The following is a 72089-nucleotide window of genomic DNA, read 5'->3' as shown; positions in this document are numbered from 1 at the left end:
CAAACATTCATGCAGTGCTTTTTATTTATATCCAAACTCATTTATCCAGCATTAACACACCCTCAGCTGAATGCACTGGGGGCAACTCGGGGTTCAGTATCTTTGGTTTTTTTCCCAAAGATTCTTTGATTGGATTGATCTCCAGATATTTTGATTGGTAGAAAACCTGCTCTGACACATGAGCCTTGGCAGTAGTGGTGGCTGTGTCTCAAACAAGTACTATGAGAAACAAGTCACCTATTTAACTGACATTCTTTATTGTAGTGGAAATATGTATAAATTATTTTTATAACCTATATACTGCTGTTGAATATTTAAATATACATCTTTGTATGCTTGTAAAGAAATGTACAAACCAGGTATTGCAATCCACTGTCAGTGTCTCTCCAGGCTGGTAGACTTGTCCATTGTGTGCACATGGACAGCTGGTCTCATTGACGCAGCCTCCTGCTCCATCTGACAACAGACCATCTGGGCATATGCAGCCTGATGTACAGCCTGTGTGGATCTGTATCCAACCAGAGTGAAAAATGAAAGGAGAGAGTAAGTCAAGCAAGACCTGTGCATGTACTGCACATTTAAGCACACAGCCAAACTGGCATAACTGTGCTGTACTTACACAAGCCATGTCAGCGGTGCTGCAGCTCTTTTGACATTCAGTGCCAGTAGCCCCAGGTTGAGCAGTGGAGCAGTCAAAGTACACCATGGGACATTCGCATTGTGATGAACCTAATGGTAAACCTGGGAACAAAATATAACAGCTTCACATTCATAGTTTTATTGTCATTGTCAATTTATTTACAGTTCACTGAGTGAAAACTTCATAATATGAAAGAGAACTGAAAATGTTTGGCTACTAATTTTATCAAACAAATTAACTACAATAGCATTTAATCTGTGTGCATAATGTTAATTATGATGCCTACTTTGTAGCTGTGTTCCTCCAGAGCAGCTGAGAATGCCTTGTCTGCAGACACTGTGAGAACAATTATGAGGGAACATGAGAAATACTTTTATATGACATAATATCCTCAGTCATTCTTTAACCGTGTAGTTTCTTATTATTCTTTTTGTTATTTAAAATGTTCATGGGCAAAAAACATCCTAGTTGTACTGGTGCATTCACAACATGAATTTATAGAATGGAACAACATTTTTCCTCTAACTTGCAAGTCAATGCTTTGTAGTTGGTATATATACAGAATACAGCTTCCAGCATCCTGTGTTCCCCAGTTCAATATTCGTTTAATCCTCCCGTTTTGTTCGGATCAAACATGTCCCTGCCATTAACACGTGTCATATTAAGTGAATACAAATCTATTAGCTGAGCTTCACTTTGTTTTTACAGCAAATTAACTTTAGCAAATGAACATTTTAGGTTGGTGATGGTAAACATAAAAATCCAAGAAAGTTGATTCTGTTCTAGCACCGCTGATTAAGAATGGTCAGTTGGTCAATTTCATGATCATTATGATGCAAAATCTCATGACCACTGATTAATGGCCATGAGTACTATCCATAGAGAGTTGGGGACTGGAAAAAACATAAATAGTACATTTGCATTATGACTAAAAGTAGCAAACATTGCTAAACCTGCAGTCAGCTGAGACTGAAGAAGTTACTCGGATGAGTGACAAAATATTTCTTCCACTGAAAACATGTCCAGAAGAACAGAATCAACCTTTGAAAATTTCCTTACCTGAACGATTCAGCATGAATTAAGAAAAATTAGTCATCTTTATTTACCATGTGCTGCCATCTTTACTGATAGTCTGTCCAGGAGGAACAATAATGCCTTCAGCATAGCAGGGACAGCTTTCACGGGCTACACACTGGCCTTCCTCATTCATGTAAGTTTCTTCAGAACAGCCACAGCCATCCACTGTGGTGAAGCTGACCTGACAAGAGTAGTCAGTCTGGCCGAGGGAACGGCAGGTACGCCCACAGCTGGTCATGTTGTAATTATACACAGTTTCTGCTGCACATGATGTGCTGAATGTCTCTGTTATGAGAGATATGAGATGTTTATACAATGAGCCAACAGTTCAGTTCAGGTCAATTTAATTCAATTCAAATGTTGCAAAAATGAATCAAACACAAATGATTTATTAAGATTTGTTGTATTCAAATGAACTGCTACTTCTGCCATTATTTAAAATAGATACCAAAATATGTGCCATAGCTGTGGTACTGGAGACAAGAATTGTTCATGTAGTACGAATGGCACGGAAAGATGTCTAGTAGGTTAACACTATAACACAGACATGGTGTCAGCAGCTGACCCATGCTGACAATGTGATGGCAATAATAACATTTATATTAACCCAAATAATTTAGAGTTTCCTCAAATTGTGACTGCTGCTGCTGACTTTAATTTACAGGGGTTCTGGCACATTTAATTTTCATGTTCATCGAGGGACAATATTCCTGTGAGTTTAGCACTAACATTGTTGATTTAGGACAGATTATTAGGTTATTTTACATACAAGTGCACTCCAATTGCAGTATGAATGCTGAAAACGGAATTGTTTGAGTTGAATTGTTGTAACTGCTCAATCTTTGCTGAAATCGTTGAAGCTGGCAGGCTGACCGTTATAATATATCCAAATAAGCTGACGAATAATGAATGTTTATCTGAAATTGATGCGAAAACTGATACATTGCATTATTACATTTAAAAAGTGAATTAAAAAAACTGTAGATGACTTAATGTTTAGACTCAAGGATCTTAAATGAAAAGCCAGCATATTTTCACATGTTTGAGGGTTTTTATTTTTAAAAAAGCTCTTTATTTGATGTTCTTGAAATGATATTTAAACAAAAATTTAAAGACAGGGACTGATTAAAGTAAGTTTTAAAAAGTTAATTTTTAATGATCCAAATTCGAATCCACAAATGAAAAATAGACCTAAAGTGTAATCAACAAATCAGAATGACCTATTATTCTCATACATTTATTGCTGGTATAGAATCAGTCTGTGGGAAATTGCTGTTAAATTTCCCTTTTTGAACCTGTCAATAAACTGCTTCCAAATACAAAACCATAACTCATATCATAATACTTTTTTAAAAATAAGGACCAAGGACTTCTTCGACATAACAGTGGGTCTCTCCGCATTTAATCATTAGTAATCATTAATCTCTGCTGCTCTACCACAGCATGTCTTTTGTCCGGTCTTCCGCCCCTCACCTCAACCAGTCACGGCAGATGGCTGTGCCTCCCTGACCCTGGTTCTGTTGGAGGTTTCTTCCTATTAAAAGGGAGTCTTTCCCTCCCACTGTCGCCAAAGCATTTGCCCATAGGGGGTCGTATGATTGTTATTTTGTCCTCTGTTGTATTATTGTAGGATTTTCATTTCCAATCCGGTCTACCTTACAATAAAAAGCACCTTGAGGTGACTCTTGTTGTGATTTGGCACTTACAATATAAAACTGAATTGAATTAAATTGAATTAAAAATTTGGTTGTGGGGCCAATCTAAAAAAAAAAGGGTTCAGTCCTGTTGTTGAGAAAACCCCCTCACTAAAAATACAATGTGCTTCAGTGAGCATTGGCACATCATGTCAAGAAGAAGAAGACAAATGGTCCTATGTTTTGAATGTAAAATTATGCCTGTGGACTGAAAACTGGACACAGCAGCAGTTGAAAGAGAACATTTTCGGATAAATTTGTTATTTGAATCCGTGTTTCTCTTTTTAAGGATGCTTAGTGTTTTACTTACCACAGATGGTTTTCCTCCAGCCACTGATGTGGACTCCTGCTGCTGAGCAGGCATAGACATATGAGGAAACTGCAGCACACATGCAGTCCTCACTTTTTTCACAGTTACAGGTGTCATACATACAGTTCTGTCAAAAGAGTATTCGTGAAACGATTAACAAGAGTTCAGCTGCAAAGTTCTCATTAAAACTTTGCATGTACAGACCTACATCTTTATATGTGCTGGGGCTAACGACAGCATGGCAGGGAGCAAACACTCCCTCGGGGTCAGTTAATTTGGAGCACCAGAAATCAGCATATTTCTCTAAAACACAGAAACATTCAGAATTAAACTTGTTATATATCATCTGTTGTTTAATAAAATCTTGAAAAACAGCAAGGAAGTATAACATAATAACTTTTATAAGATAAAACATAATAATACAGGAGTTTTATCTGTACCTGTGAGGATGTTGTTGTTACAAGGGTCTCCAAAATGTGATATAATGTCTGGGCAGCTGGCTCTGGTTTTCCATGCATTTGCAAATGCAGCAGCAGTGCCTTCCACCAGCCCACTTGTCACTCTAAAGTCGTCACTCATTATGTCGTTGAAGTTTCCACATAAACCTTTCAAATAAGATGTTCCACAGTTACACAGATTCCAGACGTTCCAGACACTAACAATAATGTGGAGACATACCAGAGGTGGTTCCTGTGAGTGACTTGTCAGCTGAAATGAACACCTGCATTATGGGAGACAGCTGAATCATCAGTTGTATGCCCACTGTGGTGCTTACAAGGATGTAGAAGGAAGATGGCTTAAAGACTCTCAGATCAGCTGTAGAGGTCAGAAGACATGAAAAATGTTGTAGCAATTAATTCAAACACAAACATACAAACGTCAATGATGCAGATAGCATTTCCCCTCTAAAAAATAAATAAATACAACTAATGAGTGTGGTGCTTTTGTTCCAATTCTTTATTACAAATTTTGCTGGCCCTTAGCTTATGTAAATTGAAAGTCACGTTCAAGCACGTTCAATTTACCTGTGATAAATTGTCAAGTAAGACAAATTGAATGTCACATAAAATAAAAGCAAACAAAGAATGCATTAGCAGCGGGATCATTGAATGATTATATAAGTACTTGGATTTCTAATAAACCTATAGTGAGGGTGCGTTGGGACTGCCTGACAGAAGGCTCTGTCTGTGAGGTGGCAGCTTTCCAAGGTAGGCTGAGAACATTGAGTCTGAATGAACAATGTTCAGCATCTCCATTGTTGAGGCTGCTGCAAAAAGTTGCGGCTGCGAGGTGGTGCCTGTCATGGTGGTAATCCTTTAACCAGATTGTAGACACCTGAGCAAAGGGAGCTTTCAAGCTGAAGGTGTCCACAGGTTAGCCTGTGGGGACTTTGGAGGAAGCAGACAGAAGCGGGCTGCCGCTGCAGTACACCGGTCTTTCGTGGTGAAGAGAGAGCTTAGTGTGAAAGCAAAGCTGCCGATTTACTGGTTGATCTATGTCCCTACCCTCACCCGTAGTCACCAGCTTTGGGTAGTGAACAAAAGAATGCGACTGCAGATAGAATTTGCTTTCTCCAAAGAGTGGCTGGGCTCCCTACTGGCAGGAGGCTGATGGGGTAGGCACACTGGAGAGATTACATTTGTCTGCTGGCCCAGGAACACCTTGGCGTTCCTTTGGATAGGTTGGAGAAGGGGGATAGGGAGAAGGAGGCTTAGGTTTCTCTGCTTAGGCTGGAAAACCCTCAACCCGTGGTCAGAAGAAGGCAGGAGGCAGAAGAAAATGGATGGATGAATGGGTGTTTTTTTTAAAAACATTTATTACTGAGAAAATATGCATACATACACTATGATCATTATATTAAGAAGATGTGTTTACTATATGTGGACAGTGAAATGTGAGATAACTTACCTGTAAACAGTGGAAGCTGAGAATGAATCTGGTTCACATAGACCTGCCCAGATGCCTGAACTTTAACAACCTGTCATTTTGCAGAAAGACACATTTTAGACACACCAGGATTTGCAAATTCTTATTGGTGAGAAAAAGCACAAAATTTTGCGAGATCTGGATTTTTTTCAGACACAAGGAGTAATGATGATGTTTTTATGCCTGCAGCTTACCACAGAATTGCTGCCTAAGGCCAAAGTTACAGTTCTGAGGCAAGTCTTTGTGTCACTTAGCCCGCACTTGACCAGATCCACCAGCACAGTGTAGGACAAACCATTACTGTCCTGCAGCGCACATCAAAACAAAACATGTAATCAGTCACCAAAAAAAAATAAAAAAATTGGAACTTTGCATTAGATACGTTACACTACACATGTATGTACTCAAATCATATTATTATATTAGCATATTATTTTCTGATGGTGCATCCGGTTTAAGATGCTGCTGTTATGTGTATGTGGAGAAGGACTAGCAGTGAATATCACCTTAGCTAGAACATAGGAGCAATCGCCATGAAATGTGTAGACTTTTCCATCAAAGGTGTTAATATGAGCTCCTCCTTTGACAGAACAGATTCCTGGACAGTTTGTCTCTGTACAACTCCACTGACTGCTTTCACATACACTGTCAAGACACACACACATTTCATTTACGTATTAAAAATTATTAATATGGTCAAATATTCATATAACTGCTTTAGTAACACACTGCATTACATTTTTCTACTATGTCTTAAAATAAACTCACTAACTTTTGTGAAAGTTTAAAAAGGTAAAATTGTCACATAAATGTACAAACTGTAAATGTGAGGAGACTGCTAAAACATTCTTACTTGCAGTACCTCCAACGTACACAATAATTTTGTGGGAGATTGTAATTGTGTAACTTAGAAATGGATTTAACACTTAATCATCCTATCAAAGGTACTCTTAGATTCATGTCTTTACCATTTCTAGTATCACATACACAATAAAAATGTTTTATTTCCATTTTTTTTAACACTGCAACAAAGTGGCACAAATTCATTTTACCAGGATCCACAGTGGTGCGAGTAGGACTCTCCTGGCTTGTAGATTTCGTTGTTGTGCAGACATGGACACTGAGAGACTGCGATACATCCGCTGTTACCAATGTCATCAAAGACCATCCCTGAGAAAGAGAGGCAAAAAATATATATTTTTTTATATATATCCATAGGTCCCTCATCCTATTCATGTAACCCCTTCCACCAGGGTTACTTGCATAGTAGCATTCCAACAACGCCCTGTTTTCATCTCTTGCCCAACTTCCAGTGGGCTACTGGAACTTCTTGTTCCAGTAGCCCACTTCTCGTCAGGGTGCCCTGGTTCCTCAACACCTGACGTGGACCTTGTTGATCCGGGCGACGTCCGAGCTGGCATGCCTTCATATTTATCTATTTAAAACAGGCCTGACCCGGATCCGGCATCAAGCTGGCACTTCTGACTGAGTGGTGTCATGGCAGAATGTATGTCAACCAGATGTGCGCCAGGTCTGGCAATGACGTCACTGTTTATGTGATGGCATGCCATATCTGGCCCGATTATGGTTTGGTTTATGTGGCCCAGGCCCATAGAAAACAGCTCTGGCCGGGATCTGGCATCAAGCTGGCACTTCTGACCGACGGTTGTTATGGCAGGGTGTATGTCAACCAGATGTGGGCCAGGTCTGGCAATGATGGCACTATTTATGTTTCTATTTTCCCATTTTAGTTAGAAGACCCAAATGCCATGTTGCAATACTATACTACTATGGTAGCCAACGTTTCAAATGCAGGTTTGACAGATTTGTGAGTGTACACTTTATCCAAAACCTAGTGAGGGTTTACTCATCTATACCAGCAGGTGGTTGTAGCTCAGGTGGTAGAGCAGGTCACCTATTGATCGGAAGGTTAGTAGTTCGATCCCTGGCTCCTCCAGTCTGCATGTCGTGGGTGTGGATGTAGTTAGGAAGCACTCAGTTAAGAGAAAGTGTGTGGTTGGGTGAATGCGGCATGTTGTCTAGAGCACTTTGAGTAATCTGAGACATGTGAAAAATGTTATACAAGGATCACTGTCCGAACAGTACTCCACACATGGGCCAGCAAAGGGCCACCAGTGTGTCTGCAACTGGCCATGTGCTGGCCCATGTGTAGGCCACCTCTGGCAAACCGGATCTGGGCCCCCAAAGGGCCGTCATTCTTTGTGGTATGTAGGTCATGTGTAAGCAAATTGTGTGGGCCAGATCCGGACCATACCAATTTTGCTATTTGGGAAAGGTCTCAAATATCACTACATGTAGGGGGTTTTTTGGGTTTTTTTTTACTGTTGTCATCCCCTTCTCTCTTCTGGTCCACTTGTCAACCAATCAACATTTGGCAGAATGCAAAGTAGTGTGTGGTCGAAACTCTCTCCCCTCTCTGTCCTACTGAAATCGTGTCTGCTGATGGACACAATTGTGGGACCATAAAACAATCTTTATCTGTTGGATATGTGTGGTACATTGTATTTCAAGTTCCCAGTCAGAATATTTATCTGGAATGCCACCTCAACTCAGAAAATCCAAAAACTCAAAAAAAAAATAAAATAAAATAAAAAATTGGAGCAACCCTACCAACCCTGAGTTAAAAATCAAAGATGGTGGCAGTGAACATAAACAGTGGTGAAACTTTTAATCTGTACTGCCACTGCTATCTAATTGTGACTTGCTAAATAATCCATACACAGAGTGCTGATCAGGTTCTATCATAAATGTGATACCATGGTGTTTTTAAGCACAAAAGAGGTATTATGCTATATTGCTAGTGATGCATGAATGGCTCAATCCAAGAAGCAAAACAAATCCTGCTTTTTTTTTATCTTCTGACTTCATTAAAGGGATGTGCTGACTCAGGAGCAACGTGGCTCCCGAGTTCCGACATCTGAGATCCGAATTATGCAGTTTTAGTTTTGTGTGAACAACCTGGCCGCGATTGCCCAGAATACTTTGCAATTGTTTTCTCTCTGAGAGACAGAAAGCAAGAGATGGAGTGCAAAAGGAGTGTGGATATACCAGCAGGGCAGCTGCAGCCATCATGACAGTGGCTGTCACATGTCTGGCTGGCCTGAGGGGTGGAACAGCTGTCAGGACATGAACTGCTACATTCCAAGAACACCATGTTGTATGGACATTTCTTGTCTGTGGACAAAAGTTTTTCAATGTCAATTAAAGAATTTTGCAAAGTATAAGGAAAAAAACACTGCCTATGATGGAGACCCAGAACTGTAAATGTTGCACCCTTACAGCAAAATGTATCGTTCCTCCATTCTTGGGGTTTGCCACCTGCATGGATGCACTGTCTGGAGAACTCTGAAAGTGTTTTGCAGAGGACAAAAGTAGTGTCGTCTGTAGAGTTGCACGTGTCCACCATACAGGCTTTACTAAAGGATTCCACGTCAAGAATGTTTTGGCAATCAACAAAGGGATCACTGGAGAAAGTCTGGTCACAGAATTGCTGAAAAAGAAGTCAGTCAGTTAAAAAAAATCATTTTTAGAAGCCTACAGTTTGAAGCCTCAAGGTAGCAAGGTAACATCTGTTTGAGTTTACAATAACAGTGCGTTGAAAAAGTATTCATACCCCTTGAACTTTTTCACATTTTTGTCACCTTACAACCACAAACATGTCACACTTTTCAGATTTTTATTTGCTTAAAATTTTGAAAACCGTGCATCATTTCCATACCACTGCACAATTATGAGATTCTTTGTATTGGTCTATCACAGAAAATCTTGATGAAACATTTTGGTTTGTGGTTGTAAGGTGACAACATTTCCAAAAGTTTAAGGGGTATGAGTACTATAATACTATATATATATATACTATATACTATAATACTATTAATATTGCACTGCAGCTGCCTCAGAAGTGCGGAGTATAGTAGTAAGAGTGTGTTTACTTAACCCTAACCCAGCAGACCTTCTCCCACAGACTAATTCAACCCACGAAATAATTTTTACAATCCTTCATAAACCTGTATAATAACTCTTCATTCTGTGCCAGGTGACAACATCTGTCAGGCATATGATAACACACAAATGTCTTTAATGCAGCTATTGTTCTTAGATTTATACTGTGTTATAATGCATTTATATTATTGATTTGCACTGATTTGCACTACTCTCTTAAATAGTCTCTGTCTTACTGTTACTGTTTTGCTTTTACTTAAATTCATTTTTACTTTTCTTTGTATTTTTAATCACAGGTGTATATATAACATGTTGCACTGTTTCACAGTGGCACTCTTACTTTAACCTTGATGTTTATTTGTTGTTTTCTGTAGACTGTATAAATAGTATAACTACTTGTCATCACAATAACAGTTTTAGTGAAGATAGCATTAGTTAAACTACAAGAATGTCTGTAAGATATAAAGAACTTAATGACCTCTAATTTCCTGCTTCTCAATTCAGATAGAAACTAGTTCACACACAGTGCAGTAAGAGTACTGACAGGGTAAAGAATCAGATAACATATTTCTCCAATACCAGCTTATCTTCATTGGCTCCCTGTTAAATCCAGAGTCAAATTTAAAATTGAATCTTCCCTTTGCTATCCTGCATTGGGCCTAGGCTGCTGGTGGCTTTCCATGATACACTGTTTCTTCACTCACCTCTTTTACCCATTATGTTTTTATAATAATAATGGATTGCATTTATATAGCGCTTTTCAAGGCACCCAAAGCGCTTTACAATTCCACTATTCATTCACTCTCACATTCACACACTGGTGGAGGCAGCTACGGTTGTAGCCACAGCTGCCCTGTGGCAGACTGACAGAAGCGAGGCTGCCATATCGCACCATCGGCCCCTCTGGCCAACACCAGTAGGCGGTAGGTGAAGTGTCTTGCCCAAGGACGGGACAGAGAGCATGGGGATCGAGCCCATCAAACCCGGCGACCTTCCGGTTACAGATGCGCTTCCCAACCCCCTGAGCCACGGTCGCCCCCAAATATTTATACACCAATCTTCATTTAATCATTAGTCATTATTCATCTCTGGCCCTCTTACACAGTGTGTCTTTATGTCGTCTTCTGCCCCTCACCCCCAAGGTGAGGCCGGATGACTGACCCTGCTAATGGTTTCTTCCTGTTAAAAAGGGAGCTTTTTCTTCTCACTGTCACCAAGTACTTGCTCTCAGGCAGTCATCTGATTATTGGAGTTTCTCCATATTACTGTAGGCTCTTAAACTTACAATATAAAGCACCTATTGATTTTGTATAATTAAAACTGAATTTAATTTAACAGTGTTGAAAATGAGAAATAGTGAAGACTCACCTTATCACCACAGCTCGGGACTGGGTTGTTGTCAGTCTCCTCACAGTACTCTGTGGGGCCATTTATCTTCCAGGTCTCAGCATAGTCCACCACAGACAGTGGGGTTCCTGTAGTACAGCACAGTCACAATAAAATGATCATTAAGCTTATTGGGGGGCTTCTTCATTACGTATTCTATTTCATAATGAACCAAAAAGGTCACAGGTCTGCATCTAGACTTTCAGTACAGAACTATGCTATTTAAAAATGTGGAAAATTATGCTAATTGGATGACAGCATATGTTGCTCCAAATCTAATAAATATAATTCAGTATTATAGGGGCCCTCGTAGATGTGTAAGCTAAGACGTTTCCAATGTGCACTAATCCCCATGTAGCCAAGATTTTTTCAAAAAGAAATTCACTTTTTTTTTTTCATCAAACCCAAGCATTTCAGGATCCTTTAAAATTGCATTTATGGATGCAGCAACTAATGGTGGTCAGTGACAAATGGTTTTGAAAACCCATGCAATCATTTCTGCTACACAATTATGCCTATTTTCAGTGTGCACGCTTTTGAAAAGGGGCTGAAGACCGCAACTATTCCATATTGTTGACTGTCATTTGTGCACAGAGAATTGTTGAACTATTTGCCTTTGTAGTCTTTCATAGAGTGGAGCTCCTCCCTGTCTTTACTTCTGAATGACTGTGAACTTTTTTGAAAAGTTGTTGCTAACATTAAAAGAAATATTACCAGTGGTGTTCTCTCAGGACAAGCAAGGTGAACAGTGACTGACTTGTCAAATCTAGAGATCATTAAAAGGGACAAAAAAAAGGCTATTTCTCTCCTCTCTCTCAGCTTATTCCATGCTCACAAAGTGTAACGTCTCTGCCTTATGAGCATGTCCATCTTGCTTAAGGATACTTGATCTCCACAACTTGAGAGTGGGGCAACGTCCCCCCCCTTGTGTACCCTGTAATTACGTGCAATTTGCAGGCAACAAGTCATTCTTTCTGCAGGAAACAATGACACAATTATAGACTGTAAGACCTGCGACTAAAGTGCGGGTAACCTGTAGGAAATGTGTTAATCAATACTTAATACTTATTTTATTAGTCTTTCTTTAGTCACCTAAATACAATAAAAATTATACAAAAATTGGCATTCACATGTATTTACAGTTTTTGTATTTATAAGAATAGTTTATTCAAACAACACCTTAAAATAAATGTATAAAAAGCATAAAAATAATTGTTCCACCTAGTTTGTTTACTTTATTTCAAAAAAGGTTATTTGTTCATTTTTAGGTGTGTAGAAATGACAACCATTTCATTTATATATTTTTTATGTAATACTAGTGTAATTTCCCGATGCAACACAGTATTTTATTTTATTTCATATAGTATGTTATTTTATTTTATTTTATCTTATTCTATGCTATTGTTTTTCTTATTTTTTGCTGCTTGTAACTTTGTACTGTCCCCTTTCTGCCATGACCAAACAAATTTCCCAAGTGTGGGACTAATAAAGGTTTATCTTATCTTATCCTATATGTCACCCTAATCATTCTTTTCAAAAAAAAGATTTTCTTGTTTTATTTTATTTTCTTGTTTGGTTTTCTCTCAAAATGGTTTTCCTCCTGATTATTTCATTGTAGGATCTGGAAGGACTGTGAAGCGGAACAGCAGCGTTATCAGTAGGTGTGGTTTTCCAAGCTAATGGTCTGGAATGTTTTTCCCCTGTTTGTAAAATGCTAAAACTTTATGTACATGTCTTTGCTTTGTTTAAAAAATGATAATAACTGGACCTTAACTATACTCAGACATTTCAACACAGCTTTAAACAGACTGAATGTGTTTAATTTGTCTTTCTTCTTTTAGAGACTGCCCTTGATCACTTAATGCACAGGTACAAATGTATTGTGAAAAGACACCAGAAGCTGTGAAACTGTTCAAGAGACACTTAAGTATGACAGTGTGAACAAGACAACCCTGTCACATATATCACTGTTGAGGTACAGTGAGTGCAATACATTAAAAAAATATATATATTTAGGAAGTTATTGCACTATCTGTCTTGCTGTCTTGTAAAATATTATACACAAAAGCCATGTCCACACTTTTTCATTTTTAACAGTCTGAGGTCATTTTTGGACATTTGTTCACAAAGTAAAAGACATTTTCCAAACTGAAAAGAAAAAAAAACTTGCAAATATCATGTGTTTCAGAGTGTAAGTATTGTTTTGTCTGCTAATGTATTTCTAAAGCTAATATTTTAAGGGTTAAGGAATAGTTTCATGTCCTTGTTTTTAATTAAAGTTTAATGAAAACAACTCACATTGTTTCCATTATTATAGGCACAGACGAGCCTATGCTAGCCTATGCTATGACTGTAAATATCAATGTATGATTTCAAATAAGAAATGAAGAAAAGTGTTTATCTATGTATCATTTTATATGTAATATATAAAGAGAGTTGAATAATGAAGCATCCATTAGGCACAAAACTACTTATGTAATCAGTACTTACTGAGTAAGTAATACTTACTCAGTATTTACTTAGCAGGATTCTTAAAATTACTTACAGTACAATTTACACCTCTTTCCCTGTAAAATACATAGAAGTTAGACGAGATTATGTGACTCCAAAATACACCCCGCACCCCAGAAAGTACAGGGTACGGTGTAATTCTAAAAAAAAAAAAAAAAAATGCAAAAACCTGACTTGTTGGATGCAAACTACACGTAATTACAGGGCACTTACACCTTATTCACTCCATAATAAGGCCTGGGCCCCAGAAAGTATGGGGTACTTGCGATGTAATTGTGTCATTGTTTTCTGCAAAACCCTGACTTGTTGCCTGCAAATTGTACGTAATTACAGGGTACATGCACGTTATTTGCAGTTTGTGTTATAATAACTACAGACTACATTAGACTACCTCCTGAAATATTACAATTATCTTACCATCATTCAGGAATTCATTGGATATGCCATCAAAGTTTCCACACAGTCCACATGTCTGAGTCCGATATTTCTCATCTATTTCAATCTGTGAAGATAATCAATTACACAATAGGTAACTGGCAAAAACACAAGACAGGACAATATTAATTGAACTCCAATATATGGCATTCTTTCCTTGTAATCCATTAAAAGGTTAAAATAGGACATTCACATGACAATTTGTCTGCATTCTGAGATCATCTGAATAGCAGGATCTAAACAATGATTTGTGACCTCAAAAGATTTAGAAAGCTGGTATAAAATTGAAAACGAGAACAAACAGCTTGTAGAACTAAGGGGTCATATATAGATAAGAATCGGAAGGAGCATATTTGGAGGCGACGTCCCTCTCCTCAAATCCTGATAATTTATCTCCAATAAACAGTCAGTCAGATAATTTATTTTTGTATGTGAGAGAAGGCTTCATACATCAAGGGAGTCGTCCAGGTTCCAGATTGCCTTTATTCCCAGATTAGCTTCAACAGAGATACTAGATGCGGTCCCCTTGACAGTCACTCCTGATTTACTGAATGGAAGAGATTCCCTGGTGCAAACAAAGAGTGATATTTTAAAAATGAGTGTAAAAATTAAAACAAATTCACATTACCCTTGTACTGCTGCTCTTTAGTTATACAAATCAGTCATTAACAGACCAGACAGACCCCTAACCCCAATGCCACAGAATATTACTAGGGCTTTGTTTGAGCATTTGAAACAAGATAGTGTCCTATGGAGGGATATTGTAGATTTTCAGGTTGCAGCGGATGCTTACATTTAGGTTGAGTGCTGCTGTCATTAAAGCAGAATAAATCTCATATTAAGATGGTACAATGCTGAAAATGTAAACAGATACAATTGGACCTACGTTTGATATTGGATTCTGACTCCTGCACCCCCCTGAATATATAGTAGTTAAAGTTACTGAAATATTCTTGGAAAAATGTCAGTATAGTTGATAGGTCTTTCCCGAACTTACATCTTGCCATTGACAAGCACTGAGTTGTTAGAGAGCTCCACCTCAGATCCTTCCAGCATCATGATGATTTTGCTGATTGTGGGGATGTTGTTAACTAAGCGCCGCCGCATCTGGATATTAAAGTTTTCATAGCTGCCCTTGCATTGTATTGCAAGGACATGGTTACAACTCGAATTCAGCTGGAAGAAATCGCCATCAAAGGTTTTGAAGTGATAGTATCCCCAAGTTGTGCACACTCGGCCAATGTGGGATGCATTAGCTATAAAATTAATAAATTAATAAATTACAAATTCTTTTTGAGAAATCGTTTTAAATTTACATGAAGACCTGAAGAAAAAATAACCATATTGGACATTTGCAAACTTACCTGAAGTCATGGTCAGTGTGTTTGTAGAAGGAGCAGTGGTCACTGTAGTAAAGACAAAAAAAGGTATTTATTAATTTAGATGTAGGAAATTAGAAATTTCATAGGATAATAGTATCAACTGACAATTCACTGATATTAAACTCCAATACTCAAACTGAAGATTGCCAAGACAGTTAACTGTTGCAGATATCCCAGATCCGTATGTACTCTTTAACACCAGAAATTGCTTCAGTAGATTTAACCAAGATTGTCTGCAGCAAACTGCATTACAGTTTCTAATTAATATGCCTTAATTAGCTGAAGTGTTGAAGCTATGAAATAAATTCTATATAAACCAACCCAAGCATGATATAATGTATCTAAATTTACATCATCAATTGGGATTCACATGAATGATTAAAGTAAATATGACTCTCTGTCCTCTTCCCAATATCTTATAGCACATCCATTGAGTGTGAAATTATAATATTTCCAGCACATCATTTACCATTCTGAGTAAGTGAGTCGACTATCAGCGTCAGATAGATGAGCCATGATATCAATTCAAGCCCTTTGGCCCCCATGTTGGTCAGGAGGACTAACACTACAGACGATAGGATTCACCTGGGGAACAAGCTCCTTTATAATGCGCCTCTGAAGGTGGAGCTACATTGCATCATATTTCATATTGAAGCAAATCATCAAGTATGTTTACTCAGCAAACATCATCCCCACCACCATACCGAGCAGCTTCTTCACTCTATATACTTCCAACTAACTATATAAAAACAGGAGGTTCTGATGTTTACAGTCCTGGCATTGCTTGACTTTCAGTGCACTAAGACATGAACAAGCCAGAAAACAGAGGGGAAACCGAATTGGTCTAACGGTTTAAATAGTTTATCTGTGCTATTTGGTTAACAACTAAAATAATTATCTGGTATTGAAAAAGTCAGTTCTGACATGAAACAAGTTAAACTAAGCTTAACAACACCTGGAATACAATACTGATCCATGCTTTGCTCCTAACATTAACCCAATCACCCAAACATCTAATACAGAATATACATTCTAAACTGCATAATGTAGATGCACCTTTTTAGAAGTAGTAGCATTCTCGCTGATACAACTGTTTTTGGAATGTCTGTAGATAAGAAAATTTAATTACTGGTGCCATACATTTTGCCATCATATACAGCTCAGTCCATATCTTTCGAAAATGACTCATTTTAGTCATTTTTGTCTCTGGACACCACCGAGAATTTGAATCAGACAATAAAGGTATGACTAAAGTACAGACCTTAAATCAAGTGAAGGTTGTTCGAGAATTATTTGGACAGATAAAATCAAGGGTGGGAAGAGAAAACTATGGAAAAGAAAAAGCACAGCTTATAATCTTAAATCTACCACATCAGTTTTCAAAACATAGTGAAGGTAAAATTAAGGCACAGACATGTGGAACTGCATCATTGGTCTCTATTGATGATTTGAGTGCTGTTAGAAGTAGGAGGGTGAAATCTCCGCTCAGATTCAGCCAAATGCTCCAAGACCGATTGGGCAGTGCTTCATAGTGCAAAATATGTTCCCAACATATATTCCAAAAGTAACCCAAAAGTTCTTAAAGCAAATAAATAGGATATGCTTCAACAGAAAATGCAGAGATGAGTTCTTTATGGTACTTTCTGCACTAGTGTGTGCAAGTAAACATTTAGCCCAGCTAACAGTGGAAGATAAAGGTAAGTCCTTCGCTAGTAATGAAAGCTAGAAGACTGCACCACATTTTGTTTTATGATAAATCGGTACACAGTTTTGTCATGGATATACAACATGTCAACTGACCCCTGGACAGCTGGCTGTCCACATACTGTCTGATTTGAATCATCCTATATAGAGGTCCATCTGTCTCAAACAGGTTATAAAACAACAGTACACAGATCAAAAATAGAGTTTTCTTTCAAGAAAACACTTAACAGTCAAATGTAATGGTTGCTGTTTTTATAGTCAAAATGTTATTTTTCAAATTTTTACAGTGTTGAGGGCAGCAGTTGCCAATTTAAATTTAGATCAGTGATGCTGTTCACTTTTTACTGGCTAGGGCTTGGAATGCTGTTCTGATGGCTCATGTAATATCTCCTTAGATGATGTTCATGTCAATTGGTTAAATCCACAGATAACAGTGAACCTCATAACAGCAGTAGCATCAGTCACCTGGTCACATGCAGAAAAAAAATCTGCAGCAGTAGTAGTAATACATTGTAAGAAGGGTGGGATTTCTCAGGTGGAGGAATATCTGGTGTAGAGCTGCAGCATAGGTCACTTTGAAATAAGCCAAAATTTATTAATTTTATATTTTTGCTGTCAACCTCATTAAATAATGTTTTAATGACATTGGAAGTTTTAATAGCCTATTAAGCCTGCTGAATTTTACCAGGGAATTTTAAATAAACTTTATCACCCACATGTTTCTGAATAACAACTTTTTATGGTAGTAAATAATAGCAAACCTTACTATGTTGCACTTTCAGTGATTTTTTATCAGTGGGTTTTTCAGTTTGCAAGATACTGCAATATCTAACGGTCCACACCCCTCACTTAGAAAAAAGATAACACAATATGGCACATTGTTCAGGTGCAAACATGACGAGTGTTGCTTTAAGGAGGAGAAGGATTTTGGACTTAATGTGGGAACCCTGTGTAAATAAGTGACAGTGACTCAGCTAACCCAGTCCAGGATATGCATCCTGTGGTCTATTTTTAATAAACTCACTTTCTTTTCTAACTAGAGTGTGTAGGTTGTGTCACTAGAGATGGTATTATTAAAAGTTCACATGCCATTAATTAACTCACAGAAAAAAATATGTTGTTGCATTCAGAGAATTCCTGAGAATTCCTTTTTTATTGTAATTTCAGCTGTTTATTTAGACTTTTTCTTGATAAATTTGACAGTCATTGTGATCATCTTTAAGATCCTTTTACTTCTTCTTCATATAAGGTCAGCCAGTAGTGATGTGCGGATCGATCCTGAAATATCGATTCCTCCGATACCAATCATTTATGTTCTAGAATCGATTCTCACATTAAAATATCGATATTTTAGTAATTTAGGGTAAATTTGTAGTTTATCATTAACAGGAACACAGTGGAAAGAAACTATAACATTCGGATTGTCTACATTCAAAGGAACTACTTCCTCTTCCGCCTTTCATAGTCATGTGCGAAATACGGCTGTATAAATGTCTCGCAGCCCCTTGGCGTGCGCACTCACAACAATGGCTGAGCGTAATTGTGCGGATGTATTTTACCTCCACAAACAGCTGAGACGTGGTTTGCGATACATGTGGCAAAAAAAGTGAGATGTTGTGGCCATACTTGCCAACCTTGAGACCTCAGAATTAGGGAGACATTCAAAGGGGCTGTTGGGGGGGGGGGATAAATACATTTTACAGTGTTTATTTATCGGATAAAATACGTTAAATGTCACCGTTATTATTGGCCGGCCCGGAAACAGCGGGGGTGTCCAAATTCAGAGGCTGCTTCCACCTGAGGACCCGGCCTTCGCGGTCTAAAGGAAGCCGGGTAGCACGTCACGAGCTCCCTCGGTGGAGTGAAACTCTGCCGTCTGCTCCTTGCTATCTAAAATATAACCGGGCACTGACGTAAACTCTGGACCGTCTCACACTTTGTTTAATCATTTTCTGTTTGACGTTTATTCAGCTGTGTGAAAACCCGGAGGAACCCTCCCGAGGGATTAATAAAGTTAAATTTAATTTAATCTAATCTAATAACTTTAATCTCAGCCAAACCGATTTACTCACGAACAAATACAACACTGAAAAAGCCAAACAAAAACATTTTTAAGTTATCAAAGTGACTTATATATCATGTTTAACCCGAGTGGTGAAAGACCGCGGGGGTTTGAAGACGATGTGTCGGCTCAGATATTTGAAGTTCACACAGCTACATATGTTAAAAGGTTTTTTGCGACGCAGAAAGAGAAATAAGAGTAATATTAAAACTAAGTCGCTGCCGCCATTGTTGGAAACTGGAATTGGCTGGGCCGCGCTATGAATTCTGCCATATGGTTTTTCAATTTTGTTGTCCGGGTGGAAAATCGGGAGAAATTCGGGAGAATGGTGGGGCACTGAAATTTGGGATTCTCCCAGAAAAATCGGGAGGGTTGGCATGTATGGTTGTGGCAACATCACTAACCTTGTCAAACATCTCAGAGTAAATCATATCGCAGAATATGACGAGCGTATGTTGAGACGAACTGAAGAGGAGGAGAGGGACAGGTGCTGCTGGGGCGAGACAGACGTCTCTCACGGAGTCCTTTAGTGCTGCAGGAGGGCAACGTGTTCAAATAGCACAACTTCAGGTTTTTTATTTCTATATGATGAACTCTGCATTATTAAGTGATAAGAACAAGTAATCTGATGTCCTGTACTCATTACGATGCTATAATTTGAGATACAATAAATAAAATAAGTTTTTGTACAAAGTATCGGATCAGTATCGTCGATACCACCCTGAATATTACTTGGTATCGGATCGGAAAGGAAATCAGTGGTATCGCACATCACTATCAGCCAGACATGAGTATATTGAAGCTCTTATACTGAAGCTCTTCTTTTAATTGTTTCTGTCATTGTTTATTTATTTTTGTTAATCTAGATAAAGTGAATAAAGTCATTTTGTGTTGGCTCCCTCTGTTGTAGAGTATTGCTTCCTGTTCCTGTTACAACACACATTGGTGTTTTCGTGTTGTTTATCTGTGTTGCCAATTTAATTACTGTTCGGACTACTAAAAACTCCCTGAAAAGCCAGTCCAAAGTGTTGCAGCAAGACAGGGACTAGAAGGAGAGAGCATATTTCTCCTGTTTTGGCTTCCCTTCATTGGCTTCCTGTTAAGTCCAGAATTGAATTCAAAATCCTGCTCCTCACATACAAGGTCTTAAATAATCAGGCCCCATCTTATCTTAATGACCTTGTAGTACCATATCACCCTATTAGAGCACTTCGCTCTCGCTCTGCAGGCCTACTTGTTGTTCCTAGAGTATTTAAAAGTAGAATGGGAGGCAGAGCCTTCAGTTTTCAGGCCCCTCTTCTGTGGAACCAGCTTCCAGTTTGGATTCGGGAGACAGACACTATCTCTACTTTTAAGATTAGGCTTCAAACTTTCCTTTTTGCTAAAGCATATAGTTAGGGCTGGACCAGGTGACCCTGAATCCTCCGTTGGTTATGCTGCATTAGGTGTACTCTCTGGGGGATTCCCATGATGCATTGAGTATTTCTCCTTCTGTCACCTTCCTCACTCACTATATGCTAATAGACCTCTCTGCATTTAATCATTACTTGTTAATATTTGGCTCTCTTCCACAGTATGTCTTATGTTCTGTCTTCCTACCCTCATCCCAACTGGTAGCAGCAGATGGGCCTGGTTCTGCTCGAGGTTTCTTTTATTGTGATCTCTGTTACAGTGTTACTGTTTTTTAAGAGACATGTTTTCATTGTGCTGCATGAAAGACATTGAGTGTGTATTGTGGGGGTTAGTCACCAGAGCTGGAGAGTGAGTTATTCAGGAGAACTCTCCACAGCATTAACTGCCCTGTGACTGTACCACCTTAATAAACTATGGTTAAGGCAAATCGTCTTGTGCTTAAGAGTCTACGTGTAAGTTACAGAATATATGTTCAGTGCAGATAGATATATAGTGTATGTAGTTATATAGGTATACATGTCATCCAAAAATCCACAACATTCCCTCCTGTGATACCTAGAGGTACCACATCAAAAACCCCATGAACAAAGAAAAACAAAAATCATGAACACTAATCCACACAACACACACATAATACAAAGATGGGTTATATGGCATCATATGTGAAATTGAAAATAATACAATTAAACAATTAATTCCCAGTGTTGGACTTCAACTTGGTCAGCAAGCAAGCAATTTATTTATATAGCACTTTCAGAACAGTTCTGTACACTTGACATGCCAGAAATGATAAATTGAATAAGTTTAAGAAAATAAAGATGAAAAAAGATCATAATTAAAATGACATTTAAAATAATAAAATTAGCACAAATAGCAAAAACATAAAATAGTATAAAATGATAATTAGAATTACATATAAAACAATAAAATCAGCACATTAGATTAAAACAATAAAATCAGCACATTAGATTAAAACAATAAAATCAGGGTCATACTGTGTCATATGTCAAGGAGTAAAAATGTGTTTTAAGTCGTGTTTTAGAATGTTAAAACTGAACTCTAGAATATACAGGCAACCAATGGATTGAAGCAAGGATGGGAGTTATGTGTTCTCTTTTATGAGTTCTGGTTAAAAGTCGTGCAGCAGCACTTTGGACTCCAAAATATAGTGTATTACAGTAATCCAAACGAGATGAAATAAAAGCATGGATTACTATTTCAAAATGCGGCCTAAAAACTGGACTTGACAGTAGCCCTAATATGATTGTCCAGTTGAAAATCACTGTCCATCTTGGTCAGGTGCAGCTTCTTTTTCTAAACAAATTTCTTAGTGTGGGCTATGAAATGTCACTTCAATGTTGACAGTTTCTGCAGTCAGCTTCAAGCTTTACTCAACTTGTTTCCCCCTTTCAGTCTCATATTTCAACCACTTTATGAGCCAGAGAAAAGTTTCTCTTGGTGCTTCTTGACTGCTGGATCTTGCATAGCTCCGAAGAATACTAGAGACAACTTGGTCCTGCTCTTGATTTAGCTCAGTGTCTGCGATGGATAGCAGTTGATCTTGCACATTCCATCATTTAGGAGCGGGTTTTGGCACTGGATCGCTCCACATGGGCTGTAGGATCTGCACTAGATTCAAGGGCTGTTGGATGTGTCATTGTTTGGCTGTCTGGAGCAGTCTGTTTCACTTCGTTGTCCCCTCACACCCGTGATCAGATTGCCGGCAGCTGCTCCAGGACCTCTGCATCTCTGTCTGTTATTCAGATGCTGTTTCTACCTGTAGAAAAATATCCTTGCAGACTGCATTAGTTGTGTTCACAGTTCCCACTGTACCTTTACAGGCACTTTATGAGTACTTATCTATGGACCTCTGTGAGTATCCCATGTAGTGTTGCTTTAGTCCTGTTAGTTCGTGACTGCATGCACCTTAGTACCAAAGTTAGTATTTGTACCCAATCGACCTACTCATCACTCTCCTTAGCAACGTCACCAACTGCTTTATTTGGTGAAGGACTTTGAAATGTTTGTCCCAAAAGCTGTTATAGATAGAAAACTTTACTACATACCTCCTAAACTGATAGCTACGTAAAGAAAAGTAAAGCTGCCACAAGAGTACCTAGAGTAGCTCACTTAGCTAGCTTGTCTTTATTTAGCTGTTAAGCTGTCAGTTTCCTGGTGACCTGGACATTTAATCACAGTCACAGCACTAGGGAGCTTTAGGGCAACTACTTGCTGAGTACTTGCCTCTTTGTTCCTAAATACTATTAAGGCACATGTCACATATATATGCTGAATTTGGATAAACATTAAATCTGTTACATGCTGCTAATTCATAATTCATCATTAGTACTTTTAGCTCTAGATGTTGTGTTGCTGGCTGAATGGCTGATCAAACTCCCACTCCTCTATAACAGCAGAATCTGAATTTCAAAGCCAAGTTAGATAATGCCACATAGACCTCACAGTTCTTCAAGTTGGCAGTAGTTAAACCATCACTAAAAAGACCATCTCCTGACCAAGTGGTCCTAGCCAACTATAGGCCAATCTCCAACATTCTTTTTATCTCAAAAATCTCAACTGCAGCAGTTGTAAAAAAGCCACGTAAACATCTGCAAAGGAAATGGTTAATTTAAAGATATTCAGTCAGGTTTCAGAGCTCATCACAGTACAGAAACAGCTTTGGTGAAAGTTAAAAATTATCTTCTTAAGGCTTCTGACCATGGATTCATCCCCATGTTCGATACTGTTGACCATTATATGTTATTAGAGTGATCAGAGCATCCTGCAGGCATTACAGATACTGCCCTGCAGTGGTTCAAATCAGACTCCAGTTTGTTAATGCAAACACAGAATCCCCTCACACACACATGACTAGCCATTGAGCTTCACAAGGTCCTACTCCAGGACCAGTTCTGTTTACATTACACATGCCTCCTTTAGGTAACACCACATAAGGCACAACATACCTCTGCAATACTGATGACACCCTCCATCTCATCTATCCATGAGAGGTTCACTGACAACACACACCAGTCAGTCAACCTGCAGGAATGCCTCCAGAAAACAAAGATGTGGATGACCACCTTTTGCTCCTAAACTTAGATAACACTGAGTTTATTGTACGCTGTCCTAAAAAATCTTAGACATATATGGTAACTAACCAGATACTCTGGATGGCATTACATTGGCCTCCAGTAACACTGTGAGGTTTCTTGGAGTCATTTTAAACCACAGTATGGACTCCAATGCACATATTGATGATTGCTTTCTTCCAATTCTGCACTATCACTACACTTAGAAACATCCTGTCCCAGAGTGGCATTGAAAAACGAGTTCATGCATTTATTACTTCTAGGCTGACCAACTGTCCTTTGTTATTATCTGGATGTCATACAAACTCCTTGAAAAGCATTTAATTGATTTCATTTGTTATAGCATAAACATTGATAGGAACTAGAACAATAGAGTATATTTCTCCTATTGGCTTCTATTCATTGACTCCTTGTTAAATCTGTAATTTAATTTCAACATCCTGCTCCTATAGTACTATATCTCTCCATTATAACACTTCACCCTCAAACTTCAGGCTTACTAGAATATTTAAAAGTAGAATGGGAAGATGGGCCTCTAGTTTTTAGGTATCTCTTTGGGGTTATTATTAGTTATTAGTTATTATCAATCTCTGGTTCTCTTCCACAGCATCTCCTTCTCATTCTCTTCGTTTGCAGCAGATGGCCACTCCCCCCTGTGCCTAGTTCTGCTGGATGTTTCTTCCTGTTAAAATGGAGTTCCTTCTTCCCCCGTTCTCCAAAGTTAATGCTAATAGGGGGTCAGAAAATTGATTGTGGTTTTTTAATGTTTTATTATTGTAGTTAATCCTTGCATTATAAAGCGCCTAGAGATGACAGGTGTTGTGATTTTGTGCTGTTTAACCTTGAGTTGAATACAATACAACATGACACCCTTTGTTTTTAAAGTAAAGCAGCCATAGAAAAGCTAAAATAGCTGTGTTGGACTAATCATACAAATGTTCTCAGTCATGCATTTCAGTTTATAGAAAATAATCATGGACCTTGTTACATATTTGGGCGGTGGACTCCAAGGCAGACAAATTACTTCACACCCCATTTTCCTCAACTTGAAATAATACATGTAATTGCTATTATGTTTATAATACACCTGGATGGCCATGATAAACATTGAGACCTCCTGACAAACAAATAGTACAAATAGCAGGGTAAAAAGTCTACTTCAGCAGTTTTTGTATTGTAATAGGTCAATAGCCGCTCAGGGTTTAATCATGCTACATTAACCCTGCCTTACCTTAATCTTCTCAGTTTGCCCCATACCAATGAAATGTTCTCCCTTTCCACTTGATTGCCAAGTGCCCGGTCAGACTTCATGTCCCTCAGTGGTTCAAACTCTACCTCTGCACACTGTAACTAGAATAGAGTCATTTAATCAAGCAGATTTTGATACAATATGCATTTGGGCAATTTATGAAATTTCCCCTTGTGGGACTAATAAAGGTATATCAAATCAAATCAGTCCACAGACAACTGGACCCTGCAACACACGGGAAAGAAAATTTAGGCCCTATTTTTCTAATTTGGGGATTGCTCACAGTTTTTATATGGGATGAGCTTTTAGCCTCTTTCCCTCCAAATTGTCTGAATTTAGATTTTATCCTAAATTGTTTTGTTGGTTTATTTGTTGGCAGAGTTATCAGTTTAGCTCTGGTAAGCTTTACGTACCCCCCATTTGCTAATACAGTTAAGATAATGACAATATGCTTCTCGGTTTCTTTCACCTCCACACTGCATTCATTCATCTTTTTTCTTCCTTTTGAAAGGAACTACAAATTGCTCACACACCGAATTACAGCACTGTGGATGGTTTAGTGCTGCAAGTAGCATCCTATTAACTAATGCTTTCTATTAGCTTCAATACATGAGCAGAGGTAGCTGCCACTACTCTATATGTAGCAGCACTGAAAAAGATAAAAGATAGATTATTTCACATATCTATATACAGATTCATACCTTTGCACACATTTACACCCACCCCCAAGAGAGGCATACCTGGGTCAGAAAGAGCAGATGTCTAAATTTCCCATTTCTTTAGAAAGTATGGTGCTACTGGGGATCCTGAGTTTCATCAGTACCCCAGCTTTTAGTAAATCCCCATGTGTACGTCTCATCCCTTCAATAATGCGATGTTCATTAGGTGTCATTTCTGGATTAATACTTTCTTTAAGTTTAGTTTATACAACTATTCTAATTTACCTGCCCCATGTCTAACTGGGGTTCTAATCCTATCTGTGTATTTGTTCTAGTGTCAATAAGAGGCATGTCTGTGCCTTTTACCTATTGAACTGTTCCTAAACCTTCAATAATATTTTAATGTAAGAGAGTTAGTAATGAATATGTCTTTAATGATCTCCTGTCTAATGTTTACATCTGGCCTAATTCCTATTATTTGTGTTCTTTTCCTATTGGGAGAGTAACACAAGGGGTGGAGCCCAGGGATTTAAACTTATTCGTTTGTTGGGAGCATTACTGATGCAGCTGTTTCATTTGGTTAACTGCAGATATCACACATAGTTAGGTGATAGTTCTTCCCCTTTTAGTCTGCAGCTTATTTGTCCTTTTCCAGGTTCACAAATTTCAAAGGAAATATGAATCAGGTATCAGCCGAAGTCCATGTACTGAAGATTTCTCTTGACAGTTGTTATCGTGCTGCCCACATTCCTCTCGGAGTTCTTCAGAGAAATCCACACAAGGAACATCTCAGAGGTAGACTGTGCTGGCTCTTAGAGGACACAAAACGTTGCTCCGCAGCTGGTTAATGAATACGTCAGCTAACTAAAAGTGTGTTTTCATACACTTTTCCAGCCCTCTGCCGTTACAGTCTTTCATTAGCCTCAAGGAGATAGAGCAGCCTCTATCTCAGCTTTATGTGGATCTTCCCTTGGACGTCCCCTTACTGCATGAAAGCCCAGGAACTCTCTGGAATTCCTAGGCTTTCCTGCATGACAACCATTGGATGTCGTCATCTGGCTAACTCCTCCACTCCACCTTTCCACAGGCCTTATTGGTGGCATAGGCCTTCAGAGTGCCAGTGTTGCTTCTTTCCACAGGCTTTTGGCCTGCTGTCTTTCACTGGTGATCTGTGTTTCTCCCCCTCAGTTGGTGAGCTCCTTCATCTGTGAGGAGTTATTTCTTTTTCTTCATAACAGGAGAGTCATTATTTCGAGTGTGTGCATACATCAGTTAGTAAGTAACTGTTTTATTTGTTCCAGTTTTTCTTTTCTGAGCTTGACCTCATGTTACTGTCTTTAATCTTATCCTCTTCTTTGAATTCTCCTATATAACTTCCTATATAGCTAGCTCTCACTTAAATTTTCCCTCTTTCACTCACAGCTTTCTTTGTCCCACACACTTAACAGCTCCTTAAACTGACTTCCTACATCTCTGACTTTCTCATGTTTTACTTCTTCTTGTCTAAGCCATAATCACTTTTCTGATATCATTTTACTTCCAAAGGCTCAACTTTAGATTTTTGCATTTTTGATCCATGTGTTTTATTTTTAATTACCAGCTTTTAGTGGAACAAAGGCTATGTCATCCCCTCCAAACGCTGTTCTTGTGTACCTCCACCAATTGCACGATGCACACTGCTTATTCAGGGAACTTTGTGTGTTTTTTACTGGCAGCATGATTTATACCATATCTGCTGAATTTAATTTTTTGTGTAGGATCAAACAAGATGGTAGGGGCTTTATTATTATACAATAATGTTCTGCTTTTCTGCTGAACTTTCTCGTAAAGTGACAAGATGCAGCTGACCCTGTAACCATTCAAAACCCCGATTCCTGAAATAATTGCAGAAGAATTGCCATAATACCTATTGAACTTGACAAATTAAAAGAAATAATCATTCAATAGTAATTTTGCATATGTGAGTTTTAATTGCATTGGATTTGCTAAAGACAGCATTTCGCAAATTAGTCCTTAAAGATAGAAAGTGCTATTTTTTTATTCTTTTACTTTCTTGGCCATTAAAAATCACTCTGATATTGCTGGACTCAAAAATTAAACACTTCCTCCTTCATTCGCACTCAAATAGATGCCTCAGCTAGCAACATGGGGTTAGTATCTTGCCCAAGGATACTTGGCATGTAGATTGGAGCCAACCGGGATCGAACCACCAACCCTGGTTGGTAGGTGACCTGCTCTACCACCTGAGCTACAGCCACCCACTTTGGCAAAAAAATGTCGGCTTTCATTCATCTAGACTGTCTTTGCCAGTGGACCCTCAGATTCCCACTGGGAATCCCAAGTCCCCGCGTTACTTGCTAGGAATTTATCATCATATATCCCAAAGGCCTAAACAGCCCATCTACCTTGTAATTCATTTGGTTAACCTAGTTGTCCTTTGTCAACTTATCAACCTGAATGAATGACTAGGTCTCCAGCCATAGCCACCTAAAGGGGCCTACGTATACCTTACTTTTTGTCACTTCATCACTTCAACTTCCTCTACTTCACAATGCCTATTCTTCAGCCTTGACACTTTAGAATAGCGGGAAAATAAAAAACAAACTCCCCCAACACAGCCCTGGAGTCCAACTCAAGCACAGGGCAGAGCAACCTTTACACAGATACCCACATTCACACACACAGCGCTCACCCACACTCCTCAGCGGTTCACACAAGAGCTAGTTACAGGAAACACACACATACATATGAAGCAGCATTAAACTTTGCTCCTTCAGTTTCTGCAACTAACATTATTTATTACAGTGTAACACTTTATTTTTTAAAATAACAGTGACCCTTTGATTAAAGTCCTTTTCAAGGGTAGGTGTAATCTACTTGGTGCCTAGGTGGGAATCCCCGTTCTGCACTCAGACAACACCAACATTCTGCAGAAAAAACTTTGCTTACGTTACGTAACGGCCACGTGGTGTCCTTTGATGCGCAAAAGCTTTTGGCGTTCCAAAAGGCTCCCAGCAATCACCTTAATTCCTTGTCTCTTCGTGGTCGCCAATTTTTGTTGCAAATTTTAAAGCCAACATGACAACCTCATCCCACCAACGATGTGGAGATCCAGCTTTTTTAGATCCAACTGAAATCTTTCACTCAAAAAGAAACTCTGGAAAAGAGTAGAATTCTTGGAATAGAGTTTAATACACTGAATCGTATGGACAGCAAGAAAGTACATACAAAGAACAGCAAGACAACACTTAGCAAAGCAAGCAAAGTAAACCCCAGGTTGTAGGGCCTTAAGCACAGACAGCAGAGGCATACAGAGAGAGATGGAAAGAGAAAAGCCCTGGGGTGTCCTCTGGTCCCTTAATACAGGGACCAATAACCCCGCCCCCTGCTGCTGGGTAACTTTACACTTGTCCTCCAGCCAAAAAAAGGAGGTGCAGGGTCAGGTACCAGCAAAAGGTCCTGGCCCGGGGCCGGTCAGGACTCTGGCTAATGGCCATGCATAGAGGGGCACCCTTTGATTAAACCCTTGCGTTGGCTTATCACAATATGTAATGACACGGGCAAACGTTGCGTTGTGTTAGTCCCTGGAGCGAAGTGAATTATTCAGGAGAACTCACCCCAGCATTAACTGCCCTGTTACTGTACCATCTTAATAAAGCATGGTGAAGGCAAAATGTCTTGTGCTACATGAAAGTTACAGTATATATGTTTAGCGCAAATCTATAGATTATAGTCTATATAGTTAGTGTATATAATGCATGTAGTTATATAGGTATACATGTCATCCAAAAATCCACAACAGAAAGCAGTGCCAATGACAGTCAAGCTAGATTCCTTAAATTAAGTTAATCAAGATTTGGACAGTGACAATACTTTTGTCTCTGTACATCCCCAAAGAAATATTTGAAATAATAGTACAAAAAATATGATATCACTTTTTTTAAAACAAATTACAGCCATTGTTGATATATGAACTTCCTCAAGTCTGCATGCCATGGACTTCACCAGAGCAGAGATTCTTTCATGAAGGTCCTTCATGGCTTAAGTACTGCTGCCTTGTTGAAGCTCGGTTGTTGATTTTTCTGCTCTCTGTTGGGTATTCTTCTAGGAAGACACATGCTCAGTTGCAATTGAGTCAGTTAATTTATGACTTACAACAAGCAAACAAGTACTGAACTGAAACTTCTGGGATGAGAGATGAAACATCTTGCTTTCTTTCCAAGCTCAATAGAAAAGCAAACCAGCACATAAATCTACTCAAATCTACTTCCTAGATGTCTTCTTGGGCAGTAAACTGCCAATTATAAATTAAAAAAACAGAAACGTAGTTAGAACTGTACCAGAATGTAACATTCATTCAAAAAATCTTTTTTTAAGTCTCCACATTATAATGGTTATTAATCTCTGGCTCTCTTCCACAGCACATCTTCCTCCTCTCACCCCAACCGGTCGCAGCAGATGACCGCCCCTTCTCGAGCCTGTTTTGCTGGAGGTTTTTTCCTGTTAAAAGGGAGTTTTTCCTTCCCACTGTAGCCCAAGTGCTTGATCATAAGGGGTCATATGATTGTTGGGTTTTTCTCTGTATGTAGGGTCTGCCTTACAATATAAAGTGCCTTAAGGCAACTGTCGTTGTGATTTTGCAATGTATAAATAAATTGACTTGAACTGAAAACTGAATAGGGACCTGGTTGACCTGAGGTGCTGTCCAGAGGGCAGTGGGCCGAACAGGTAGTAAGTGGGGTCCAATGGGATGTCAGGGGAAGGGTGGTCTCAAACCGAGCAAAGAAGGTATTCAGCTCCTCTGCTAGTGTCAGGCTGACCTTTGAAGCTGGAGAGGGCTTGGATGCCTCTCCACACCTGGTGGGGGTTGTTTTCTGTGTATAAGCTCTCTATCTTCCTCCTGTAGGCCTCCTTGTACACTGTACACATGATCCGGTGTCCTGTCCCTACTTGTAGGAAACCTAACATGTTGGTGGAATTTGGGGAGTACAGATGTCAAACATGCCTTATTGAAGTCCTCAGCAACAATATGGATGCCCTTTGGGTGTTCTTGCTGCTGTTTGCTGATGACAAGTTGGAGGTGGTTGAGGGCTGAGCTAACATTAGCATCAATGGGGATGTAAACAACGATAACTACGACTACCATTAGCTCGCCAGGTAGATAAAAGGACCTTAAGTCAATGGACATGGCTTCTACTGTCTATAATTCTGCGGTTATGGCACCAGTTCTGAAGAACATAAGCACATAGCCCCTCGCCTCTTCCCCTACCAGAGTCTTTGTAAATGGCCTAGTAAATGGCCTGTATTTGTATAACGCTCTACTTGGTCCCTAAGGACCCCAAAGCGCTTTACACATTCAGTCATCCACCCATTCACACACACATTCACACACTGGTGATGGCAGCTACATTGTAGCCACAGCTGCCCTGGGGCGCACTGACAGAGGCGAGGCTTTGTCCTGCTGGTCCCTGTCCTGGTGGTGTAGAGTCTAGCCTGGTAACTCCAGTGTGGCATCTCAGAATTGTGGATGGTAGAATGTAGCTCCTTCATTTTGTTTTTGAGGGATCTGACATTGGTGAGGAAGATCAATGTCCATGATGCACTTTATTTTAACATTCATGTTTTTATTAAGTAAACTGACTGATTCTTATATAGTACTTTTCTACTCTACGTGAGCACTCAGATTCCCATTCAACCATTCATACAAGCACTTTTTTGTACACCTAAGTGCTTTTTATCCCACAATTTCATAATCCATTGAACACAATGAAGAGCAACTTGGGGTTCATTATCTTGCCCAGGATACTCTGGGCTGCAGAGAGGGATCAAACTACCAACCTTGTGATCAGTAGATAACCTACTCGACCTTCTGAGCTAAAGCTTCCCCTGTGGCCGAAAGATTATTATTATTTCTGCCTTTTATTTGATAGAAACAGGACATTGTGGAGACAAAGAGTAAGGATGACATGCAACAAGTAGTTAACTATGAGCTAGTACAGAATTAAGAAGAAGATCAGACTTGGGCTACGTCTACACAATCCAGATAAATATGAAAACAGCGATTTAAGAAGGCTCCGCGTCCACACTATTGTCTTCAAGCGTTTCCAAACAGTTGTTCATCCACACTGAAACGATCGAAAACACTATGTTCCTGTATTGCGCATGGATGAAACGTAAGACGATTCGACCTGCATTATTTCTGTCTGCCGCTTATTTATTTCCCGGCTCTTTTATACGTCACGGCAAAATGTAGAGGAAAAGCACCGTGTTTTTTAAATGGACTGACAATAAGGTGGAGTTGTTGCTGCAAGTAACACAAAAGTACAAAGTTGCAAAAGCGAGTGAGAATTAAAGAATTTGAAGAAAATCTATCTGGAGCATGTACAAACTGATATTAATCTTTAACAGGGCTGTCAAAACTGAGAGCAAACAAAACAACTGCTGTATAATGCCTGTCATCGTTTTAAAAAGTCTCCATTTACGCAGTCTACACTGCACCGCGAAAACAGCTTTTTCAAATGTATCTGCTTTGGAGAGCGTTTTCAAAAAGCTCCATTTTCCTTGACCAAAAACGCCGTCTCATTGTGGACGGAAGGCCAAAAAGAAAAAATGGGTTTTCAAACGAAGACGTATTAGTGTGCACATGGCCTTGCTAAACATTCCTAGGTAGGTGTGGTGATATACCCTAAACGCAGACACTTCTAAAAAGAGAACAGGAGCTTAGCTAATAAGTGCTGGATTTAAGTCTGGAATCGCTTTTAAAATATTGTTTGATTGGATCTATTGCAGCTCTTCTTGTAATTTTTTTTTTTTTTTGCATATTTAATTTCTTCACCATGAGACAAAATTATCCTAAACGTCATCTTTTTGATATATGATCTTCGGCATACGCCCACAACACCAGCAGAATTTCATTGGCAACATGACAAATTACACTGATAATTTAGGTAACATCACCTTCAAATTATTCCTTTATAGAAGATGGCTTTAAAAAGTCGCAAAGTAGTTTAAAATATAAGATCATTAAATAATTATTGATGAAGCCTTTTACAGATGCACTTTGGTTGCATCTTAGTATAGTCAGTCACGATAATTTGCCTTCACTGACGTATCAAGTTGGGCAAATGTTAAATTGAGTAAACATCCTTATTTACCAAGACTATGAATACCTGCCTTTTCCACCCTGACTGTGAAAGATCTAACTTGGGGGGTGTGTCTGGTACTGGCTTGCCTCACCTTAGTTTTTCCACTAGGACTATTGATGAGGATTTATGTGTTCTTAGCAACACTGTGTACCTCTCTCTGCTTCCAGAGACTGTGTTTGGTTTGCTGTTATTACATTGTATTTCACAAGTCCTGCTCAAATACTCCAAATCAGGAAATAAATGGAAAGCAGGATGTGACCTGTGTACAAACACACACACAGAAACACACACGTTGTTTTATATACTTGAATAACAAGTACAAAAGATGATTTTGTCCTCATAAATGTCATAGACACTCTACTCTCTTACAAGAAGAATGAGACATTACACTTTGCAAACAGTACAAACCACACTCTGTGGGGAAGAATTTTCTTTAGAATGTTGTGGTAGCCATCCTGGTAAAAATTAAAATTATTCAGAAAACTTTAGAGCTCCCTAAAGGGGGAGTAGAACTTTAATAGGATTTTGAATTCATCAGAGAAGAAAATTGTAAATAGTAAATTAATTGGTTCTTATATAGTGATTTTCTACTCTACCTGACCAATTCAAATCGCTTTGTACAGCTTTCCTCATTCACCCATTCACACCCATTCATACAAGCACTTTTATCTATGCTTTTTCAAAATGGAAAGGCAACCTAACAAAAATTTTGACACAGATTTACAATCACTGGTATTTCTTGACGTCTAGTGTTGGTTGAAAAACAGCTCCAAAATGAAATCTGTGCTAACTGGGTACATCACTCGAGTTGAGGATTTTGCATGTTCAAATCAACTTGAGTATCAGTACCCGGTGTTAGTTTTGTCAGTACCTATTTTGAAATAGTAGCTTCAAATGATCAAATCTTACCAAAAAACTGAAAACTGAAACTAAAAACACTGAAACTAAAAACATTTCTTATTTTACTGAATTTTACACACCACACCTATGGAATCAGAACGATGCCACCTTGAAACGAAACCGAAAAAAATATTGAAACCGAAAAAAAATATTGTAACTGAAATAAATGTACTGAAAAATCTGGTATTGAAACTGAAAAAAAATTGATAGTGAAAAACAATTAATTGAAACTGTAATTTTTTTGTTTTCGCTTACAACTTTTTTTTTCAGTTTCAATCCATTTTTTTGGTTTCAATCCATTTTTCTTTTTTTTTCTTTTTTCTTTTTTTTTTTTTTTTTGCCTGTCTCGTTTGGCTCTTTTGCCATCAGAATTATTGTCTAAAGGCAAAGAAAGATGCCCAACGGATTTACTTTACCAAATGGACCATCCCAGCCTTGCCGTAATGGTCCATTTGATTCACCTTTTATTGTTTATTTTATTTTCACTTGCTGAATACGGGACAGACTTGACTGGGGGAAAGAAGGGGAGAAAGAAAGAGGGAAAGAGAAACAGCTGAGAAGAGGGACAAGGGCAAAAAACAAAAACCAACAGAATGGGCAGAAAAAAAAAAAAAAGAAAACAAAATGCATCTATCGATCACCTGGATCACCTGTTGAGAAAGAAAAAAGAAAACAAGCAGAAGAGAACAAGAGTAATAGAATGAACAACATCACAATGATATATGGGAATATAACAGTAAATACTAAATATTAAACATTATTGTGCAGCACGTAAGATCGACAGCGCACAGTGTGCTTTGAGGTAGGAGCCAAAAAGGGTGTAGTTTGTGTGTGTGAGCACCCGTGTGTACACCTGTGAGCATGGACGCGCTTGTTTTTAAAAGGTTCCTTCATGTAATGATCTGCTAGAGGGTGTGGGGGGGCCACAGCCCCGTCCTCCAGGGCATGAAGCAGGTATGGAGGAGATCAAAACTCCAGACATCCAGAGGCCCCCAGAACACAAGAGACCAAGGAAGACCAACAGAGGGGCAGCCGCGCCACTGTCCCAGAAAGAGCTGAGGAGAGTCCCAGATGAGGGGTCACTCAGCAGCCGCGGAGCAGAAGCCAGGGGGGGTTGCAGTGACGCGCCCGTGAGCTCCGCCGGCAGCCAGCTGTGCCTGAGTGACCGAGCCCCAGGCCGAGAGGCCGGGGGCACCCCACCTCCGAAGTGGCCCGAGCGAGCCCCAGGCTCCAGGCCCCGATAAGCGGCCGCCAAGGAGTGAGCCGGTGTGTACCTGGACGCCCATCCCCAGACACAAAGAACCACCAACGCACCGATGTCTGAGGGAGTCTGCCACTGGCAGGGGAAGTGGTGGTGGGGGGAGATAGGCCTCCAAACCTTGGAGGGCCTGAGATGTCCCCAGAGAGGTGGCGTCTGATACCCAACCTGACATATAGACACAGACATACAGGCACACACAGATACAAACATCCATTCCCACCCTCATGCTCTCATATGCACTTACTCCACACTCAACCAACGTGGAGACAAACATAAAGAGACGCTGTACACACGATCACACTCCCCAAGCGTACTCTAAGAACCGGGTCTAGGTACCCTTGCCCCTGGAGGGGGGAACTGCACCCAGACCCAGGTGGTTCAATCTATTTTTCAGTTTCAACCTGCTGGCACTGTTTTGGCATCCGGGGGCGCGCTGGGGGGGCGGGGATTCCGGCCCGCATGTATTTGCATACATTATAGAGGCCACTAGTGCTGACCAAGCTGCCATCTTTCTCTCTTCCCGTCTTTCAATGGCTGCTTCAATTTCAGCTTGACCCTCCAAACCGCAAGTAAGTAATCATTTTTTGTCATCTTTCCTTGCTGTCCCACTGGACTGGACATTAGTTTAGTTTTTTTTAGCTACATCTGGTGAAGTTGTGGTAAAATGCTGGTATTAGCCTATTCGTCGTAGCAAGCTAGCCTGAAGCTAATATTTGCTAAATTTAGGGACACCCGTGTCTCTTTAGGAGTTGGAGGTCCGTGTTTTAGGAACGGCACAAGATCTCATCAACAGGCAGTGTTGGGCAGTAACGTAATACATGCACCGGCGTTACGTATTTAAAATACAAAACATGAGTAAATGTATCCGTTACAGTTACCGTTCAATAGGTGATTTTGAGAATACAGTTACTTTGTTGAAATAAATGGATTACATGGCGGTATTTTCCTGTTTCATATGTTAGGCTATGGTCTCTCTATTTTTGGTAATTCCACGCCGGTGGAAACCCAAACAAAACACGCAATAAGAGCCTCTAAAAATTATTATACAAAAATGATTTAATATGAAGGCAATAGCAGAGTGTTACAGGCATCGCCCTAAAGAATGTAGCCTGATGGGCAGTGTAGTCTGTGCTGCAGGGAGAACGGACTGCCATACCCGTTATTAGTGATGTGCGGATCGATCCTGAAATATCGATTCCTCCGATACCAATCATTTATGTTCTAGAATCGATTCTCACATTAAAATATCGATATTTTAGTAATTTAGGGTAAATTTGTAGTTTATCATTAACAGGAACAGAGTGGAAAGAAACTATAACATTCGGATTGTCTACATTCAAAGGAATTACTTCCTCTTCCGCCTTTCATAAGAAACTGTGCGAAATACGGCTGTATAAATGTCTCGCAGCCCCTTGGCGTGCGCACTCACAACAATGGAAGTACAGAGAGGGTTGCATACTTCAAACTCATCAATGTAAAGCATCGCGGTAATTCTCAATTCATCAGCAGACAGGAACTGATTTTGTTTTAAAAACTCTTCATCTTGAAATGACCTCTATTCTTGTTGCATACTTTCCTTGGATTCAGCCTTGTAGTTTTCTACTATGTCATCTACTATACCATTCTTTCTTAGGAGCTGCTGTAGGGTCTGCAGCAATGGTTTATATTGGTAGGTATGGTTGCTCTCCTTATCTAAAATATATATTTAATTGGTTCAACTATGTGGAACTTTTTGCTGAAGTACTGTTTTCAGTTAAAAGCAGTCCCAAGTTTACCCATATTTCCAATTTATTTTGTCAGTCGGTTAGAGATGCAGACGGCAGAGGCCAAATCCTCAATTTCTTTCACATTAAGATTAATATGATGCTTTGTACAAAAGAAACTGTAACTATGGCATTTATTGCAGTCAAGGATGCAGAACTCCTCAGGAAGTGCAAGTCCCCTATCGGTGCGGTCGGAGTCGGGTGCGGTCTGCTTGTCTCCACCCTAGGGAAAAGGGTAACACCTCTTGGGTCTAGGTGCAGTTTCCCCCTCTAGGGGCAAGGGTACCTGGACCTGGGGTATAGAGTACGTTTGGGGAGTGCGATTGTGTGTACAGTGTCTATTTATGTCTGTCTCCACATTGGGTGAGTGCTGAGTATTTGTCACGGTGTACAAGGTGGACTCACGCGCTGCACTCCGGGGATTGATGCACACAAGAGAATTTATCAACGTACAATGTCCAACGAGTGTATATACAAAAGGTGCAGGGCAGTGCTATATACAAAACGTGCGGGGCAGGGCTCACACACACACACACACACACCTTTTTTGTTTTTGTGCCCGTTATCACCTCTTCCCCGCTGTTTTTCTTTCCCTCCCTCTCTTTTCCCCCAGTCATGTCTGTCCCGTATGTAACAACTCAAAATAAAATAAAATAAATAAACAATAAAAACAAAGATCAATCAAAAGGACCAATACGGCAAGGCCGGGATGATCAACTTCGGAATACTAAATCCGTTGGGCATCTTTCCTGGCCTTCAGACAATAATTCTGATGGCAAAAGAACCAAACAGGACAACATGCTTGCAACATGGAGTACATTTTCCAGTTTAAGCAACATCGCTGCAAATTTTTCTCTTCTCTTCTTCTCATCACTTTTAGAGATGTCTGAATGAGACAAATCTTGCACTCCCATCTGGGCTTCGTCGAATACTTCACTGTCTTCTTTGTTTCCCTTCAAAACTGTCTCTTACTACTACTATTCCAGCTTTAAAGTTTTCTATTTCTATGTGATTTAAATGTTCCATAGATGTTTGTCCTAAATGTACAACCCTTGAAAACGCATGTGACTGTTTAATTTATCTGACTAAAATACTTCTTTTCAGAGGAAACTTCAGAGAATCCACAAACATGGCAGTGGAATGTGGCCAGTGACAATGTTTTCTGTGATTTCTCTCTGTTATGAAACCTACAAAAATGGAACCTGAGTGCATTCCATGACTTAAATGTGCAACTAATATATAGGCAAGGATATGGGCGCCAGTGCCCATAATCTGGATGTTTTAATCTATAATGTTTAAGTAACTGGCCCCTAGTTGAGGTCTTTGAACTGCAACCTTCACACTGCCACATTCAGATCTTGAGAAGAAATAAAAGGGGATGGGATGGATCAATAAAGAAAACTTAACTCATAAAACACTTTTCTTTTGAAAAAGTATGACAGTTCATATACCTCATGCAAGCTCAGCAGTACCACATCCACCACTTCAGTATAGGAGGGAGCAGGTAAAAGCCAGGGTCTGAAATTTAGAAAGCGAAACAAGAAATGAATTACTTAATTTCAAGAAGCAAATTATTGATTATTGAATTACAACTAAATAAAATACTACTCAGAAGAAAAGCAAGAGATTGACACTGCCATGTGCCAACTTTCTCTATAGAATTATCACCAGGTCTGTCGACCTCCATGTCTGTCCACTCATATGTCGTGAATAATTTAATTTAAAAAATGTAGTGTTATTTAACAAAATGTAATTTATTACTGTGTTGATATGTGTTGCTATGTTCTGCATCATTGATCTCAGACTGGTTCTTGGTAGCGCTATCACTTGGTGTTCGCTCTCTCTGCGGTAGAATATCACTTCCAGTTCCTGCTCAAACACACAGTGGTGTTTTTGAGTATCTTATCTGCTTAGAAATTTAACTAAAAACTTTTAGATACCTTCTCTTTTCATAATATAATCTTCACGTGCTTCATCTGAAGCACACTCTCTGTATTCACTCACTGTGTCTTTACTGTTTCGCTAGCTTAGCTTAGCTCGTAGCCAACTCGCTAGCAGCATGGCCTCTTCACCTGTCCCTCCTGCACTTTCCTGCTCATTGTGTCAGATGTTTAGTTACTCCTCGACCTCCTTTAGGAGTAGCGATACTTGTAACAAATGTAGCATATTTGCAGCTCTGGAGGCCAGGATTACTGAATTGGAGACTCGGCTTTGCACCCTTGATACACTCGTAGCTAGGCAGGCCCGTGTATCTGGTGCAGCTGAAGATAGCGTAGGCCCCGCTAGCTGTTACCCAGCAGACCCCAAGCAGCTGGGGTGGGTGACAGTGAGAAGGAAGCATAGTCTTAAACAGAAGCCCCAAGTACACCACCAACCAGTTCATGTGTCTAACAGTTTTCCCCACTCGGCGACACACCCGCTCGGGATCAAACTCTGGTAATTGGCGATTCTATTCTCAGACGTGTGAAGCTAGAGACACCGGAAACCATAGTCAATTGTCTTCCAGGGACCAGAGCAGGCAACATTGAGGGAATTTTTAAACTGCTGGCTAAGGGTAAACGTAAATTCAGTAAAATCATAATTCACGTCGCCAGTAATGACACCCAGTTACGCCAATCGGAGGTCACTAAAATCAATATTGAATCTGTGTGTAACTTTGCCAAAATAATGTCGGACTCTGTAGTTTTCTCTGGTCCCCTCCCCAATCAGACCAGGAGTGACATATTTAGCCGCATGTTCTCTTTAAATTGCTGGCTGTCTGAGTGGTGTCCAAAAAACAATGTGGGCTTCATAGATAATTGGCAAACCTTCTGGAGGAAATCTGGTCTTGTTAGGAGAGACGGCATCCATCCCACTTTGAATGGAGCAGCTCTCATTTCTAGGAATATGGACAAATTTATTAGCCCCCCCCCCAAAAAAAAAAAAATATATATATATATATAACTATCCAGAGTTGGGACCAGGAAGCAGAGTTGCAGTCTTACACACCTCTCTGCAGCTTCTCTCCTCCTGCTACCCCCACAAAATCCCATCTCCATAGAGACTGTGTCAGCTTCCAAAAAGACAAAAACAAACGAAAAACCAGCAACAAACAACTTAAACATAAAAAAAATCACAAAGAAACAACAATATAGTATCCACATCTGAACCAAAGAGTGGATTATTAAATATTAGGTCTCTCTCCTCCAAGTCTCTGTTAGTACATGACTTAATAATTGATCAACAAATCGATTTACTCTGCCTTACAGAAACCTGGTTGCAGCAGGATGATTATGTTAGTTTACTAACTACCAGAAACCTCGAAGCACAGGCCGAGGGGGCGGTGTGGCAGCAATTTTTCACACCAACTTATCAATCAACGAAAGACCCAGACAGACTTTTAATTCATTTGAAAGCCTGATGCTTAGCCTTGTCCACCCCAGCTGTGAAACTCAGAAACCAGTCTTACTTGTTATCATCTATTGTCCACCTGGGCCTTACACAGAGTTTGTCTGATTTCTCAGACTTTTTATCTGATTTAGTTCTCAGCTCAGATAAAATAATTATTGTGGGTGATTTTAACATTCATGTAGATGCTAAAAATGACAGCCTCAACATGGCATTTGATTTGTTATTAGACTCAACTGGCTTCTCTCAAAATGTAAAAGAACCCACCCACCACTTTAATCACACTCTAGATCTTGTTTTAACATATGGCATAGAAACTGAACATTTAACAGTGTTTCCTGAAAACCCTCTCCTGTCTGATCATTTCCTGATAACATTTACATTTACAATAATTGATTACACAGCAGTGGGGAGTAGACTTTATCACAGTAGATGTCTTTCTGAAAGCGCTGTAACTAAGTTTAAGAATATAATCCACCCACTGTTATCATCTTCAATGCCCTGTACCAACACAGAGCAGAGCAGCTACCCAAACGCTACCCCAACAGAAAGCGATTATCTTGGTGCTATGGTACTATGGTGTTCCACAGGGTTCAGTGCTACAACTAATTCTGTTTACATTATACACGCTTCCCTTAGGCAGTATCATTAGAAGACATAGTAGACATTTTCACTGCTATGCTGATGACACCCAGCTCTATCTGTCCATGAAGGCAGATAACACACACCAATTAGTTAAACTGCAGGAATGTCTTAAAGACATAAAGACCTGGATGGCCGCTAACTTCCTTCTTCTTAATTCAGATAAAACTGAGGTTATTGTACTCAGACCTGAAAATCTTAGAAATATGGTATCTAACCAGATTCTTACTCTGGATGGCATTACCTTGGCCTCCAGTAACACTGTGAGGAACCTTGGAGTCATTTTTGACCAGGACATGTCCTTCAATGCACATATTAAACAAATATGTAAGACTGCTTTCTTCCATTTGCGCAACATCTCTAAAATTAGAAATATCCTGTCTCAGAGTGATGCTGAAAAACTAGTTCCTGCATGTACTACTGTAATTGGACTACTGGACTACTGTAATTCATTATTATGAGGAAGACTTAAAAACTCCATCGATTGATACTTTATTTATATAGCACATTTAAAAGACCAGAGGTACTCCAAAGTGCTTCTCAATAATAAAATATGAAATAAAATTAATTAGATATGGATACAGATACATAAAGTACAAATACATTCCCAGATAAAACAAAGCACTAATTAACCCGTGAGTACTATGTTAAAAGAAATATTTCACACCTAGTGTAAAAGTTAGGTAAAATTAACACAGAAATATCAACTGGAAAAACCCAGTAACACAATAGGTTAAAATTACATACAAATGCAATAAAAGTACAAAGTGTACATCCGATAAATCACTAGCTGTTACGGTTTTGACGAGGAGGACTCAAGCGCAGGACTACAGGCTGAGATGCACACAAGAAAGGTTTATTTACAAGTTCACCAGGTTTATATACAACAAGGTGCAGGGAAAGTGCTATGTTCAACAGAGTGAGGGAAGGGGCTCCAGGGAAGTCCAGGGGGAAGGCACGCGTTCTCCAAACAATCCACTCTCAAAACAGCAGACTCTCACTCCAACATCCGCCACTCGGGGAATCACACAGGAAGAATCCAGGAAGTCTGTAGACAGGGAAACGGGGTTAATACGAAGCACCAAAAAACACTCGAATTAACTTGCTAGGGCTTGACTTTCACTAACGCGTGGCAGACAACGATCCAGCGACGAACAGCAGTCACCTCCTGGCTTAAATACTGATCATCTTGACACAGGACTGGAGAGACAAGGCTTCACTTGTGACACGTGAAGATGTTATGGAGTTGCATATTCCGGGGCAGTTTAAGACGGACAGAGACAGGGTTAACCAAAGAGTCAATTTCAAAGGGACCGATGAAAGTGGGAGACAGTTTCTTGGATTCAGACCTGAGTGGGACGAACCTGGTAGACAGCCAAACCTTTTGTCCAGGCATGTAGGTGGGCGCAGGGGTCCGGTGGCGATCCGCCAGGCGCTTGTTGCGTTCAACTGTGCGGAGAAGGTCGGCCCGAGTAGCTCTCCAGGCACACCGACACTTCCGAAGATGCTGTTGGACAGAGGGAACAAAGTGCTCACCTTCGACGGCTGGGAAGAGTGGCGGTTGATAGCCCAGGGACGCCTCAAAGGGGGACACACCGGTGGCGGAGGAGGTAAGGCTGTTATGAGCATATTCGATCCATGACAGTTGCTCGCTCCAAGTTGACTCGTTAGTGGACACCAGGCACCGGAGAGCCGCTTCGAGCTCCTGATTGGCTCGCTCCGTTTGGCCATTGGTCTGTGGGTGGAAACAGGAGGAGAGACTGACCTGAGCTCCGAGGGCATTGCAGAAGTCCTTCCAGAAAAAAAAAAGAAAGAATTCCTTCCAGACATGTGACGTAAACTGTGGCCCTCTGTCCAAAACTATGTCCGCGGGGATCCCATGGAGGCGAAAAACGTGGTTAGTTAGGAGCCGGGCGGTCTCCAGAGCATTAGGGAGCTTAGGAAGGGTGACAAAATGAGCAGTCGGGCAGACCAGTGATGAAGTCATTTGCGATGTGTGACCAGGGGCGGCTCGGAGTCGGTAGAGGTTGGAGGAGGCCAGAAGGTGGTTGATGGACGTTTTTGTTTTGAGCACAGGTCGGGCAGCTGGAAATGTACTCACAGACATCCTTAGCAAGAGAAGGCCACCAGGCAAAGCGTTGAAGAAAAGTGATTGTGCGGTGGACTCCAGGGTGACAGGTGAATCTGGCTGTATGAGCCCAATGTAGCACTCGTGACCTTACTGAGGGGGGTACCGAGCCGCGTCTTCAGAGGCGGCGAATTGGCGTTAGAGGGCGTTGGGCTTGACATTACGGGAACCGGGTCTGTAGGTGACAGTGAATTGGAACCTAGTAAATAACAGGGCCCACCTGGCTTGCCTGGCGTTGAGTCGTTTAGCCGATCGAACTCCAGGTTCTTGTGGTCAGTCCAAACCACAAATGGCTGGGCAGTGCCCTCCAGCCAATGACGCCACTCCTCCAAAGCAAGTTTGATGGCTAGTAGCTCTCGGTCTCCCACGTCATAGTTGCTCTCTGCGGGGGTGAGATGGCGAGAAAAGTAGGCACAGGGGTGAAGCTTACCACCTTGCTGCTGGGAGAGCACCGCCCCCACTCCAGCGTCCAAGGCATCCACCTCCACAACGAACTGCAGGCTGAAGTCGGGTTGGACGAGGAAGGGCGCCGAGGCAAAGGGGTCCTTCAGGTGAGCGAAGGCTTGTCGGGCCAGTTCATCCCAGCAGAAGGGAACCTTGGGAGAAGTGAGACGGGTCAGAGGCAGGGCAAGTTTACTGTAGTTGCAAATAAAGCGACGGTAGAAGTTTGCAAATCCCAGAAAGCTTTGGAGCTGTTTACGGTTAGATGGGGTCGGCCAATCAACAACGGCTTGAACTTTCGCGGGGTCAGCTTTGAGATTACCTTGTTCAATGATGTGGCCCAGAAAGGAAACAGTTGAGACATGAAACTCGTACTTCTCTCCTTTAACAAAGAGATGATTCTCAAGGAGACGTTGAAGGACTTGCCTGACATGGCGTTGGCGTCTGGTGACGGAGCGGGAGAAGATGAGGATGTCATCCAAGTAGCCGAAAACGAAGTGTTTAATGAAGTCCCGGAGCACGTCGTTCACAAGAGCCTGAAACACAGCTGGTGCATTAGTAACACCAAATGGCATTACAAGATATTCAAAATGGCCAAGGTGAGTGTTAAAGGCCGTCTTCCACTCGTCCCCCTCCCTTATTCTCACCAGATGGTAGGCGTTGCGCAGGTCCAACTTTGTGAAGATTGTGGCCCCCTGGAGAAGCTCAAACAACCGACTGGTGGGGAGTGGTGCGCCTGGGAGGAGGTCAATCCCACAGTCGTATGGCCGGTGAGGGGGAAGGGAGTGTGCCCTGTCCTTACAAACCACCTGCTTAAGATCATGATAAACAGACGGCACGGAGGAGAGGTCTGTAACATTCCTCTCCCCACCCCAATACTCTCTTTCCTCCAGTTGATCATAGGGTTATGCTGACGCAGCCAGGGGTAGCCTAAGACTAGCGGTGTGAGTGGAGCTTTGAACACATATAACTGTATTACTTCGGAATGATTACCAGAGAGAGTCAGGGAAACAGGTTCAGTGATATGGGTAATGTCCGGGAGACGCTGACCACTAAGGGCTGTAACTCGGAGCGAAGATGGCAGAGGCTCTGTGCTCAAACTTAACTTAAGCACCAGCGAAGCATCAATAAAATTCTGTTCTGCCCCGGAATCAATCAGAGCTTTAAGAGAATGAGTCTCGAGTTGAACAGTTAATTTGGCTGCAATCATGAGACGAGGAGACTGAGAACAGGAAATCTCGCCCACCCGTACACTCCTCACTACTGGCGGGCGCGGTCTTTTGGCTGAGACGGGCGAACAGTGGCAATATGGCCCTTGCGGCTGCAATAAAAACACTCACCGGCCCTCCACCGACGATGCCGCTCCTCAGGCGACAGTCTGGAGCGACCCAATTGCATGGGCTCTTCACTTTCCTCCACACTGTCCGACGCTTATTTAAGATTTTGAATGTAAGCAATAAAATCTTAAAATCAATCCGATATTTGATGGGCAGCCAGTGTAGGTCAGCAAGGATCGGGGTAATAGAATCAAACCTAGTACCAGTTAAAAGGGGTGCCGCTGCATTTTGAACAACTTGTAGTTTATGGAGAGGGGCAGATTGGAGGCCCAGGTAAAGGGAGTTGCAGTAGTCTAATCTTGAGGTAAAAAACGCATGTATAAGTTTTTCAAGATCCATTCGCAGTATGTAATGCTTAGCCTTAGAGATTTGTTGTAGTTGGTAAAAGCTAGACCATACTAGAGAGGACACTTGTTTATCAAGTTTAAAGGAGCTGTCCAAAAGAACACCCAAGTTATGTACTGTATCAGAAACTCCCTGAAAAGCCTTCAATTAATCGAAAATGCTGCAGCAAGAATACTGACAGGGACTAGAAAGAGAGAGCATATTTCTCCTGTATTGGTTTCCCTTCATTGGCTCCCTGTTAAATCCAGAATTGAATTCAAAATCCTGCTCCTCACATACAAGGTCCTAAATAATCAGGCCCCATCTTATCTTAATGACCTTGTAGTACCATATCACCCTATTAGAGCACTTCGCTCTCGCACTGCAGGCTTACTTGTTGTTCCTAGAGTATTTAAAAGTAGAATGGGAGCTTGCCGCCAAAATAATGTTTTTTTAGGTAAATTTGAAGTCTTGCATGAGCAGGCCCAAGCCAGGAAATCTTGTTATTCTTTGGGTTTTTATAACAGCCGTTGTTGCATTACTGCCACCTTGTGGATATACAAAGTATATCAAGCCTACTTAAATTAAATGTTATGTCTTCAAGTAACACATTAGTATTCTGTAAAGACAATAGACAGAATTACATAGACTTTATTAGAAAAATACATTTTTACTCAACAAAGACATATTTTAAGCAAAATGAAAATAAATAACTAATATAAATTGAACAATCCATCTCATTCATTTTTTGAGTGCAGTGGTAGCAAATGTCCTCAAAGGGGCTCAAAATATGCTGGAGAGGATATACAAAAACAATAAAGGCCCTGATACATAACCTTGTGGCACACCGTAGGTAAGGGAAGTGGAAGATGATCTGTACTTAGAAACTGAAACAGAATAGTATCGTTGATACATATATGAGGAGAACCACCCTAAGGCATATCCAGTATTTCAGCTTTTCAAGGAAAATGTGATGGTCAACTGTATAAAAGGCCGACGGGTGGTCAAACATCAGCAGAACAGAACATTTTCCTGCATCGTTTTGCATCAAAATGTTACTGGAGACTCTAAGAAGGGGCTGTTTCAGTCAAATGAGCTCTGCGAAATCAGACTGAAATTTGTCAAGAATATTGTGTTTGAGGAGGAGCCATCCATATACAGCAACATATCAGAGTTGTCAATAGGAACGTCTACCAAGTCTACACAAGGTGTACAGGTTTCAGCCAACACAGCAATACAGTTGTGTGGCTCACCATCCTCCTGTGTTGGGAGGAGAGTGGCAGGGTTCAATGTCGTGCAGCACTGCACTGTGATGTTGGGCATGTCAAGCAACATAGAAGAATACCTGAGCCAGCGAGCTGCAGACAGGTGTGAGGTTCTCTGTTGTGTAGCAGAATAACAGAAACTGCATGGGGTACCTGCACCGTCAAAGGGGAGTACCCAACATTGTCGCGGGAGGCAAACAGAGGCTTTCCACACACGGCAACTGCATGCAGACATCCAGGAAGGCCTGCAGCCACTGGGTCAAGCTTAGAAGAATAGTAGGCGACCTGGCAAAGCAAATCATCGCGTTGCTGTAAAAGAAAAGAAGACATGAACCAATTTTTCTGTTCCACCATTAGAATGTACGGCTTAGACGCATCTGGAACTGCTAAGGCAGGTGCTGTCTGAAGCAACTCCTTCAGCGACACAAAAGCTAACTCAGCCTCCATTGTCCAGGAAATGTAATCATGTGCAGACAGATTCTTACCATGCACAAGCGCAGCCAGTGGAGCTTCCACAGAAGAATAGTCTGAAATGAAATTGCAACAGTATGATGTGGGTCCCAGGAATTACATCATCTCCTTTTTGGTGAGAGGCTTTGGAATGTTTGCGACTGCCTCCACCCTTTTGGGAGAAATCTGGCAGAAGTTGTGAGAGATCACATGGCCCAAAAGTGTGACCTACTCGCTACAGAGTTGTCGCTTTGATTTGCTGGCTTTATGACCTTTGTGATACAGATGTTTCAACAAGGAGAGAAACATCTGTATCACAAGGGAATCTGCGCTACACTGCTCTTGTGTGGGCGCACACAATAACAAATCATCCACATATTGCAGCAACACTGTGCCCTGCGAGAGAAGCAAGTCTGACAAAGAGTCCCTAAGTTCTGCATTATGAATTGTAGGGGACTCACAGTAACCCAGATTCAAACGGGTGAAGGTATAAAGCTTTCCCCAGAACTCAACGGCGAACCAGAATTGGCTATCAGATCAACAACAGTCAAAGACATGGTGCCTGAAGGGATCTGAGATAAAATCATGTGGGGATTTTGGGCTGCAGGGGCTCTAGGAATCACAGGTTTAATTACAGCCTGTAAATCCTGTACAAAACGCCATTCAACAGGTTCCCCTAATTTTTTATCTTTTTTTTTTTTTTTTTTTTTTACAGGGAACGTGGAGTGGGAACTAGAGATGTGGGGCACAGAACAATCACTCCTGCTTTTAACTGTCATGGTCCCCGTGCCTGCCCGGCTGGCCCTGTGTGGCTACATGTGTGTTGCTTTTGTCTCTCTCCTCTCTCTCTCTACTTGCTGCCTGGGCGGAGCTCATTATGGGCTCCCGCCCCTGGCCTTCACCACCTGCAAGCAATCACCTGTGGCTCCTCACCTTGTTTGCTCTCGCTACTTAAGGCAGTGACTGAGAACACCTCGCCGCTGGACTATTGAGTAACGCTCATTCTTCGTGCTCGGTTTGGAAGTTTGGACACCGAAGCCTGTTCGTGAGTGCCGCAGTGAGAGCGGCGTGTGTGAGGAAAGGACCTTTCCAAGTGCATTGTTCTGTTCGTGTGGAGCGGAGCAAGAGAGGACGCTTTTCCAGATTCTTCCCTGTACCCCTGGGAACCAAGGCCCCCTTCCCCTTCACCTGTATATAGTGCACCGGGAGTGTGTAAATAAAATTCAGTTTTCTGTGATTTCAGTCTGCGCCGAGTCCTCCCTGTTCCCTCGTGACATTAACAGTGATTCAAAAACAGGATTGATCCCCTCTCTGGTTTTCTGTTTCAGAGGGAATTGTTTTTGGCATGGCCGAAAAGAGGACTTAGCAGTTTTGCTTTTCAGTAAGTGTAATTGTAAGCGCAGCAAATGTGGTGCTCCAAAACATACACTTTACATTTAACGTCATTTTTTACACAATACCATGTTTCCTCATATCTGTCATCAGGCCCCTGTGATGAGAAATACGACATGCAGTGTAGGCCTACAGCTGTCATAAATCAATGCTCTGGAGACATACAAAGCTTTGCCGCCTGCATAAAGTGCTCAGCCACCGGCCCACTCCCCAGTTTCCACTCATAAGCAAATGCTGAGATGGCTGGGCTGTATTTCACTATTGTGTGGTCACAATCTGCTTGCAGTATTGTGATACCTTTACGATTGGAGATCAAATTTATGTCCAATTTACACATGGGATCTTTGGCCAGTAGATTAACTGGGCACAGGTCAAACCACAAAAATCAAAGTTTGAGCAAAAATCCTGCTCATCAATGCAAGACAGGGGTGTGGTGAAATTCTCCCTCTGAACGATCCCTGATCCAGATATGGAATGTGTGAATCTCCCTCTCACGCTGGTTTGCGTGTGAGGGAATCCGATTTCAAAACAGAGTGCATAGCTCCCGAATCTACTAGAAACTGAACTTCTTGACCACAAACTAACATCTTATGTTGGGGTGGGAAAAGATTTATAAGACTCATTATTGAAATGCACATAAGTTCCTTCAGGTGACTCTCTCTCTCAGTGGGCAATAGCTTGGTTTATTAGTGTGGGTATGTGCAAAGCATTCTTCATTGCATTAGCATGTGTGCGTGTGTATGTGTGTTACCTCCCTGTGTTAATGGCGTTGTGGGTAAACCACAGCCTGCAGCCCCGTCTGGAGTCCCATCCTCAAGCCACCCTAAACCGGCTTTCCTCACCTCTTCTTCCCCTTAGGGACCTCTGATCAGGACAGCAATGCCCCCTTCTTCCACAAAGGTAGCAACTGCTCGTCAAACTTTGCTTTGGAAGCAGTTGGGTCTGGCAGGAGAGACATAGCCTCTATCACATCAGAAGCTGTTCATGGTCTGTGTACCAAAATGGGCCCAGCTGGCCCTGACACTTTGACCATTGGCAACTGCACACGAAGTTTGCTCCCGCATCTCCAGGGGTTTCTCAAGCCTCCTGAATTTTCAGTTTTCACCTCAACCTTGTCATCTTTGTCACTGCCATCCCCGTCCGCCTCAGTGCGCGTGTCTTCATCAGTGTCAGAAGACCACTGAAGAGGGGGTTTGGGGATGTTTGGGGGTCGGGCAGTTTCGGCCGTCTCCCGCTTCCGGCCCCACCATTTGGACCCAATGGTCTCTTTCACTGGTTGCTGCCTTCCATTGCCTAGGGACCAGAGTGAAGATAGGGGCCGTAGTGGAGGTGGGGGACTTGGTGGCAGTGGGGGGTTTGGTGGAGGTGGCGACGGAGGTCTTAGTGGAGGTAGAGATGGAGGTGGTGATCTTGCGCATTCAAACGGCTACATTTGAGCTTGCTGGTGGAGAGGTTGCACTGGGCCCTGGAGCTGCTGTCCTTGCGGCGGTGATTGAGCTTGCTGATGGAGAGGTCTGGGAGGACAGGAGTCCAAATTGGGGTCAGCCTTCATCACTTGTAGGGCTGCCTGTGGAATAACATAAGGAGAGGGTGGTAAAATGTCACCAATATAAGACAGTGGAGCTGTGGGTTTAGCAACAGCTGCTTCTCCCTAAACTCATCTTGTTTTGGCATCTCCTAAGTGCTGCCCTTTTCTCTCACCGCTCTGCTTTCTGTATCCACATTTTAAGACACTTCTGTTCATCATTTATCCTAAGCACATCAAATGATTGAACTTTTTGTCTTTAGCAACATCTTTCTTTCTTCATCTTCCAACTGCTCCTGCACCCTTTTTAATCGGTTCACGGTAAGTAAGCCCTTTTCAAGAAAACCATTCTTTTTTTCCCATTTCATGACATACAGTAGTTCATCCGTTCCATACCAATTTTTTTTTGACCATACAATTGTGGTGCACGAAGGAGGATAACAAGTAAAGGTGACTAAAGGATGTTGACATTGCCACCTGGGGAAGGAATTACACCCCAGGAGAGATTTCTATAGCTAATGCAAATGTGTCTTCCTTCGCTTGCATGCTGGCAAAAAGAGTGCTAAAAGCCCACCAAAAAAGCAGTTTCAACTTGTTAAGTTCCAGGATCACGCACACACTTTAGGTGCTGTTTCACTGAAGAAAAAAAAACAACTCGTAGAGTGTCTGAAATAAAACTTAGCGAATTTTCTAGTACTAGTACAAGAACCCCCCACTTTCACTGAATACTCTAGGATCCTGCAATCAGTCAAGGTGCTACTGTTAACTGAGAAAACCCAACTCATTGGGCGTTTAAAATTATCCCAGTGCCGTATGCTAGATCCGTGTAACCCCAGTCCACGCACTGTTAGCCATGCACCCTTGTAAACTGGTTGAAAATTCTCCTCAAATCAAAAACAGCTTGCCATTTACAGATTCTTTGCAGTTCCTCTCTCTCTATTTCCCTGTCTTGGTTCGTCAGAATTCCCACATGTGTGAGTCGCTGAAGCACGTCTTGCGGTTCCCTTTTTTAAACACACAAAAACGGTGGGACTGAGGCAGTTTTTTTCTCAGGATGTCATCACATGCCCGCGATTCAGCAAGACTCACTCAAGGAATCCTGTTCAGTGACGCCAAATTGTTGTGAAATATTTTAAACAAACTGCAAACACCTGGAGAGCGTGTTTCTGAAGTGAGTTTATTACAAAAAACCCTGCAGTAGAGAAAGCATTCAGGTCACACACCTAATGGTTTCTGAAGAAGGACACCACCTTGAACTCTTTTATACGCTCAAAAAAACACTCTCAAACAAAGAAAATTCCACAGCACGTCACTATGGCGGCGGTGTGGTCTCTGGCCTGTTGTAGTGGAGTAGTGACGTAGATTCTATTGGCCTAGCATTTGGGCCAATGTGTGGCGGTGGGTGCGTGTCGTGTTCAGAATGGTTAAGCTGGTTAACCAGCCGGCCATTCCAAAGGCACCTTTGCGCCCATTGCCATTAATGGAGGTCCCGTTTGAACGCACTGATATGGATCTCATCCGGCCATTTCACTGTGCACGCGGCTATCACTTTAGAAAAAATAGAGTCCCGGTGGATTATGCAATGCAATACCCGGAAGTAGTGCCACTGCGCTCCATTTCGGCAAAAAGTGTGGCGATAAAAACACTGTTTCAGGTCATCTCACAGGCCAGTATTCCTAAAGAAATACTGACCGAACAGGTCATGGCATTCATGTTTCGTACACTAAAGGAGCTATACAAATTACTGGGCATTAAATCTGCTCGGACCACCGTCTACCACCCTCAGACTGACAGGCTGGTGAAGCGGCTGAAGAAGACTTTAAAGTCCATGATTCGTGAGTTCATTCACGAGGATGAACACAATTGGGATCGCTGGTGCCCCAGGCCTCCACGGGATTTTCCCCCTTTGAGTTGCTGTACGGCAGACAGCCACGGGGGGTGCTCAACCTGATTAAAGAAAACTGGGAGGAAGGGTGGAGCCCCGTGAAAATTTTCACAGGGCTCGACCCTTCCTCAGGCAATTTTCACCAGGAGATAAGGTACTTGTATTACTCCCTTCTTCCAGCTCCAAATTACTTGCCAAGTGGCAAGGAACCTTTGTGGTCAGACAGCGAGTGGGGGACGTTGACTATGAGATAGTGCGGTCGAACAGGGGAGGAGCCATGCAGATTTACCACCTCAACCTCCTTAGATCCTGGAGGGAGGCTGAAAGCGCTTCTCTGGTGAGCCTGGTTAAGGAGAGAGATGAGTTTGACCCGGAGGTGCCAAAGTCCACCATTCCTGCCTCCCTCCATTGTGATAACCATCTCACACAGGCCCAGAGAGCAGATGTTGCCATGTTGCAACAGCGCTTTGCGGACGACTTCTCCCCCTTGCCCAGCCGAACGTCTCTCATTGAGCATCGTATTAAAACACAGCCAGGCATGACAGTGTGTTTTCAGCCGACATGCTGAAGATGGGAGTAATAGAAGAGTCGCAAAGTGCCTGGTGTAGCCCCATAGTTCTCGTGGTGAAGAAGGATGGGTCTATATGGTTCTGTGTCGATTATCGTAGGGTGAATGACGTGTCACAGTTTGATGCGTACCCAATGCACCTTCACCTCTGTGAAGGTGCAATAAACCATGAGGTGCACTGTGATAACATCCTACATGCCTATAACTGGTGACAGGAGTGATTTTGCTATTACTAAAGTGTTATGGTTACAATATGTGATCAATACATAGAGATTTTCCACTACATCTTGGAGGTTCCCACTTCCCTTGTTATTCTCCTGTGTCTTTATGTCAACGTCTCCCTCGGTTCGGTGTCTTGATCTCCCCCATGGTTGTGTGTTTCTCCAAGTGCTTCCCTGTGTGTTTTATTCTTATAATTTCCGAGTCTAGTTTTCTATTGTTTTGCCATTCAGCAAAAAAAGCTGGTTTTTTAGTTTACTTTTGCCTCCGTGAGTCTGCGTTTGGATCCTTTCCTGAGTGCTGCACAGTAGCGGTTTTAGATACGGGTGACACGGGTGGTTGCCCGGGGCGGCATCGTGGTGGGGGGCGGTATCACGGGCATCGGCAAAAAAAAAAACCCCAAACAAAAAAAAAATGCTCGTACTCATGCTGCCCCGACATCAGCCAGCGCGTATTGGGAGTGGCATAGGCACCGATCGGTTTTCTATCGCCAATTTGCTGGGAGTAAGGGCGCCCTCCGTTAGCGAGGTGCGCCTGCTGCTTGCGGCACAGGGAGGAGAGGGCGAGGCTGCGGGGGGATTCTCTGGCTGGCTGGAAAATAAAAACAAAACAACAAACACAAAAACACCAGACATTATGATACAGACTTATAATTTGCACCGATGTTTTTTCAAAACGTGAAAAGTGAGCGCGAGAGCCCTCGGTGCGCCTGCTTGCTGCTGAAGTCAAAGTAAACTTTGTCATCTCCGCTACATACAGTCCAGTATATAGAGAGACGAGACGACGAGGCTCCAGTTACAGCAGTGCAAGTAAACAAACAATAAATATAAGAAGAGTAAGAAAATAAATATACGCTTTAGGACCAGGGGTAAAGGGATCAATAACAATTTAAAATTTATAATTTACAGTTTGATGATTTAAAGTCTCACACACAACCCGTCAAAAGGGGAGGGGGCTGCTTCCAAATAGAGCACATTTCATTCATAATGTTGTAAATCCAAGCCCATTATGTATTCATGATTTGAATCCTGGGTTGTGTGAAATCTCAGAAATGCATCCTAGACAAAGTCAATCTGTGAACTAAGGTGTAGGTCTATTAGGTTATGTTGTGGTGATCCTCGAGTTGGGGGATTTGTGTTCATACTGGAGTGCAAAATTAAAACCAATGGAAGATGGACAAGAAAAGTTCAAAGCCATCAGGTGCTTAGTTTAGAAAAAATAGAAAAGAAGAGGAAGAGGGAGTGTTCGCCCGGGGCGCCAAACAGGCTAGGACCGCCACTGGTGCTGCACAGCCATTTCACGACACATCATTGTTACAGTGTAACCTCATTCTATTCATCTAGCCATCAATTTTCTTCCAGTTATCTGGGGCGCTTCCCAGAGGCAGCAGCCTAAGCACAGAAGGCCAGACCTTCCTCACCCTAGTCACCTCCTTGAGCTTGTCTGGGGGTACACCAAATCTTCCCAGGCCAGCCAAAAGATGTAGCCTCAACGTGTCCTTGGTCTGCCCCGGCATCTCCTCCCAGTGGTACATCTCGGAATACCTCACCCAGAAGGAGCCCAGTAGCTATCCATGTCAGATGCTCCTGGATGATCGAACTCCTCACCCTACTTCTAAGGGAGAGACCAGCCACCCTTCTGAGAAAGCTCATTTTCATAGCTTGTATCTGCAATTTCACATTTCTGTCACTTATCATAAATCTCATCTCTCCTCTCCTTCTTTTTAGTGGAATGACAGTACCCAGAAAGCCCTTTTCAAACCTCCAAAATCTGTTTGTATCAGTGTCTGTCCGGAGTTCAAATCCACCACCTGGCCGGGGCCTTTCTGTGTGGAGTTTGCATGTTCTCTCCGTGTTTGCATGGGTTGTCTCCGGGTACTCCGGCTTTCTCCCAAAGACATGCAGGTTAATTGGTCATTCTGCCCAGAGGTGTGAATGTGGGTGCGACTCTGAGTGTGAATGGTTGTTTATCTATATATAGGGATAAGCAGACGAGAATAGATGGATTAATGGATCTCTCAGTAAACTATAAATCAATAACTATTAAAGAACATTGATCAATGACAAATGATCAGGCGATTCACACAGAATTGGTGAATGGCTGCAATCAGAGAGAGTTGTACCCTTAGGCTTCCTCAATAGTGCCGACCCTTGTTTGTGAAATAGGTGGAACGAAGACAGTTCCAAGAGCAAATACACTCGGTTGGTGCTAAGAGTTATCCTGTAATCTTTTAAAACTATGTCTACTGCTTCAGTGACTGGGAAACAAATGAAGTGAGATGTAACATCATACAAAATTGTTTCATCTGCTTCCATAATGACATCTCTCACCTTCTAAACAAAATCTGTAGTGTTCTGGATGTGGTGTTTAGAGCTGCCTACTAATGGGTTGAGGATCGAAGCCAGAAACTTGGAGATGTTATAGGTGACCGAGTGGATCATACAGACAATTGATCTTAAAAGTGCACCCTGTTTATGTATCTTTGGTAAACTATACAGACTTGGTGAACCTTCCCCCTGTGGTGTGAGGTCGGGTCAAGAGCATCGTCTTGTTCTGTCTCAGACAATCTATCACCCTCTTTCTGTAACCACTACTTCTCCTCCATGCTGATGTTGAATGCTGGAGGCCATTTACGTGAAAAGGGAAAGACCATCTCTAAATAGAGGAGGGGGTCTAAGTTACATCTTTCACCATCTTACAGCGCTGTGGCTGTGCTAAGATTGCAACCCCAACTCTCTGTAAATGGCACTAATGGCCACTGATCAACTGTCACTGATCAATGGTCATGACAATTTGCATATAACTGGAACAAGAAACTGGCCTCACTAGTTTCAGTGAATATGCAGATTTATTATTTTTAAGTTTGGGGAAACCAACCTCAGTCACTTGGATGAGTGATGAAACGTTTCTCCCACTAAAACGTTACGCAGGCTGAACAGAATCAACTTTTTGGAAGACAAGTGATAATAGCTTTAATTTCTCTATCAACTGTAAATCAATGACATTTCAATATAATTTCCTGGTCAACTCAGGGGCTTTTCAATAGTGGACAGATGGGATGCACCACTTTGAGAGGGGTGTGCCATGAAACAGTCCAAATTGATCATAGCTTTAATTTCAGGTCAACTACAAATAGATCAATCAATTATAACAGGAGAACTTTGAATCAGTGTTATTCCATTGTCATCACTATTACTCTGTCATGGGTATTTTAACATTGATTCAACATTTAATTAGCATTGACTGAGATAATTCAGATGAAAAATCAACATTGATGTCATCTTGCTATCTGGGACAGACAGATGCTGCTAGCATGAGAAAGACATCGCTTGCGACGTCCTTTGGTGCTGTGCTATGGTGCTATCCAGGGACAGAGAAAGAAAATGTCAAACTGTTGCTGAATTTTGGAAAGTGACTCACGTCTAGGCTTAGGTTGAGCAGACAACGGGAATTCCCCGCATCCTTAAAAGTAAGTAATGAACCTGTCCAAAATGCTCTGGACTCCAGACTGGGACAAAAGAGGTTTCTTCCACGAGGACCTGAAGCACAAGTCAAGCCAAGACAAGGGAGTGGCTTTGGGGCCACTGCGGTGTCCTAGCCACAGCCCAGATTTGAACCTGATTTAACAACTCAGGACAGATTTGAAAATAGCTGTGCAGACACAAGCTCCATCAAGCTGAATGGGATGAGAGGTTCTGCAGAGATTGGAATAAACTGTCAAAAAAAAAAATAGGTGAGGCGAGCTTGTAGCACAATACTTAAATAAAAAAAAACAACAACAAAGATTGAGGCTGTAATTGCTGCCAAAGGTACTTCAAAGTACTGAGCAAAGAGTGGGAGTACTTTATTTTTAGCAAATATGCATGAATTTGAAGCATACCTTTATTCTCTGCACTGTCACTTTGTGTGTAAAATTTTGAGATGAAAATTGAATAACCAAATTTGGAATAAGACTGTTACACAATGAAATGTGGAACAAGTGGAGTGCTGTGAATACTTTCCGGATGCACTGTATGAATCAATAGTGGTACTGAATCTTTGTCCCCCTTTTGTGTGTGGTATAGTGTAAACATTGGTATTGGATATATACACAACACATAAAAGACCTTAAAGGTCTGTAAACATGGGGATTTCTTTTATAATAAAAAAGAAAACAAACAAAAAATATTCCAATTCAAATCAGTAGAAGAAATCACTTTAATGAAAGTCATTTTATAAAATTAAAAAACAAACAAACAAACAAACACAGCCGTGGTAAACATATATCCAACACAAGAACTAAGGAAAAAAGAATGTTTTCAGCAAACTCAGGATCCATTAACATGTGACCCTGTCTCCATATTTTTATCATCCTCTCCTTGATCCATGTTCATGATTTCCTCTTCAGAAGTGCCACCCATGTGCGCCTCAGTTTGTGCAGGGCCAACCTCTTCCTCTTCTTCCTCCTCCTCTTCCACCACAACTGAACCTAATTTTATACATGAATATATCCATTCATACATATAACTCACCAAATACCATGACGTTATACCAATCAAACTTCATGAATCTTTTGTTAATAAACATTTTGAACAACATTTGTCTTTTGTTTTTGTTTCTTTAAAACAAACTATTAAAAAGTGTGTTAACAAATCTATAAAACACAAAAGATGGCTATACTTTTTAGACATAATGCTACTTAGCAGAATTAATTTTGGGGTCTGGTGTTTTTCCATTATGCACCGCCTGTGTGAGTGGCTTCCAATACCACTGCCCCAGTGCACATTTCCCCACCATTTTCTCAACAATTGAATTCTTAAATACGTTTTAGTTCGTACTGACCTTGTTTGAGATCACGACCAGGAATCTGACCGGCCTGGAGCATCCCTTTTAATCTCTCTACCTCTGCCAAGGATGAAGCATTAGCAATGGCATTCTGAAATACAAGCAAAGATGCAACACTTAGCTACTATACTCTGAACACATTCTGTTATCACTAGCCCTGAATGCTGTTCACCAAATTTATTTTAGTACATCATTTGTTTTGATTATTTTTAATTTGCAGTTTTCTTATTAAAAAAAAAATGTTTAAAATACTTCTACCACTGCCATATTCAGTTAGGGAAAGGAAGAACACACTAAAGCCACACTGGATTTGATTTGGATTGAACACTGAAACAATTTCAGAACATCGGCTCTACCCACTTCAGAGTGAGTTTATGAATGCATTGATATGCATGCAACAGTCAGATGCATAACCCATCCTCTTTCACTTTTCACTATGGGGGGGGGGGGGGGGTTCCCCAGCTACTATAGGACAAGAAGCGGCGTACACACTGGACAGCAGGTAAATGTGATTTCTTGCTGGTATACAGACACGGTCTTTTCCCTTTTTGCTGGAAGTGAGGAATAAACTTTCCAGCATGTCTCCTATCTCCTGTCTGCAGAGAAGCAGTTCTGCTGTTCTGTCTGAGCCACCAAACATTAAGCAGTAAGCATTACAGCAGGTAGAAAGCCCTCCACAATTTAAGTGCAACATTCCCGGCAAAAATGCTGGTTAACACATGCAATTAACTCATTAAGTGGGCTCTAGGTTTCCATTATACTTAACATACCAGAGGGAAAAAAATGAAGTTATATTTAATTTTTATTATGCCAGTTATCTCAAGGAACTTTTATAAAGATCTAAATGTCCTTTCTGAGCACTGACATCATGACAGTCGGGAGGACGAATTCCCTCTTAACAAGATACCTTCAGTAGAACGATGCTCAAATAAATCCAGCCATCAGTCTCAAGCTGTGATGTGGCTCATCTCCACTTTAAGAGCACTGCACTCGAGTGATAGTGGCTCAGAGAAACATGAAGCTAGGCAGCTGAAAACGAAATCTCTATTATAATTACACCCCCCTGGACCCTTCTCTAAAGTTTGATTCTCATGTGAACACAGTGGTAAAATCCTGCTTCTTTACAATTGAGGCGACTGTAAAAACTGAACCTTGATGGCTTCCACATCAGCTTGAGAGGGGCCCATCCTCTTCTCCAGCTGTACTGCCACTCCAGGAGTAAATCTGAAAGGGACACACTACATTGAGACCAAATAAACTGATACAGCAGTCCTTTTCAACACTGTGGTGATGTTTCTGGCTTGAGTTTCAAGTTGTTGAGGCCATTTGAACAATCACTTTATTAGCTCCAGTAAGAATATAAGGCAGACGGCTTTTTTGTGCAGATCAAGTGTTTTCACATGGTTTAATCACTTGTAGGGATGTTTCAATATAGAACAAAGATGTTCACTCTTTAACACACAGCAATAGTGTGCATTCCTTATTTCTATATGCAATGCTTATTTCTATGCAGTACAAAATCTGTTTTTTCAGCTAGGATCCAGTGATGGCGAGGAAGTGCTGTCAAGGTACTTCATCTTACGTTTTTGTTCGCCTGGCAATATCCTTTGCAAGTTGAGCACCCAGTTTGCCTTTGAACATTTTCTCCGCTTCCTGGCGTTCCTGCAGCAATATCACACAATGAAAGTCAAAACCATATATATTTACAAACTATTACTACTTTTGTGAATAAAATTGTGTGCAATAATCACTGTGCAATATACTCACTCAAATGAGCAATCCTATTTATATTGTATATTCTGTATCTATATATGTGTATATGTGTATATATGGTGTATTTATGCTTATATCCTTACTCTCATTCCCCTTAATGTATCTGTAACATGCAACTTCTTTCGGTGCTTTGCTACTGGAAACTGAATTTCCCGGAGGAACCCACCCGAGGGATTAATAAAGTTTCATCTAATCTAATCTCTAAAAAGGTTTTAAAATACCTCTAATAATTTACAAGTTAATTATGGTAGAAGATGAGCATTATGAAAAAGTTACATGATAAAGTGTGCAGTTAGTTATTCTGAAATTTAAAAGGAAAAAAAAAAAAAAAAAAAAGCACTCAACAGGAAAGACTGAACAGTCACTGCCAGGTCATCCATCACAAATGTTCTGATTCGCCTAAAAATCTTATGTTCAAAAGTTTGGACACACAGAATGATTGTTGTGAAATTTTAGCTTTATATATCAAATACTTTAAAGTACATTTTAAAAAGAGAGTTGGTGATTTTTGTACATATTTAACAGAAATTTTATATTGTGCTTGGAAGAATATATAAAATGGTATGTAACTGAAGCTCACACAAACTGACCACTCAAACTTATAATGACTCTTAAAAATACACAGAGGCTGCTTTGTAATTATCTGGAAAGTGCCACATTCCCTGACTATATCTGAATATAGAACAGTAACGTTGTTACGCACCATGTCTTTACTGCTCTAGAGTCCAGTGGTGGCGTGGTGAAGAGACCACTGCATCGGACACTTTGGTAAAGTAAGGCTTGGATGCAGCTGCTTAGCCATGCAAACCCATTCTGTGAAGCCCTCTACTGCACTGTTGTTGAGATACATAAAATTTGTAGCCACTGACTTTACAGAGAGTTGCCTACCTCCGTGCCCGATTTTTCTTTTGGATTGTTTTTATTTGTGGCCGGGTTGCTGTTCTTCCCAATCACTTCCACGTTATTATACCACTAACAGCTGACTCTGAAACATTTAGTATGGAGGAAATTTCACAATCAAACTTTTTGCACAGGAGCCATCCTATCATCAGTCTACACTCTGGAATTCACCAAGCTCCTGAGAACGACCAATTCGTCATGTCATCCTTGTTGTGAAAATCAGCTACAAGATCCCCTCCCTCCTAAGCCTCTTTTCCACCAGTACCAACTCGGCTCATCTTGCCCCAGCTCTAGTCATTTTCGGCCATTTTCAATTACAACTTAGTAACACTTCATGTGGGTGGGGTCATTTTAGCAATGCACTGTGTTGTGATTTTTGTGAAGGAATCACTTTCATGACTCATGGAGATATGCCATTGACTGGACAATCGGTAGCATGCAATCTGTTCATATCTAGTGATCAGAATAACGGTGTTACAAGTAACGGCGTTACTAGCGGCGTTACTTTTTTCAGTAACGACTAATCTAACTAATTACTATTTCTATCGTTACAACGCGGTTACTGTTACTAACAAGAAAATGCGGTGCGGTCGCGTTACTATTCTTCAACAAACAGACGGTTGAAGCTGTCTTCAGCTTACCGCATCTTATATCAGTTGCACGGAAGTAGCTGTAAGTAATCTGGACGCTACAGCTTTAAGCAGCTGCGCACGCTACCGCGGACGACAATCACTTTCTGCCCGACGATCACTTTTTGGCACAACACCTGGAGCTCAGGGGGCAAAACAATCGCATGAGTGCTGCTGTTTGACTGAGGAAGAATAAAGTAGTCGTGGTAAGCCAATCACACGACCACTTCAAGATGACAAAGCAACAATGTGACATATACCAGTTTTTAAATTGTGTTGATAGGCCACGTAAAACCAGAGTCATGATAAACAATACATGTTTTTTCTGAATACTTTCGTCCCTTTTACAGTCTAAGGACAGCGCAGCGAGCACTTTCTGCTTATGACCAAAAAAAAAAAAAAAAAAAAAAAAAAAAAAACACACACACGAACAAACAAACAAAAAACAGCCCTTTCACGTTGGTGGGAAAATGCACCATGTCTACCAATTAAAAAATGATATGGCAACATGACATTTGGTTGTTTAGGAAGAGGGGGAAGTTTCAGGAGTGATGGTGAGAGAAAGAGAGAGCGCGTGCGAGTTTTGAGATTTGTGACGTTTAGCGTGTTTGGAGTGTGTAGTTTGTGTATAGAGTTGTGAATAGTTTTGTGTCAGAACAATGAGGTGCTGTCTGCAGGTATCAGGCTGTGATGTTCTCCTTTATAGTGGACAGAAATTTTTTGAGTGGCACAAATAATTTGTGTGGCATCGTATTGAATGCAGAACAGCTGATTGTTATGTAAACAGTTTGAAATGGTTATTTAAAAAAAGAGGGTAAAAGGTAAATGGCTGCAAATAACTTTGTTGTTTGCAAAACTTATGCGTATGATTTTAAAATTGACAATTTATATTTGCATTTAAAGTTATGAAATATGATTCATTAAAATCTTTGTAGTTGTTACAGTAAAACATAACTTTTTCTACTTGGATTTTATGTTTTCTGTCTGATTTTAGATCAATTGTGTTAATACAGTATATCAAAATGAAAACATAACTGTAAATTCAGACACGTGAGGTTGTGCTGAAAAGAATGATACCAAACAAGGTAAATAAATAGTTTTTAAAGGTGAAATGTAGAGGAAACATCAGAAGTAGTGAAAAATGGTCAATTATACCCTGGATCCCAGAGGGTTAAACTTTTTTTTTTTTTAAAGTAACGCAATAGTTACTTTTCAAGTAATTAATTACTTTTAGAATCTTGTAACTCAGTTACTAACTCAGTTACTTTTTTGAAGAAGTAACAAAGTAACTTGCCCAACACTGTTCATATCACATTTTCGCATTAACTCGGGTCAGAACCCCAGAGCAGGGACTAAAAGAGGTACCTGCAGAAACCCATTGTAAAGTCCATAACGTTATTCTAATTTCTTTCTTATATAAATTGCAGGCATGGTGTTAGTCGTGGCTGCAAACACTGTACAGTTCCATTGAGGACACTATTGCACAATAATTATGTTTAAATGAGATTTTAAACTTGTCATGACTTACCTTGAGCTTTACCTTCTGAAAGTCTAGTACTCTGATCTGTGGGATTTTGTTGATGACATAGAGCCTGTAATGCTTCTTGTTTGTCACTGGATTTCTCAACAAGCTGGAATTTCAGGAATTGTTAAAACACATATGAAAGACTTGTGGTGAAGAACACCGTTCAATAATCAGAATTTGTTTATTCAGACCTGAGAAGGGTCAATGTCTTCACTGAGGCCAGTGGGTCCAGATCACCCTGCAGGAGAAGAACCAAAACCAGGACAACAACAATGTTAAAATGAGAGGCTAAGCTTCCAAAGAGATTAACGGGACATTTCTATCTGTAAAGTTAATTTGTGCAGCTAAATATACTAAAATAATACATTAAAATAAAAATGCAATTCAAATAAACATTCAATTATTTAGCTCATCTTACTCAGTTTTTGACGATGGCAGAAATGGATATAGTTAAAGCCGTTTATTTGTGTGCAATTCATCTAAATGATTCTCTTATTAGTTAAAGAAAGCCACTACAACAATTTTCAAAGACAGGAATTCTGAGAGGGCAGTAAAGAAAGCAAAGAACCCCCATTCCCATTGTTCCTGTTAATGAGATGCACTCACCAGCTCCTGAATGTTGTTGCTTGTGAGGATCAGCTCTGTGAGACTGGGCAGAGATTGCTCCAAGTTCTCACCTATCCGACTAGAAGGAACATGTCATAAGGTTACCAGCACACCAATGTTAGCAAAGGCAGCTTTTGTGTATGAAAGTTAAATACCAAAGAATTTCTACACTTCTTACAGCTTCAGCAGATAGAACAGAGTTGAGAGAATGGCATACTGCATTTATACACCATTTTTAAACTTTGGATTTGGTATATTCACACAGGCACATATATTCACATGTCTGTATATATATCTTAATACCACTGGGATCACTTGCTCATTCAGCCCTTGGTACTTCTCGATTATCTTGTGTTCCTTCTTCCTGATGTTGCCAGGCAGCTGCTGGCCAGGCAACCAAACACCTTTGGTGGAGTTTCCCTTGGAGACTCAGATGTTCCAGTATACCATCCCAGCCACTTGCTTGTGCCTCTCAGTATATGCTGCCCCAGCTTGCATTTTGCATCCGGCTACTATCTGCTGGATAGCCTCTGGGGCACCTTTGCCTACTCTACAACTTGGATCCTATCTCTGCTGTGGTTCTCTCCTGCCTCTATGGATCTGGTGCTTTGGGACTGTTCATGTGCTATGATGATCAGAGCCTCTGTGCTGTCCTTCAAGCCAGCCTTTTTTGTGGCCACTGGTAGCCACTTCCTCTGTCAGTGGTACATCCTATGCAGGGGCCAGGTTGTCCATGACGTTTCCTCCTTGTGTTCCTCATCTGTCTTCAGCTTAGGGCTGGGCGATATTGCCTAAAATCCATATCACGGTATAATTTGAAGCATGTGCGGTAACGATATATGTCGCGATATATTCTTTTCTTCTGTATAACGTATTTTCCACACTATAAGGCACACTTAAAATCCTTTAATTTTCTCAAAAATCGACACTGTGCCTTATATATGAATTCTGGTTGTGCTTACTGACCTCGAACCAATTTTATGTAGTACCCGGTGCTAAAAAAAAAAATCTGTCAAAAATGTTTTAGTACGACTTTGGTAAGCTACAAAGCCGCACCGCTTGATGGATTGTCGTAGTCAGGAGCCTTGCTGAGTAATCTGGCTCCAAAACTCCATCTGCTTCAGGTCCCAAAGTCAAACAAACACTGCGGCATCACTCAGAGTTAAATTCTTTCATCTTTAATAAAATGATCAGCGTTGCTGCTTTACCAGGTGGAACAATTAAGTTGAACATCCAGGCATCCATGAAAACAGGATTTATTAAATTCAACAGAGTTGGTAGTTAGCTCGTTAGTTTCCACCTAAACATGATATAGCATCTTCTGACTGAGAGAGAAAAATTTCAAACGTACAGCTCTGCTGTCACGTCCAACATAAATGAAGACAGAAAACTAAACAGCAGTGACGTTTGTAGGGTTACTGAAGTTGGACTAGCTGATATATAATATGTGCTACGTGATCGCTAGCAAAACAGCTACGTTAGCATAACATTAGCACAGTGAAGCTGAAGGATGAACGCTAACTTTTTCCCACTCAATAAAAGTTAACGTGAGGGTTCCTGGTGGTTAGGGATAGGACTGGGCCATATATTGAGTTTTTAAATATATCGATATATTTTTATTCGAGATATAAGATGTGACAATATCGTTTATATTGATGTAGTCTATGTTACGTTATAACTATACTTGTGGAGCCGCAAGTTTGCCTCTCTTTCGTCCACTTTTGTCTCTATGCAACGTTACTCCGCCTCGCCTCTCTCCTTCACTTAACACAACTCCCCCTCCCTCAATGCTTCACCTGCAGTCAACAAGATGGACATGGCAGCTATGAACGAGGAGCTGGTCGGTAAAAAGAAAACATTTGAAGATTACTATTTTAGTGCTGTCAGCGTAACGTTAAGGCCATAAATACATTAACGGGGCAAATCTACGTTAAAGAGTTACCGCGGATCAACCCGAGCATGGGGCTGGAAGGCGTTAACAAGCTAACCGGGCCAACGCGTTGACGCACAGCCTAAAATCCTTTCATTTTTTCAAAAATCAACAGTGCGCCTTATGTATGAATTCTGGTTGTGCTTACTGACCTCGAACCAATTTTATGTGGTACACTGCGCTCAAAAATCTGTCAAAAAATGTTTTGGTACGACTTTGCTAAGCTACGAAGCCGCACTTCTTGATGGATTGTTGGAGCATTACGGCTACCGAGGAGCCTCGTGGAGTGATACGTACTCTGCTTCAACGTAATATTACCGTACCGTGTGTGTATAAGGACCACAAATGGCACCTGTTAAGAGACACGGTTACAAAGAGGATTTCAAACTCCAGGCTGTCGGTCACGCAGTAGAACTTGGGAACAGAGCAGCTGTGAAATCTGTCTTTGTCATTATGCTCAGCGTCTGTTAGTTTACATTTTGACTGCACAATTGTGAGCTTTTTGTTATGCACAAAAACAACATTTTATTTATGGAGCATTATTATTTAAATAATGCTGATAATTTATTTCGGAGTAATTTTTTCTTCTACATCTGCACTGTATGATAATAAAAGTGCCTGTGTGAGATCTGGGACACAGCTTTGACTAAGAACTCTCTTTTTGTTCTTACTTTATGGCTTTAAAAAAATATCGAGATACATATCGTATATCGCCATCCAGCTAAAGAATATCGAGATATGAATTTTGGGTCATATCGCCCAGTCCTAGTTAGGAACAAATGCAATCGCATAGCAGGATGCTGTAAATGGACCAAACTTCAGTCAGGAGAACAACTGAGATAATCCATCCACAATACGAGGTTAGTCATTAATATACTGCAACAACATGGGAACAGAACAGCTGCGAGAGAATTCGGCATTAATGAGTCAATGGTGCAGAAGTGGAGGAAGCGCAGTTTTCGCCTTTACCCATATTCAAAAAGTGCTTTGTCTCTTTGCTATGACTGTCGCCCGGCATAATTTGCAGCTGATTGTTTGGCTGACTGTTTGCAGCCACTGCAATACTTTTGACCAAAACAGGCGCAGCTTGATGACACCATCAACATGCGCCATTGCAGTAGAGCGGTATAGTCAAAATCTCTACCGTTGGCCAAATTTATACCGTTTATACCGCCCACCCCTACTTCAGCTGATGAGGAAATGAGTCCAAATCCTTAGACCCATTGTCCATAGCTCTTCATACAACCACTTTTTTCTATCCATGCACAAAGATTCACACTCCAATAGGTTAGTCGCCATGGCCGAGTGCTATCCCAGGTATAAATAAAAATAAATAAATAATTTTTTATTTATATAGCACCTTTCAAGACAGAATCACAAAATGCTGCACATAAGATTACAAGTCATAAAAAGATTTAAAAAGAGAAAATAAAACAGGTAAAAAACTAAACAAAAGCAGTTTTAAAAAAGTGAGTTTTGAGTTGTTTTTTTAAAAACAGCTACTGAGTCCACAGTTCTTAATGTTGGGGCAGAGAGTTCCACAGTCTCGGGGCCACAGTGGCAAAAGCTCTGTCACCCTCAGTCCTCCTCTTAGTATATTTTTAAAGCAAGTAAGCCCTGATCAGATGACCTCAAAGACCTGCTGGGGACATCGGGCTGATCAAAGATGTAGGCTGGTGCCAGTCCGTGCACAGCTCTGTAGGTCAAGACCAGGATCTTAAAATTGACTCTAAATTTAACAGGAAGCCAGTGTAACTGAGATAACAACGGTGTCACATGTGAGTACTTGGAGGATTTTGTCAAAAGCCTAAGTCAGTCTTATGCTTAGAGCATGTTCCTGTACTCCCATGATTAGTGCCTTCATACTGTGTTTCACCCCACCTTTGTCTAGCCACTAGTAGGATTTCCCAGTAGCAATGGTACATCGGCTTCCTCGGGTTACACAAGCAGCTTTGTTGATTCGCCCTGGATAGTGGTTCAGTCTTCAGCCATCTTTCGGCTAGCATATTTTTGCAGAGTGCTGGATTTGAGATGTAATCCTTCATGCATGGCAAGGAGTTTTCTTGTCTTTATGTCAATATCTCCTCCTTTGAGCACCTTATAATACAACCAGGGTATCATCTACGCGTTTCATAGCTGACTCCTCAGAGTGTAATCACGCCAACATCAATAAGAAGGAACACAAGAAGCTTGAGAAAAGAGGGTGAAGACAACAGTGGTCGCAGTGTTATTGTTTTCAATAACACACACACACGCACACACACACACCTCTAACTTACCAAATCCTGTTGTTGTTCATTAGCAAGGTTTTCAGTCTTTTGAGCAAAGGGAAGCCGTCCAGTTTTCTGACTTCATTATCAGAGAAATCTATAGTGTCAAACTGATCCAGAGTAGCTCCAAGATTTTCAAGCACTGGGATTTTATAACCTGGGCGAAAACAAAAAAATTAAATAATTAAAATACAGATAGCATCTTCCCTCTCTTTGGTACTATCTGACTACACATCTCTGTTCCAAATGACATTCTGAGATCATTGTTGTAGATCAGTGAACTGATGTCACTCTCACTCCTGGCATAAGGCTCGATGCTCTACCAGTAGCCGATCTTTTTCCCCTGTGGTGTTTCTGTCAGTTCCCTTCAGGGCCTTACTCATGTTTTGAGCCTGCTCATCTTGCCTGCTATGATGCATGACAGGAGTTTCCATGCTAAAGGCACATTATTGGCCTGTAATTAGCCAATAACCTTCTCCAAAGGGTGCATCAGCTCTCTCTCAGCATAGTATGAGGAGTTCGTCATTTGGGAGGGGCTCAAAGTAGAGCTGCTACATCTGCACATCAAAAGGAGCCATTGAGCCTGTTGCCTCCTGGGTAAGGTGTTCTGGCTGGGCATGTCCTACTGGGAGGAGGCCCCAGGGTAGATCCAGGACATGGTGGCTTTCTTGGCTGGCCTGGAAATGCCTCAGTGTTTTCCCTGGATAAGCTAGAGAGAGCGATTTGCAACAGAGAGGTCTGGGCTTCACTGCTTAGGCCCCGCGACCTGATTTCAGATACGCAGATGGACGAATTATTTTATTTTAGATTTTAACTTTTATTAAAATGGTTGCCATGAATTGTAGAATAATGTGCATTACTCACAATGCACAAGACAAGGAACCACACTTTTCAGTCGCAATTTATTCATTTTTTGGATGTTAATTTGTCGTATTTTAATAATACAGGAACATCTCGAAGTAACATGTTTTGTTTGTAATGTTATAATTGTTGCATTGAACTGAGGGTAACTTGTTTTTCTTAAACAAACTAGACAAAACATCAGTGCCCTGTAATTGGCAAATAACTATTTGACCTTAATAGATCAGATTCATGGTTAAGTTGAAATTAAAGAACTTCAACTGCTACTGCGCAGCAGGAATACTGCTGTTAAAAAGCATATGTAAAAAAACAAAACAAAACCTTGTGTAAAAAAAAACATCCTTAAAGTATCTGACTGCTCGTACAGCGATACTACTAAAATACAATACACAACTTTTTAACTCATTGTGGAATTATGCATATAATGCGATTAATAGCAGAAAGTCATCCAGTTAAAAAGGAACCTCATCACATCTCCTCACTAACACACACATAATGTGTGCAGATAACTATGTCAGCTCTGACAACAATCATCTACAATCATTTTGCATATCCAGTTATTTTACTGTGGGTTTTCTCTTTCTATGAATGCAAACATTGGCTTGCCCTTAAGTGCTATCAGAATGCAGCTTGGTAATGATGTAACCTGAATTAACAGATATTATTCAAATATAATCAGGAATGTTTTTAATAATTAATGTTTTTTGTTTGTTATGATGGGATTTGGAGCCCATACTAGCTGACCACAATTAGCTTTTTTGGTGAGAAAACACAAAAATTTTATCTTCAAAGATATTTATGTTCAAACATATTCTCAGATTTCAATTCACCTAAAATACCCTGAAACAAAACTTATAGAAAGTCTTCATATGTGAAAACAAAATTTAATCGCAATTATTACAAACGTTTTAAAACATACAATTTTCAGGCAAATCAGAGTTGGCTGAGCAGAAGATGTTAAGGGTTTTTATTTTCTCTAAGATTTCAGAAGGAATGACTCAATTTACCCTTTTAATATACAGCATATTATGGTGAAATCAGCCTTGCTGTGTCTAGACATACGCCAGCATTATTTTTGCAGCAGTTCGCATGAAACTGAACACTATCCGGTTAAGTTTTTGAATGAGGCTCACGTTAAGGCCCGCGTAAAATGTGCGTAAGCTAATGAGCACAGGCCTTTCTGTGTATGCTGTAATAAGGACAATTTAACTCACCTCGTAAGTCCAACTCTCTGTCTCTCACGGGATTTGTATATTGAGCAGCCTGCTCAATAAGTTCCGCGGACAACTTCACCATCTCAACGAACAAAAATGAACCTTATCACGTCTCGAAACTCACAGCAAAACGTCCCAGAGTGTACACCGCTACACCAAGCAGCCCGGAACAAAAGCTTTAGGTCTTTCCTATCACGTGGCGACAACGTTTGCTTTATTTTTTATAGCGCCTCCCGCGGAGTGAGGGTGGTGTTGCATGCACATTTCGGTTTTTGATCCTTCCACTTTGCTTAGGAATGGTCCTAACTGAGGGCGTGACCCGGTAGATTATAATAAGAGCTGTTTGTTCGTTTGTTTTTAAGCGCTTTACTAACAGTGACGGATAGATGACGCCTCCTGGAGTGTGTGGCACAAGTGTGTCGACACTTGCTGTTTGACAATAGTTGATTATGCAAGTCCGTACTTGCCTTTTGTGTTCAGTGTTTTTACTGCCCCTCGTAATTTTACTGTGCATTTTTTTCAATTAACATTTGTATTTTTCAGCACAAATGACTGGCTAGAAAAAGATCATCAACGTGAAACAGTTGGAAAAGGTTGCAGAAAAGACTGCCTGCCTTTAGTATTCATGGCCATTGTAAACATCCAGAGATTTATATGATCTGTCTAATTAGCTAAATACAGTTAAACACTCATAGTTAGCCTACTACATGACTAAAACACTAAAAGACAATAAATACATTACTCATGCTACCTATTGAATAAAAAAAACCGGATCTGATGTTAGGATTCTTTTATTTTTATTTTAGTAGACGCCCAAAATGTACAGCTGGTATTTGCAAGAGAATTTAACAAATAGTGAAAACACGTCATTTGGTCATTTCTGGAGCAGTGACATAACGTTTCTACAACATTTCTGTCAGCTCACAAAACATCAACAAACACACAAACTGTTCCTGTTAGTGCTGTGTGATACTACAAATTTTGGTATCAGTCCGGTACAAAGTAAATTAAGGAAAGTATTGCCAATACCAATACTTTCCTTAATTTAGTGATACCGATTGTTTTAACCTATAAAGGGAGCTTGTGTAGGTCAGAGCAGTGTGTCATGATTGATGAGCTAAATCAGCTTACATTTGCCAATTCTGAAGATATTTTAAAGAACACCAAACGGCAGTGTTGTGATTTTTACTATTCACAATAATTCGCTAACACAGTCAAATAATACCTTTCAGCTTTTCTTATAAATTAATACTGTGTTTTTTAGACACCTTTAATGTAAATTTTCATGTCTTTAAAAGACTTTGGGTCAGCTTCGGTTGTTTAAATGTGCTATAGAGTAGTTTGCGCTACATTTGTGCTATATACTCATTTGAGCTATATTTTTTCATTAAAAAATATTTTTAAAAATATACTAAAAATGTATTTAACACAGTTCAGTGGGATTCATACTGAAAACAGAGGATAGAAAAAAAGTATCAATCCATTTGCATTAGCATCAGTCTGATACTGATACCAGTGTTGGTATCGATACTGTCTATATTTGGATCAATCTGCCCACCTGTGTAATTTGTTGCACAGTGTGTTGCTAGATAAAGGTCCAGCTGCTGTATTTCCAGGGAGAGGAAAGAATGAGCGCTAACTTCTGTCAGAGATGGAGAACGATTACGTACTTTGAGTAGTTACACTTCAAGGACTATACTATTTCACTTTTGAGTAAAGATGCTAAATCAGTACTTTTACTGGAGTATTTTTTTAACAAAAATATCTCTTCTTCTGCTTAAGTGGAGAATGTCTGTACTTTTACTACCTCTGACGGAGTCAGGTGTTCTTCTCGGTTCTGGTGAGCTTTGAGCTCTCAGTCAAATTGGTGACCCTGTGGTAGACTTGCTTTTCAGGAGCCACTACGGACTAACTAGGAAATAAACACTGTAGATTTCAACATTGACATTTTGTGACATAATTTAAACACAGTTCACCATTCTTATTACTCTTGACCAATAAAATATTTAAAACTTTCTCAAGTTTGCCTGGTAATATTCCCATCTATGAGGTAACTGCAGAAACAGCAATTAAATATAGGTCACTACATCGATGCTCACAAGACCGCAAGAATTAACTATCTGGAAAACCTTTTCCTCATTGTTATTCTAGAAATCTCCACTCCTATTGTTCATGATGATTTTAGAATTTATTTTATTCCATAACAAAGAAATATGCCTTAAACAAATATAACACAGTAATATTTGACTAGTGCTGTAGCATCAAATTTTTTAGCATAGTCTGTCTTTGTCTTTTCTTGTTTTTGTTTTTTTCTTGGTTCTGTCTTTGTTAATTTAATGTGTTTTTTGACTTAGCAGGAGGAGGAAGCATCTGCGACAACACTGCACACTCATTGTAACCGTGGAAAGTTTAAATTACAGTTTCCTTTTGCAGAAGGTGCATGACCTGGATGACTGAGAACGTTCACAGATAGTTTGTGTTGATGTTTTATTTGGACACACTCAATATTCGGCACAAAATAAGCAAATGTACCTCGTTTCCTCAGCACAAAGCTGCTGGAGTTTGTTTACCCTCAGAGTGTCTGATCTGGGTTAAAGATGCCAAACAGGATTTAAAAGGAGCAGTGGCCATATTTACCCATAACATTTCCCATAACACCCATGATTGATTATTTAAAGATGATTTGCTTTTCACAATAACCATCAACTGTCTGTGACTATCACTAGTTAACCTAGGTGAGTTTCCTGAATATATTCTTATTTTGAGAGGTTGATATTTAGTCATCTGAGGAGATTGGTACACGGGTACCAATCCAATTAATGTGCATCATTATATCTATTTATTTGAATTGCAAATTGCCCAAAGTCTCATTAAAGCAACAGGTTCATTTATAAAGTGCACTGTAGTTTTCCCAGTGTCCAGTCACCACTGCTCCTCTTAAATCCTGTTTGAGTTAATTAAAAATTAAAATAATGTCACTGTTGTCTGACGATGATATTGATATGTGTCTGCATTTGCAGAGACATATCAGATAAGATAAGACACTTTTGTGAAAATGACGAATCTGGATTCAACATCTGGAACACAGAGTGTGGAATATGTAAACAAATCTAACCAGTTAAACTGGAACACCAGATTATTGATGGTGTGCCTACTCCTTAAAGAGAATTCTGTACAATATCTCATTGACTGGGAAGGTTCAGGCCTAGGTCCTGCCTAGGTGCAATTTTGGACAAGATGATGCATAGTAGTTTGAAGCTATGTTTCAAAAAAGATAACACAGCCCTTCAGAAGCACTGTGTCGAGGACTGACTTGTCTGGCCAGAGTCACGTGATCAGTGAAGTTTGAAGCTTTATTTACTATGTCACCACTTCAGTACCTAAATCAGTTGTTAATAACGAAGTTAATCACTGGTGGGATT

The 72089-nt window shown here is 40.6% G+C and overlaps 2 protein-coding genes across 4 annotated transcripts in view; both read right to left on the bottom strand.

Annotated features, from left to right (window-relative positions):
- LOC146394270 (uncharacterized) overlaps nt 1-15890 on the bottom strand; it is a 62686-nt gene extending 46796 nt beyond the window's left edge. Inside the window, exons 1-20 of the mRNA XM_084923505.1 lie at nt 15794-15890; nt 15307-15348; nt 14940-15198; nt 14393-14507; nt 13925-14009; nt 10979-11085; nt 8948-9158; nt 8717-8842; nt 6700-6817; nt 6154-6292; nt 5842-5952; nt 5630-5699; nt 4400-4537; nt 4162-4326; nt 3930-4024; nt 3722-3848; nt 1747-2002; nt 927-976; nt 620-741; nt 357-508 (exon numbers count right to left, since the gene is read on the bottom strand). Of these exons, the coding sequence (XP_084779631.1) occupies nt 357-508; nt 620-741; nt 927-976; nt 1747-2002; nt 3722-3848; nt 3930-4024; nt 4162-4326; nt 4400-4537; nt 5630-5699; nt 5842-5952; nt 6154-6292; nt 6700-6817; nt 8717-8842; nt 8948-9158; nt 10979-11085; nt 13925-14009; nt 14393-14507; nt 14940-15198; nt 15307-15348; nt 15794-15869 (2564 nt within the window). The 5' untranslated portion in view covers nt 15870-15890. The remainder of the gene's footprint in view (nt 1-356; nt 509-619; nt 742-926; nt 977-1746; nt 2003-3721; nt 3849-3929; nt 4025-4161; nt 4327-4399; nt 4538-5629; nt 5700-5841; nt 5953-6153; nt 6293-6699; nt 6818-8716; nt 8843-8947; nt 9159-10978; nt 11086-13924; nt 14010-14392; nt 14508-14939; nt 15199-15306; nt 15349-15793) is intronic.
- A 29572-nt stretch (nt 15891-45462) lies between these two features.
- Nucleotides 45463-68858, bottom strand: snrpa1 (small nuclear ribonucleoprotein polypeptide A'). Of its 3 annotated transcripts, XR_014799828.1 has the most exons (10): nt 68668-68858; nt 66602-66749; nt 62393-62471; nt 61978-62024; nt 61790-61892; nt 58542-58621; nt 58111-58183; nt 56957-57050; nt 46582-49505; nt 45463-46405 (listed from the first exon to the last, which is right to left on the bottom strand). XR_014799828.1 is itself a non-coding variant. In XM_084923492.1 (9 exons), exons 1-9 carry the CDS (start codon nt 68747-68749, stop codon nt 49480-49482), a joined length of 732 nt encoding a protein of 243 aa, XP_084779618.1. In that variant the 5' UTR covers nt 68750-68858; the 3' UTR covers nt 45463-49479. The 3 variants fall into 3 exon arrangements, 2 of the variants coding, with proteins under 2 accessions (XP_084779618.1, XP_084779612.1); XM_084923492.1 differs by having other exon boundaries at nt 45463-49505; XM_084923486.1 differs by lacking the exons at nt 45463-46405; nt 46582-49505 and adding an exon at nt 56315-56603 and having other exon boundaries at nt 68668-68857.
- Between the last annotated feature and the right edge of the window lie 3231 nt (nt 68859-72089).

The sequence above is a fragment of the Perissodus microlepis genome, chromosome 1 (assembly GCF_051167445.1).
Source record: "Perissodus microlepis isolate ML-2025 ecotype Zambia chromosome 1, ASM5116744v1, whole genome shotgun sequence".
NCBI lineage: Eukaryota > Metazoa > Chordata > Actinopteri > Cichliformes > Cichlidae > Perissodus > Perissodus microlepis.
The sequence above is the reverse complement of the archived record's forward strand: the minus strand, read 5'-3'. Positions and strand labels throughout refer to the sequence as shown.

Coding starts and splice junctions, on each gene's coding strand:
- snrpa1 (XM_084923486.1), bottom strand. CDS start 68,749: ATGGTGAAGTTGTCCGCGGAACTTATTGAGCAGGCTGCTCAATATACA. Junction 62,472..66,601: donor ATGAACAACAACAGGATTTG/GTAAGTTAGAGG, acceptor TGTTCCTTCTAG/TCGGATAGGTGAGAACTTGG. Junction 58,184..58,541: donor ATTGCCAGGCGAACAAAAAC/GTAAGATGAAGT, acceptor TGTCCCTTTCAG/ATTTACTCCTGGAGTGGCAG.